This window comes from Anopheles coluzzii, chromosome 2 (assembly GCF_943734685.1).
Source record: "Anopheles coluzzii chromosome 2, AcolN3, whole genome shotgun sequence".
Taxonomy (NCBI): Eukaryota; Metazoa; Arthropoda; class Insecta; order Diptera; family Culicidae; genus Anopheles; species Anopheles coluzzii.
In genome coordinates this window covers 116,191,928-116,258,510 of record NC_064670.1, presented here as the reverse complement: position 1 = coordinate 116,258,510, position 66,583 = coordinate 116,191,928, and the positions used below count along the sequence as shown (strand labels likewise).

General features: G+C 45.8%; 1 protein-coding gene across 1 annotated transcript; it reads left to right on the top strand.

Annotated features, from left to right (window-relative positions):
- The first annotated feature begins 5,864 nt into the window (after positions 1–5,864).
- On the top strand, positions 5,865–52,246 carry LOC120947858 (LON peptidase N-terminal domain and RING finger protein 3). Its single transcript, XM_049605931.1, has 7 exons — positions 5,865–6,047; positions 9,597–11,803; positions 44,608–44,726; positions 46,805–46,939; positions 47,014–47,724; positions 47,795–48,607; positions 48,680–52,246. Exons 2-7 carry the CDS (start codon positions 10,900–10,902, stop codon positions 49,025–49,027), a joined length of 3,030 nt encoding a protein of 1,009 aa, XP_049461888.1. The 5' UTR covers positions 5,865–6,047; positions 9,597–10,899; the 3' UTR covers positions 49,028–52,246.
- The last annotated feature ends 14,337 nt before the right edge of the window (positions 52,247–66,583 follow it).

The following is a 66,583-nucleotide window of genomic DNA, read 5'->3' as shown; positions in this document are numbered from 1 at the left end:
GGTTACGCGATACAACGCGTTCACGCTCACGTTCGAATGCGGGGAGCGTGAATGCGATTGAGCGTGAGAGCGCGTGAGAGATTCGATATGCCACGCGTTCGGACGCGATAGAGAGCAGAAAGTGGGTGAAGCGTTGGGTTGGACGAACAGTTTCGGTTGATTTACTGAAGGGCACGTTGGCACCCAACCAATTAAAAGTACTGTTCCAGAATTTAACCCCAAAAACCAAAGGCTCCACCGACTTGCTTGATACTAGATTTTTAGTCTGAATAACAAAACCAGCATGCGCTCTAGTAATACAATCGGAGTCAAATAGCTGATCGCTTTATGGTTAGTTTGTTTTTTTAGTTCAATATTCGATTATTGGCTCTAACTTCTTCTTCTTTGGCACAACAACCGTTGTCGGTCAAGATCTGCCTCTGCCATTAGTGGGCTTGGCTTTCTGTTACTTATTGGTTATCCTTAGTAGGATAGTCAGTCCTGCGTTTGGGGGCTTGGTTCATTCGGTGACTGAACCTATGACGGGTATTTTATTTAGTCATACAAGTTGACGACTGTGCCATGGGACCTAACAGAATTAATGTAATTGAGGCTAACAGAATATCTAAAAATCGGTTATGAAATCGCTGTTTTTGAAAACAAAATTCGCATCTCACAATGTATTGGCTTATGAAGATCGAATTTAGTAATTAAGCTAGTTGATTCGGTGTGTATTGTTTGAACTGTGTGCATTACTTTTTCTTGTTACAGCGGATTTGTGCCTCTATATTTCTTTCGTATTAAAAAATGAAAATTTTGCTTAGAACTTTTACTTTACTGTGCCATTAATTAACCGCTTTCAAATTCTTTGATAGAAAAAGTTTCAATAACAAGTTTATGATAATCTAGTATTTTTATTATTTTTAAAAATAAATTCACATATTTCATTAATTGCTCATTCCACATACGTCAATTAAAGATAAATAAAGCAAATTACACAATCTATTAATCGGATGATTAATGAATGCACAGGTTAAATTACTAAAATTATAGGAAATTATAAAAATAGAATGGACTTCTTATTGTGCTTCTGGACTGCTTCTGGACTGCAAATTGTGCTCATCCTAATGCGGTTGTTACCGCTAGATCAAAGTATTTATTACGGCCCATCAGTATACAACTACCAATATGCGTCGTAGAGTTACTTTTCCTTCAACCCAACATGCCCTAGTATGCAATGCATTGTTTTGCTCGCTTCTGAACCAGTAAGCCTCTCACGCTTTACTGTTGCTCTCTTCTGAGCACTAAACCCTCAGTATTTGCCCTCTTGTTCGATGGCGTGAGTGTTCTCGCGTACAGAGTAATCGCTCGCCCCTTCCCGTTCATCGGAAAGGGTGGTCAAATGTGCCGAAAACACGGCTCCCCACCCCCTTTCTTAATACTTCACATCAACAACAAGCTTCACTCACAGTTGTTGATGATTACGGATGAGGAGAAAACCGATTTTTTCTGTGTGTTTGTGGTTTTGGAAAAATCGGAAAGCCCTGTGAATCAAGTTTTGTTCTCAGTTACCGTCGGGAAAGCTCATCACCGAGCGATGAATTCAATGAAAAATTAGAAGAAAAAAAACAACCCCCTGAGAGATCAAGGCTGAAGAGAGGGAGCGGTAATCATTCTCCGAAGCCGGCTTGAGACGATTCTGAATTCATCATCCCCCGTTCCAACACCCTTCCAAGATGGACACACACATACACGCACACACACACACACACACACTTAGATTTAGTGCTCCATACGAAACAGCTGTCGATGACATAATCCAAACCGTGCCCGGTACGGAATCGACCTTTGCCGGTGTTATATAATTCGGAAAAAAATTGGTTCCAATATTTGTCGCCACGTTGCGCACACACACACACACACACACACAATCACGGCTGGAATGGGTGATAATTGTTCGCTTGATAATTTGCCCCCGCTTTGTTGCGCATTGTTGGCTAACAATTTTTAATGCATTTTACTTTAATTTGGTAGTTTACGGAGAAAGAGAGGAGATTAGGGAATACCGATTAGCTGGCTGATAAGTAGAACCTTATCATCTACGCTTTATTCATTCTATGGAAGAGCCCCTAAGCGCAATTCTCACGTACCATTGCACGATGAATCATGGATGGGACCATTACCGTTCGGCTGACGTATTCCCGTGTTCCGTAACGCTCAAATTGATGCCAGTTCCGGCGTCGGTTCACTTTATTGACCACTGCTGCTGCAACCGTTCAAAATGGTGTGTGCGTGTGTATTTGTGTATATTGTTTTTTTTATTCGTTCTAGCGCATCTTGTTCTGATGCAACCGGGACCGCCGTTTACATAACTTATAGGCGCGCGCGCTCATGCCAGCCCCGGTTAGAACGGGGTCGGGTTTTTCCTGCTCGGTCATCGGCACGACGTGACAGCCAGGCCGGGCACGTACTCAGCCCCTCAAAGCGAGCTTAAAAAAGGGGTCCCATGAATGGGAGCCGACATCCTTTTTCTTCCAGCGGATGTGAATCATCTTGAGTAACGGGTTTGTTAGTACCTCTTTTTTTACTACCTTTTATCATAATAACCTACCGTTGTAAAAGTAACCAATGAAGTTCTTATAATAAGTTCTATATGGTTTTTGCTGTTGTTGTTGTTTTGTGCATACAATAAACACCACCAAGGAGTCAATGGAAGGCTTCGTCGTAAAGCTACTTTAAGCGCACCCACCGACAAAGAACGTAGCATATTTTTACACTCCATCATCATTGTGGTTCCTTTTTTGTCTTTCCTTCCTCTGCCTCATAACGTTCACTGTCCGGTTTATTTTATTTTTTCTGTGTGCGGTTACACAACAGTTGTATTTCTGCACCTTTCTCAATCTCTCTCTCTCTCTCGCACGCACACACAACAATCATTCCCCGCAACTTTGTTGCGCCCGAGAACAAGTGAGCGGGAATTGCCGGGAATTATCAAGCCGGGAGGTGTTATGCTGGCACACGCTAACACCGAAACCGATTATGCAACAGTTTTCCGCCGACTTGCGGGTGGCTCTGTAGATGGTGAGACAGGGAAAGGGAAGGGAGCCGGGGGCAGGTTTCTCTCCGGGAGATTCTAGAGGCCTACTCTCGCCCACCTTTTTCCACCCAGTGTATGGAAGGTGTTCATTGCTCGGGGTGTGTGTGTGTGTGCGTGCCTGGAAGCGGCACAGCGTTGCCATCGTTATCCCGAAAAATCGTGCAAAGCGGTTAAAACAAGCAGGGACCGGGAGAGTCCTTCGCCACAAAGAGAAAGAGAGAGCGTATGAGCGCGAAAATGCGGGAGTATTTGTGTCCAGCCATTAACGCGCGTCTTGGTTTTTCGCGCCACCAGTTTCACCGGTGTGCAGCAGAAGAGAGGAAGGGGGAGGGGGGGGGGGGGGGGGGAGAAATTGCACGCCACCCGGGTCCGTTAATTTTCCACCGGTTTCGGTTAATGGCAATGTGAACGTGGCAAGGAAACGGCGCGGCCGCACGCAGCTTAGATTTATGCGTGCGGTGATAAGAATGCTGGTAGTGCGTGTGATTAGGAAACACTGGAAGGGACCACTCTGGCAACGGTACTTTCCACGATAACAATGGTTTATGACTTTTATACCAGAGCGAGGGAAGAGGAGGGTGTGTGACGTTACGAGTAGTGTCCCCGTGTAGTCGGGAGGGATTTAATTACCCAACCATTAGCCGAACTCAAGCGCATTCGTTTGGTAAGGCTCTCGGAAGTGTGTTTATGACCCGGTGCCGATGGTAGTAAACTGTTTGCCCATTAAAATGTAACATAATTATTACATCGCGAGCCAATATCAAATTCGATCGACAAACGGCATTGACCTTCCGAAACAAAAAGATGCCACTCAAACGGTTCGATTACGTCGCCATGCATCCCTATGTTGTGCCCATGTACATTACACCCCTTTTTTGTGTGCTGTCGCCACCACCGCCAATGATGTCCTTCCGCCATTGCAGCTGCCCTAGCGTGCGCAGTGCAGTGAGGGAAGTGACCGTTGCGTAATGCAGTGGGTTTTTTTTCTTTTCTTTTCCTCTTCCTGCAGTTGATTTCTTACGAAAGTGGGAAGATGGAAGGACAACCCCGCAGCGGATGGGGCCCCATTGTGAGGTTACGTCCTATTATTGTTCCATTTTTACTTTATACATTACATGATGTCACCACGGTTCGACCAGCGGAGGAGAATGGCGGAAACATATTTTATAATAGAATTTGCATAACTGCTCGGTGGGGAGGAAACATGGGAACACATGGAAGCGCAGGACGCGGGTCAAAGGTGTGCGGATTCTGTTCCGCGAATTGTTGCCTATTTTTAGCAGACAATTACACCCGTCGCGTGCCAGTGAAGTGTGTTTTGGTGGCCTTTTTTTTTTTTTAAGTCGGCTTTGTTGTGCCAACACGTGAAACTGAAACCTCATCAAGTGGAAGTTTGCTCAGCGCTGCTCGCGCGAGGAGCTTTGTTTTTATTTTTCTATCTTGAATATGGTTATGGATTACTTCCATGGCTCAAACACGCTGTACCAACATAATTCCTGGACCGGAGGTCCTTATTGCATCATCTGCAATTGCATAATGTATTATCTCACAGTTAATGAGGAAATTTGTTTTGGAGCTTCTGTTTTCCCTGTATAATCCCCTAGCAGTGAAGTAATTTTAGACGACTAATGTCGAAGTTTTCCCGGAACAAGTCAAATATTTCGTAAGGGAATAAGTAATTGAAAACAAATTACACGAAATTTAAGAAAAGGTCTTATTATTAGTAACATACTCAAATATTTTACTTTACATTTTCATGTTTTAAGGCCGGTTTTTATGAATCAAGAATGTTTCTTCAAGCCAGAAATAGTTCTTCAAGCATTTCCAAACAATCACTCGTCACGCTAGCCCACCTAGGTGGCGAATATTGTTCCCCCTTTCCTTCGTTAATTATTGCACTCTCTTCAACCACTACTCAGCGAAACAATACTGGCATAATTATAATTAAAGGGCTCAGCTCCCTTTGCTTCACCGCCCGCTAAGAATCTTAACCAACGTCTTACCCTTACGCTACCAAACAGGAAACGCACTGGTCCCGTTACACGCAATACATATCGCACAGCGGTTCCGCCTGCTTGTTTACAGTCCCCATCCCACATCATCCCTTCCAGCTCAAACTCAGCCCTTTGGCGTATAAACATTCTAGCCCTACTAGCCGTTCTGATGCTACCAGCGCTGCACAAAAACTTACGCCAACGAAAACGACATTGCAAACCGACAAACCCACAAACCCCCGTAGTACTCCGCCTCACTGTCGTAGGGTTGCGGCTGAAAGCATGCACGGGGGGGAGTGGGCGATTGCGTGCGGTCGGAAAACTGTGTGCTGTGGCGTTACGTTTTTGCTGTCCGCGTGCGGTTTTTTGCTTTCATAACACAACCTTCAAAAATCGCATTTTATTGTTATATGGGCTGAGGCCCCATGCTGGGGGGAGACAGCACCACGCGCCACACGCCAAGCTCGTGCCTCTCTCTCTCTCGCTCGCTCGCTCTCTCTCTCTCTAAGATGGGTGGGGGAGGGGGTATGTAAGTTCGTGTGAAAATGAGAGCAAGGGAGCAGTTCGGCGAACAATAGCAAAAGTAACAAAAAGCCGTGAACACGATTACGCGATCAGCGTATGCTCTGGACTCTCCCTCGAATCGCCACGCGTGAGTGTCCGTGAGTGGTTCATTCGCGCGCTCGGATGAACCTCCACTCTCCACTCTCTCTCTCTCGCTCTCTCTGTCACTCGCTCGCTCACGCAATGGCTGGCTCGCGTGTTTATGGCGTTCTTGGCTGCACCGCACAATGCCGTGCCAGTATTTCTTCGCGGCCTCTCAACACGAACGGGGCAACAATTTTGTCGGCTGCTCGGTCTGGCCGTTTGGCGCAAAGTGTGCAAGATTTGTCGCGGCGTGCGTGCACGCTGACCCTTTTTTGGTTGGTTTTCTAGAGCCGGAGCACCCAGTTGGCACTGCTGCAGCTCGCGAACCGGTAAGGGGGTTACTGTGTGTTTCGGTAAAACAAATTGTGGAGTGAAAAAAATGCTTGTTCAATATTTTATTGAAAGTTGGTGACAGTTTGTGTCATGAAACCGGTGACCACCTTTGTGAGGGAGCGAATAAAAAGTGTTCCTTCACAGCAATAGAGTCTCCAGAGTGTGTTCCATCCATGTGCCGAAGAGCCACACCACCAACCAAACCAACATCGTCGTCGTCGTCGTCGTCGTCGCCGAAAAGCGTCGGTCTCTTGCGTTATGTAACGAAACGGTGTCGGCTGAGAACGCGAGAATGAGTCTCGAGCGACAGGAGTGTGTATGTTTGATACGCTCGTGTGTGTGTGTGTGTGTGCTTGTGTTTGTCTGTGTTGCTGGAGTGCAGTCCCTCACCAGAAAATCGGAGGAAAGATGCCCCTTGCCCAACGACCGCCTCTGGGGCATTACTTTTTCCACTCTATTTTCTTTGCCCGCTCCGTCACCCCGGGGGGAAACCTGCCAGCATAGCACTATTTTACGGTTTTTGGTGTCCCTCCGGAGCGTTTGGCTTGTGTGTGTGCGTGTGTGTGTGTGTGTGTTTTCTCAACCGCCAACCCCCCTACCAACCCCAACGCCTTGTTGCTTTTCACCGTCGTTCTATTCCCATATTCTGCTGGCCCATGTTTTGCTGCTGCTGCTGCTGCTGCTGCGTACGTGTCGCGTTACACGGTCGGAGTTGTGTGAGAACGCTGGAGAAAGAGAGTGAAACGTGTGCGCGCTGGTGAGCAGCAGAGAACATGTGCGCGCCGGGTCCCGCTTGTGCGAGATGGGTGCAAGAAGAAACAGCCAGCAAACCGACCCCAAAAGGGAAACGGGCGTGAGAGTGAGATTGCGATACAGCAACAGTTTTGCTTGCTGGCCGCCCGAAACTTTGTTAGATAACAGGCCGCCGACGGTGCTCTGTGTGTGTGTGTGTGTGTGTGTGTGTGTGTGTTTGGTTGTTTTTTCTTCTTCGGATTGCGAGGGATTAGAATGTGTGGCTGTGCAGGAACAAGGAAAAATGCTTACTGATGAAGTGTTGTGCTGCATTTTGGAGGTTGATTTTGGTGTAATTATGCGTCCACGGTGCACGGTTCTGAAGTAGGGAGAACGTAGCCTACTGCAAGACGGGTTTATGTAACGTCGATTAGCTTCACCGGACAGTCAAAAGTGATACCATATGGAGCGGGCAAAGAATGAATTAAACTGGCGGAATGAGTGTTTCGCTGAAGTTTGTCAGTGACACTCATTAAACGTAAATTATTTTTCGTAAAAGTCTTGCCTAAAAATCCAGAATAATTGTAAAATTCACATTCCCAATCAAAGCAGTTACATAAGAGGTTTGATTACAATAATCGTACGATTGTGGTACCATTTAAAATGCGATTTGTCCCTCAATTCTCGCCCCCAGAGCTCTATTTACAAGCGTTACTTGTTTACCGCCTAGAGAACAACATTTCTAACCTTCCGCTCGTCCCGCGCTCCCAGCAGCGTTTAATCGTTCTGTTTACCGACGCGGTACGCACCCAACAAAACGTGGCAACGCGCCTGTGATATTTTTAGGTCCCACTACGGGTCCACCATTTGTCCGAAGCCACCGCACCGACCGCACGTTTCTCACTGGAGCTAGCGTGCACGCGACACACAGCCAGTACAGGTTGGGGCCGCAAAAATGTCTCAACTCGAAAAATAAACAAACTGCTACCGATCCCCCAACTGGTCCGCAGCCCCCAAAAGTTTGTTGTATCCAGGTGGTTGCAGCGGGAAAAGCAGTGCGAACAAAAGGGTCCCCCCTGTTAACTGGTAACACCATCGGCACCGGGCACTAAGAACGAGGGCAGCCCGGTCCCCGCCTGTGGGCGAATTGTTCCTCCCTCGGGGCATTATGTAATCCGCGGAAAGTTTTTGGTGTTTTGATGTTTGCTGTGCTGGCTGAGGGGGGTTTTTTTGTTCGAGGATTTTCCAACCACCTGCACCACGAAAGCAAAGAAGGGGAGCTTTGCTTGGCCCAATTTCTAAGTGGTAAACTGGTTAATGGTGATGGTCGAACGACGACAGAAACAACAACAGGTCGGTTGGGTTTTGTTCCGAATTTACCTTGCCTACCGGCCGGTACAGATAACCACACACAGGGGGTGGAGGAAAAGCAGAATGAAATTAAATGTTTTATACATTGTTCGGGAGCTTGTGTCTGTGTGTTGGTGAGGGCTAATGGAACTCATTCCTTTCCAGTAAAAAAAGACACAACCAAATTAACAAACCACCTAACCGCATGGAGGTGAAATGGTGAAATGGAAGCAAAACAAACCAACCCCGTTCACCTTTCTTCCTTCTAACCCCTAATCAGTGGTGGCTAGGCCGGGAAAGCTTCAATTGGTTGCGTTTATGTACCACACCGAATCGGCCACTACCGGCGGCCATTGCCGTTCGGTTACCCGAGAATCAATTAAAAACATTAAAACATTCCTGCCCGCGCACGGTCGCTCGCCGTCGTTGTCCCCGCATTACACCCACATTTTTATAATTTATCTGCACAGAGTGGGGGTGCCTTTTCCTTGTTTAATGCTTGTTCGGGGCAAACTTCTTCATCGCGCGTTGGCGGGGCCGCAAATGAAAAAGGATCATTTTAATGCACCTTTTAACGTCACCCACCCGCAACGCACAGCGAAAAGAAAGGGCTGGGGCACGATAAGATAAACAGAGCGTGCAGCGGACCGCAATCAATAGCGGTCGCGTCTCTTCCAGAACGACATCCCCGCGAGACCGTGTGCGCGCGCTGATAAAGAAGTTTAATTATTTGCTCGTAATGTAAACAGCTCGTAATGTTGTTTTCCGATAAGCTAATTTGTGTACAGCAGAGTGGCAGGATGAGGCTTAGACGCGGGGCCTACAGCAAATGGGCGTAAATAGTCGCGTTTAACGTCGCGACGTCAGCAGCGGACAGGCCGCTGACTCATGGCGAGCAGAATCCGGACGGTTCTGAATCATAGTTTGCATTATTTAAAGATTTTTTTCTGCATTCTTAGCCAACAGCACACAAAAGCAAATGCTTCAAAACTTATTCTCTTAGCACACTTTATTGGCTTGTTGATTTTGTTTTGTAAACGATTGCTTTAAACGGCAATCATGGTGAGCTTTTGATCAGCTTTCTATGTGAGAAAACGAACTTCATTTCCCTGTTTTTCCCAGAAAATGTTCTGTCACATTCAACCCCCCCCCCCCCCGCCGTCCCAACCAGATCGTTGTCCACCATCTTGAATTTCGCAATGATACATTATTGATCGGGCTCGGCAGAGAATTGTACGCACTGACGCATTGCATTCCGAGAATTGTTTTGCCAGCAAAGTATACATTTCCCTCCGTACATCTCGCTGCCTTTGCCCCCGGGATGGGAGATGCTTTACAGCAGATTTCGGTTTACTTTCGACAAATGAATTTGCCCGAAACCATTTCCGTGCCGTACCGAGAATTAATCATAACTTTTGCTAACGTTCCTTTTCTTCTTTTTCGTTCCGCTCTGCACTCAACAGCTAACGTTCATCGCAGCATTGAAAACTCGTACATCCAAACCAACGCACTGTGCCCGCGTTCCGGGAGAGAAGTTGTACCGAACATTTTGCCACCAGTTTGCACATGCGAACAAACAAACCGAAAGCTCCCCAAAAACAATTGTACTGTGTGTGTGTGTGTGTGTGTGTGCCTGTGTGCAGAAGTGAACCGTTTATAGCCGATTTGAAAGTTGTTGTTACCGCAAAGTGACAAAACCACCACAAGCTGACATACGCTCCCGCTGGCCGGGAGAAAACGCCCCCACAGCGAGGCGGGAAAAGTTTGTCCCAACCTTGCCAAAACCGCCCAGTGTTTGGTTGCAGTTTGGGCCTGGAGCACCACCCCCAAAAAAAAAGAACAGAAGAGAGAAAAGTTCTACTGACCAACCGCACAAATGCATTCCCCAGCATTTCCCAGTGCGCTGCAACGCTCGACGATGCGTTAATGTGTGCGCTAGTGTCACGCCATGCCGGGTGGTTTCTATTAATAAAGCGATGAAGCAAACGCTCCTGCTGATGATGATCATGATGGGCGCGAATAAAATAATGCCGACCGGCGCATCCGTGTGGATCCGTTGGTAAGTTGGAACCGTGTGTCAGCGCCGCGTTTGCCGAATTTCCGCGCGCGCGAAGGTGCGTGAAGGATCGTGTGCAATCGCAGTAGGACGGACGGTGAAGTACCGCAGAAGTATCGGAAGTGTAAAAGTGTGCCCATTAGTTGATATTCTCTGCTAAGAAGTGGGGCAGTGTGTGTGTGTGTGTGTGGAGCTAATTTATTGTGGTGCATTCTTTCTCGCGGGAAAGCAAACGAAGCAAAAGTTTATAAAAACCTAGGCTCATAATAAGTGTCCGTTTTCGTACCCATTTGTGCTGGGTAAGTGTGTGAGTTTTGTGTGAGCAGTGATTACATAAGCACCAAGGAGTGTGGCAGGGTCCAAGGTGGCCAGGAGTTGCATCGCAAAATCGTGGTGCGTTTAAAATATTGTGCTCGTGTGCTGGCGCTGGCGCGCACGTAAATCTGTCCACACCTCGTTTTGGCGCTTTATCGGTGTGTGGTGCGCGAACGAAGCCGGCTTCACTTTCACGCGTTTGCAAGTGTCTTGGCTTGGTGCGAGAAGATTAAGAACACTGGGCGTAGTGTGTGTGTGTCTGTGTGCGTGTTTTTGTGCAGTGAAAAACGTCGCTCCGACCAAGGCCGTCGCTCCGTGCGTGGGTTCAGGCGTGGTGCAGTTCCGCAGTTCTCCGTCCGCGGTAAAGGTTAGCTTTTGAAGGTGTTCGGGCGTGTATGTGCCAGTGTTTAGTGTGCCACACGTTAGTGCTAGCAGCCGGGTGGGAGCCGGGTGGTGGTGGAACAAACAAGGTGCGTACAGCCATAATGCCCGCCACGTCGTACGTGCGCGTACACCGGAAGTCGCTGTACTATGCGCGCCCCGAGCGGGCCACCCTCTACGACAGCACCGAGGAGGACGTTCGCAACGTGTGGGACGGTTCGTCCCAGGAGGGTGACGAGAGCGGCGGGAAGGATGCGGCCGAGGATGAGCTGTTGCTGGCCGAGCGACCGCAGCCACTGGTAGAGCGGCCCGAGACCGGTCGGGCCGAGCTCAGCCGGCAGTTGATGGAAGATGTGGCCACCGTTAATCTTTGGGCGTCCGTGCTGGAGCTGGTGGGTCGGGTTGAGGCACGCCGTACGGAACACATCCGCCAGGGCATCGGGCTCACCGCCGACGGGCTGTGCTGTCCGATCTGCGAGGGTGTGCTGCGGTACCCGGTCACGGCGACCTGCGGCCACACGTTCTGCCGGCAGTGTTGCTTCGGGCACGGGCGCTGCACGGTCTGTGGACAGCGGTTTCCTTCCGTCGCGGGAGCGGCGGCTCCATCCAGCAGTGCGCCCGTTGCATTTACCTCCCCTCCGTCCGCCTCCGTCTCGTCCGCTTCCGGCTCTTCCTCGTCGTCCTCGGCGACGGTGACGTCCGGGTCGTTCCGTGCGCTGCCGGTCCCGGAGGAGGGAAGCGAGCTGGCACCCGCGGCGAGCGTTGGGTTCGAGCTGGACATTCTCATCCGGCGGCTGGTGGAGCGGTGGTGGGCACCGGAGCTGAAGGCGGCCGATCTGCACGAGGAAGCGCAGCGCCACCTGGAGGACAACTCGCTCGACGAGGCCCTGCGCTGCTGCAATCAAAGTCTCGAGCACGGTAAGTGGAACAAGACAAGAGCACACACACACACTTATCATGGCGTAGGCGATAAAACCGGCAAAATTGCCACCGAAAGGAATCAATTGGCAAAACTTTTTCGTCACGTTTCACCGTTTTCGAAGCGAATCCGTCCGACGAAAACTAATTCGCTCACGGACCATTTTCTACGGCTCATCCATCACGTTTGCGGAATTTTGCACGACCTGAACGGTGTTCGAAACTAAGTTGCACCTTGGTCTGATGGCACGGGAAAAGGTGACACAAAAGTTTCGCTGATCATCCCAAATAGAATCTTCCAATACCTTCCGGGGGGGGGTTTGATTAATTGAGTCTTGATAGAGTTCGCTCTTTTGCTAATGGAGCACCGTGTAATTGACTTTTCTGGGGGGACTTTTAACTGCGCATTATTCATTCTGTCTGAAGAAGTCGAGTTCAATTACTTGCTAGAGACAGCGTGACAGCGCTCTTAACAGTTTAAAAGTTGTGCATTATAATGAAGGACGAATCAATGCGAATGGAGCTCAACTTGTTTCGGAAGGTCATGTGCAACATGGGAAAGAGTTGAAGGTTTTATTAATTTTTTTTTTATGAACACGAGCAACATTCCTGGAAATGGGGAATCCATCCACTTTATTCCTTTCTTCCGAGAAGCGACATAAAACAACCTGTCAGTCGATCTGCTCGTAAAGGGTCCATTTTCTTACTCCACCATCTCCGACACCCCAGTCCCCGAACCTGGTGGATAGAGATGATTGATTTTGTAGGTAAAAAAGCTCCAAAGGTTCATCCTCGGCTACCGCATTTCCGTCATGTGGAACAGAGAGTTCGTTTCGCTACCAATAAGTAAAAGCAGCCTTCCGGTGGCTCTAGGCCTGACCATGATGGCACCTAAGGAGTAAGTTTCATAAACTTCTACATCGATGCAGCTGCGCTTCTACATCGTGTGTAGGCAGCACCAAGACAATCATAAATCGACACTTTGTTCATTTTCGTTCTGCAGTACCTTTTCCTAGCGCGGCCTAACACCATCCCTGGCATCGGGTTAAATCCTCCCGAGCATCTATGTGTGGAAGGATTTATGTGCCCGCAGTTGCACGGTTTGCTCCGTTCCGTGGGCAACACGTTGCTCACAAAGCACACACGAACAACAAAGAACCCACCACACCCGGATACGTGTGAACTGACAGCACAGGAGGCTGATAAGCGCCACCATCTCGAGGCGCATAATGTGGCGCGCGGCTATAAACACGGCAGCCTCACGGTGTGTGTGTTGAGTTGAGTGCTCTATTTTTTTTTTATTATTTCGTACGAAACTTTCTTTATTCGTTATTTGCAGCACTCTGGTGCCGACACAAAAAGGTAGGAAAATGTTATCCTCCCGAGTGAGAAATATCAATTTAACACACCACAAAACACGACGCGCTTGCATTTCCACTCTGGCCTGGATTTGCGGTCGTGGCAAGGATGAAGGTTTGTTTTTTTGTTGGCCACCCAGTTCCTTTGAGCTGCTGCTACTCGGGAAAACTAACTTTCCATTTCGGTACCAAAGAAAAACGCACCAATACATAATCCTTTCCTGCGCCTTCGGTCACACATCGGTCGTAAAATGTGGAGTGCGACTATGGGGCAGAAAGAAAAGTTGCGCTCGCTGGTGATTGGAATTTAAAAATCAATTTTTTGGTACTCTTTTTCTCCACTGCTCTCTGCTTTTATGTTGCCGGTGTACATTTCGAGAAGTACATTCTGAGGCAAGGGTGTATGTGTGTATGTGTGTGCAAAGATTGTGTGGCAGCGTGCCCCTGCCCCCCCAAAAAAAGTATTATTTTACGATCCTGTTTCTGCGATGGAATAAATTGAAAAAGGTCGTTAAAAAGTTGGTTATTGCAATGTTTGACTTGCGCTCGGTGCAAAGGATTGCTGCAAAGGATTGAATTACCGATCCTTCTGCTCGTGTAAGGCTTCGCGCGGGCACAATTTATTCCAATTAGATTAATCACCGAGGTTTGCAAGCTTTCCCTGCAATGTGCGTAAATTTAGCATCGAAAAGCATGAAACTGTGAATGTTTAAATTAAATTTAAACAATGAAATACCGCCACGAGTTTTTCGCTCACACGAGCTGGCTGTTTTCGATAATCGGATTTCTCCCCAGTTAAAGCTCCTTTTGCCTGCTGGATGCTGCCGAAATACTTAGCTCATCAGTTTTCCTACACCATTAGGCACAAAAAGGAGGGTTTTGTTCGAGCATAAGAAATCACATTACATTTCTCCCACCACTCACCATCACCTTCGGTGTGGGTATATAATCTCCTTCCTTTTCAATCAGTCCTACATCTATCACACCCTTCAAAAGGCCGCTACCGCCTCCGAAGGCTTTCGCAGGATCGAAGTATAAGCCCCCCGCCGTGTGTTCTGGCGCAAAGTACGGAAAAGGACACGGATTCTTTATGACTAACGATAAGAACGGTCCACAGATTACCGAGGCAAACTTTCTTTTTTTTTCTTGCCCGTCCCGTCCGTTCGTCCGTCTCGGGGCATTAGTTGACATAACCTGTTGGAAGAAAGTTTGAATACCATCATGAAGAAGCGCACACAATCGCTTCATTTCGCTTCCAGTCCGAAAACTTTAGAGCCATATTTCCTGCCCTGCCTTCGCACACTGCGGTTCTGCGGTTCCTGCGCTCTGCGGCAGTACGTTTACCCACTACTCGTTGCGTTTAACTTCGGAACAAAATTGTGGTAAAAATGGTAATCCCCCATCAAGCTGTGAAAGCTTTTCACGAAACAATTCCGGCCCCCCCCCCCCCCCCGCAGCTGAGCTCGTTCAGGAAGACTGCATGCTGCGAAAGGCATCGCTTTCCCTCGATACATTTATGAAGCCCTTTTTGTTCGTGATTGGGAACCACTTTCAGCATGGCTAGCTCGAGCTTCCGGACTTGAAGCAAAGTTTCTAAAGCTGCGAGTCGATTTTTGGTGAGAAAATTTCAAGTCACTGTAGTACAAAAAAAAATGTAATCGTGTTTCATGAGAGCCTTAGGGTAGTTCCACCGAAGAACCGTAAGGAGTGTTTCTCCACAAAATGCCCCCGAAAAGCAAAGCGAAGGCGAGAGCAGAGGCGAGACGGAAGAAATTGCTAAGCAAAGAAAATGAAATAATAAACTGTTTAACTTTACGAGCGATCAAGAATAAAACACACTAAAAAGAATCTTATCATAGGGCTCGCTGGTTGGGGCTTTTTTTCTTGCTTTTTTTTCGGAAGGATACGTAAGGAATTGAGCTCCACTATTCCCTTGGCAAACGCTACCAACGGTTGAAGATGTAAAAGATTTTTTATTTCACCTCCTGCTCGGGCCCCACCGAGCCAACCAAAAAGGGACCAGTAAATTGTCAAAGCGGAAGCACCAGCCCCGGGAAAGAGTGGACTGAGCAGAGCAGCAGAGAACGGACAGAATGGAGCACACAATTTAATTTTCGCTTCAATTGCTTTGCTTCTGCTTCCACAAAAAAAAAAAAACGGACGAGAAAATCGGTGCTTGTAAGCGCGATGTACGTACGTAGTGAGTCAGCGGTTCAACAGAACCCCCAAATCGCTCGCCTTTTCTCGCCCTTTTTCTCTCTCTCGAACGGCCCCTGAAGCAATTTTGATAGAAGTCATGAGCAAGGCTGATCGAAAGTGGAATCCTTTTTGTGGTGGTGAAGAAAAAAAAAACCGAACCAAGGACAGGTGCCAGGTTGCGATTGGATTCGCTTTCAATCTTTTCGTACACTCCCAGCCACCCTGCCCAAATGAGCATGTAGCAAGTATGAGAGAATCGTTCTTTCCGGGGGTTTTACCGTGAGTAATTTATTTGAACACCATTCACACCACCCCTAGTAGACCTTTTTATACGAAAGCAAAAGTTGCTGGAAGGAAGGAATGTACTTCCCTGTTGTACAAACGATTACCAGCCACAAAAGTGTCGGAACACACGTCGGTGACACGGAAGGATCGTTAAGGGAGTTACATTATGGGCGGGTTTTTTTTAAGCTGAAGCCATACTGTCGTCGTCGAGTGTGACATAACGAGCCAACTGATGGTGTGCAGTTGCACAGTTTTATTTAAACAAAAAACCTGGAGTACTGTTTTGTGGCTAACAGTGAAAAATTGTCGATAAACATGTTGAACACTTATTTACTTACAACACGTTCTTCGTACACAACATGCCCAATCATTCTGTTTGCCATTTCATCACGCTGCTCTTTTACCTTGCGCGCCGTAATTCTTTCGAGGCCCTTAATTCGAGGTTAGCTAACAACTCCCAGTCCCAACCATCGGGGCCACTGCGTTGCACAAATGCATCATGTAACACGAATTCGAATGCACCGGCACTGCCGACGTCAACCCTAATCAGAGAGCCAATCGTCCAATCACTATCGATACGATTTTTTGTTTCTCTTTTGCCTTTTCTTTGCCCCTTGCAATGCCAATCGGTTGCCCTTTTCACCGGCCAGACGCTGCGCATAGGCTCGGTTCTGGGAAATGTAGCACATTTCCTTCCCTTCGCAGTCGCGCCTTGCGCCATTGCAAAATCCCGGCAACGTGCCGCTACAACTCATGGCCGGCTCATTTCGCAAAGGTGCTCCCCGTGGAATTAGGCGAACCCCGGACCGCACCGGCGCGTCTGTCGGGCACGTGACTGGGCCGGTACCCCCGGGCCCCGAAGGTGGTTGACGCGGGCTAGAAGTTTGAAATGCAGATCAAAATCTAGCGCCACCACCCGGCTGAAGAAGTGAAAGGGGAAAAGGCGGAGGATGCGTTACAGTCACACCCGTGAGTGTTGAACGTTAGGGCACGACGCTAGGGACAGGCAAAGGGAATTAAAAACTTACCTCCCACCTTCGCTTGGCAAAACTGGAAGCTTTGGGATGAAGAAATCGAGACCAACGCCACGGCACAAGCAGCAGCAGCAGTAGCTGCAAAAAAAAAAGACTCCGAACAAACTAAAACACATCTACATAATTGGCGTAACCATTTCGATAGTGTTTGCCCTATCCTACCCGACCAGCCCGCGTCCCGTTGCGATTGTGAACGCGTTACGTTGCGCTCACGTGAACAGCCAACAATACGTAACGAACGGAACGGGCTCCCTTTCGCTCCCGAGGCCCGACCGTGGTGCGACCGTTGGGGTCCATGCCACCCACACGACACACACACACACACACACACACACAATCCGGGCTCGGCACTTGGGATTGCGAAAAGCAGACGTGGAGGGAAGAAAGCATTAAAGTTTATTTAGAAGAGTAAGAGAGTAAAAACATCGCCACGGAACGCCGCATAACGATGGTGTTTCGGAATCGGGGTCCGGTCATCCCCACATTCCCTTTGCCGATGACCGAAGGGTTTTGCGGGGGTTGGAAGAAACAACAACAAGAAGAAACAGAAATGGGAAGTCGCTCAACGCTCGACTTTTACACTGAATTTGCGTGTGCTTTTATGGCGTTTTTTTTTTGTTTTACTCGCACGTGGAACGCGCGGGAGTGTCGTTTGGCGCCACAGGACAGTTGACGGGTTTAAAACATACTGACATAATTTGTGGCACTCTTTCGAAGAGCTGTTCCGGTAATGAGGTGTTGAAGTAGTGAATGGGGAGTGAGTTTTTCTTAATTACATTTTATAATTTCTTTCACCTCTTTTAAGAGCAAGAGTAACGTTCAGCAAAGTGATTGGCTGGTCAGCTAATGAGGAAAAAGTAGCAGATTGATTATCTATTGTTAGTAAAGAACATTTTGGCTTATAAACAGTAGTAGCTGTAAACAGTTTCTGTTGGTTTGATTTTTAAATGTTTTTGTTATACACTTTTGTAGTGTTTTTCTTTCCGAATTACTCTACTAATGGCTATCTAGAATACAGTCACCTTTCTCAAAAAAATACCTTTTTGTATGATGAGAAAATATTTTATTATAAAAAGATTGTAACATTTTCATTTGTAAAAACACGTAATAATAATGCACTTATTTATATAATTGCATATTTAATTTAAAAAAAACTTTAACAACATCTTCACTAGATGAAAACTTCTCCAGCAGCAATCAATTAACCGATTTATTTTCTGTAAAATATATTCCACCACCAGTCACACGTGTTTGTGCACGAGAACCAAGCATGACAGTAAGCATGATTCATCGCCCGGGTTTCAGCCTTTGTGTAACTCATAGCACAGCTCGCTCGATCCCGCGTTACATTACAAATCGCGCGCGCGCGCTCTCCCACCCGTGCGGGCCGGCGCAACGGCAACAATCGAGCCGTAAAGCACGATAAAGAAGTTTTGCATACGCAACCATTTGCATAGCTCGCGTCGGCAAAACTGCAGCATGGCCCGGGCCCGGCTTATCATGCTGCTTCGCTTGTGCTGAGGCAAAAAACAACCCCTCTAGGCGCTTGCCTCTTCCCCAAACGGGATGGAGCGAAAAAAAAGGTTAGAAACCGAGGGTCCGATGGTAGATAACTCTCGTTACGGCAGCGGGTTTGGTACATTGTTGGTGCGTTACTCGTTGCCGTGTGCTAACATGCAAAATGTTGGTTCGGTTACGTCGTGGGTGGGCTAAAAAGAGCGTTGGTGGTGGTGATGGTTGTTTCTCTACAAACATCTATTTTCCCCCCGAAAACAGATACAATGTGCGTGTCTGTGTTTGTGCATGCTGTTGCCGGGCTAGCGACGGTATGTTGGAAATTTGACGATGGGCGCTGAAAATCAAGTTCAGCGATGCTGGAGCAAGTTTTGAGAAGCAACACCCCTGCTTACACCGCTTCCCTTTTTGTGTTGTGCGCTGAGTTACGGGCAAAGTGCTGTCAGCGAGTTTCGGAGCGAGTTTTTTGGCCCCTCGACCCAGGAGGAAGAGGAGAGTAAGTTGAACGTTTGCAGATGTGTTTTTTTGGTGGTTTTGTCAGCAAATGTTACATGCACAAGAGTTTGCGCATCGGACAGGTGCAAGGAAATTTCATGTTAACAGCATAAGTTTTGTGCAGCAAGTCTTTGAGCAGAAGAGACCGTTCGCCTTTGACTACGGCACCCACTCACTGTGAAGCGTTCTGTGCAGTAATGGTCCCACCGATCCCTTCCGCAATGTCGTTACTTCTAGCTGACGCAAATACCAAAGCCAGCAAGCTTACACTGGGGCGCTTCAGTTGAGTTGCCATCGGGGTTAACCTTAATTTCAGCAACGTTCCGTTCCTGGAGCTGCCCGGCCACGTCGAAAGGTAACGAGATGACGTAAGGGCGGCGTGCAATCGATGCGATTATAAAATTGGCTCCCAATAAAACTGCAGGCTGCCCGCGCTGGGCAGCCGATCCGGAGGCAGGGCAGATTTATCTAGAACTGAACCACACGGTCACCAAACACGATCGCTCACGTACGCATTGCAACAGCAGTCGTCCCCTCGGTCCCCCGGATCCAGTTGCCTGCCTTGCAGCTCTGGCGGGCTTGACGCAACATAATTTGACGCAATGGCACCTGAACTGCGAACTGCAGTGGACTGCCGGACAAGACAAACAGAGAGAGATAGAGACACAGAGAGAAACGGCGAAGGTGAGAGATGTAATCCGCAACAAAAGTTATGTGCGTTATGTTATGTTTCGGTTGCGGTTTTTTTTTGTGTGCGTTATCCACTGCACCGAAGACAGACATAATTTTCATCGAGTCCCATGTTTTCCCGAAGCATGTGCAAAGTGGGAGAGAGATAGTCCAGGCGTATTTGTTGGTAGCGCCAAACGATTGAACCAAACCCTGTGCTGTGTGTGGCACGTCGTGTGATGGTGTTACGGATTAATGTTTATGCTTCTTTCGCGGCCACGATTGCACCGCCACGAAACAATAGGTCGAAGGTGAAGCGTGCGCCTCGTGTGTTTCAGTGAGAGGGGAGCTGTGAGTGATTTAAACCGCAACACTCGAAAGAAGTACCGCCGAATGTCTCGCAACAAAACGAGACTGACTTCGTAACGCCGATTGCAATCGCGTGAGCCTCCGGGGATTGCTGGCTCTGTGTGTGATCTACATAATAACGCGTGATCGGCCGTGGTCACCTTCTCATCCCCTGCGCTTGCCGTGTCTGATGCTGAGACCGGCGCGGGCGCGCAATCTCTTGGGTGAACCGCAGCCGAACTGCATCCTGCACGCACGCGTTGTGTTTTGCGCACTCTCTCTCTCTCTCGCTTGCTCTCAGTTTGGCCATTCTCTTGCAGCTCTTGCAGCGGCTCTCGTAAGCGGCCCTCCGAAATGAGCTCAAGGTTAGCAGACGTTACCCAACCCTTGGTCTGCGGTCGAGCGAACCCGAGCGAGCCGCCGAACCGAGCGAGCCTGAGCCGAGTCGCAACTCCTCTGGGCGCGCGCGTTTGGCTCGTCACGATCGTATTACCTCACCGCGTGTGCTGATCGAATGTGTGTGAGCCGGGTACCATTATACAACCAGCGGCAAGTGAGAGCAATATCAGAGAGAGAGAAAGAGCGAAAGAGTGATAGGAGAGAGGGATGGTGTCCATTAAACAAATCGTACAACAAAATGCGAACCCGAATGCGAACGGTCGGAGCGATCGGAGGAGGTCACTACACCGTCCACCTTTGGCAAGCCTTCTCCACACTTATCCACACTTTTTGGGTAACAATACGCACCGGCAACGTCAAAGCTCTGACAACGCGCGCGCTGTCATTACGCGAAGTCACTCGTTATGACGCCAAACGGGAGCAGCGCGTAACACACGATTCACGCAATGTTTCTGGTTGCATAGGGGATGGTTAGACAGTGGACTGAAATCATTTGTATTGTACATGCATATGTTTCAAGTTTGAGCACTGCTTTGACTTGTTGTGGCCACAACTTCCACCAACACTACCAACAGAGAGCAATGAGAAGACAAATTTGAAGACTTGTAAATTCGCCTTTTTAAGAAGGAATTAGTTGCAATCATTTTGCAGCCATTTTGTCACTCGGCGTTACTGCACGCTCCGATCACATGTCACCATGTGTGTCAATGCACTTGCTTAACAGTAACAGTGCACAAAGCAAATCATTAAATTAAAAAGTCCTCACCGCACAACCCACATGCACGTAGCCGCAGCACTTGACGTAATTTCGTGAGCCACCCGGGCGATGCTGCGCGTCCCCAATATCCCAATGCATCGCGGGTGCCTGTCGCGTATCTGCGGTTGCGTACACACGTAATGGTGCGAAACCGAAATCACGCAGCTTAGCTTGGCAGAGGTGATGGGATGAGGTGAGCAGAAATAAGTTATATTGCCCCCAAAACACCGACGGACGACTTTCGAGGGTCCGTTGGCTCGAAAAGGGGAGGGAGAGACCCCAAAACGGGCAAACCCGAAATAGGGTCATTCGCCGCGGCAATGTAGCAGCAGTAGCAGGCGACATAACGACCACGCGCACACACTTTGTGCGCCCTCTGCCTCTTTCTGCTGGATCGTCGATGCACTGTGCAGGGGGGGGGGGGGGGGGGGGGGAGTGTTGCAAAAGCCCGTGCTCCCAATCTTGTGCCGTTCGTTCTTTCGAAACAGATTGGTCGAACCGTGTTGTTGGTGGCGTTGCATAAGCAGTATCCTTCACTGTTTGGACGTCCAGTGATTGAAGGTTGTGGCAAACAACTAGAAGAAACTAAAACCTGTCGAAAAGCTTTCATTAAAAATCTCAATAACTAAAAAAAAAAACCGTATAATGAATTGTGCAGTTTCAAAGAATGCAAAGCATATTCTCACCTCCAGGAAAAACGCCAATTCAACATTCACAACCAATTCATTCCGTCCAACGCCCAGCAACGCGTTAAAAAGAAAAAGTTACTGAATTCGGTTTGATTGGTGCAATTGATAGAGTTGTGTCTGGCTCGAACCGGTTGGCGCATACTGCAAACCTTTGCCCATGCATACATACACACACAGAGACCCTACCAGCCTGGCCCAGATCCCGGACCGATCGGTGTTTTGTAAGCGCACGGTGTTCTGTGCAACTATTGCGACATTACCTTCGCAGCCCTTCGAAAATGCTACTCCTACTCTCGCGACGGGGAGTGTTCTCGCTGCTGTGGCAGATGGCGAGCCCAGTTCTCCTCGTCCCCGGTGGCCAACCCTCTCGGGCCCAAACTCTCCCCCCTATAAACTCGAAACCTGCTGGAGTGCCATAAAAAGTGCCGCCAATGTAAGCCAAACGGCAGCATGGCGCCGAAAAGTAGGTGAGCTCAAACAGGTTCGTTTGGCAATCGGTATACCACAGGGAGGTCTAACCAGCACTACACTGATCGATGCAATTATTATTGTTTGTTTATTGTAGATTATTTTAAATATAAAATAAAATCGAATTGTAAATACTAGAACAGTAAAAATCTTCTCTACTTAAGTGATGATCGCATGATTTATCCCAACAATTGGATCGTTCGCTCACTCACCTCGTTGCGAAACGACGCCTCCCATGCAAATGTCAAACTGCATGTCGTAAGAGAAGCAAACAACCTGCAACACGGCACGATCTCGGCTAGGGTCATCGGTACGATAAAATTACCTTACTAAGATCGCTCACCCCGCGCTCTACACAGATCGATCAATACCGATCCCCAAGCCGGCATAGAAGGTTACAATGGGCCCACCGCCTTCCCCCTTTCCAGCTCGATGTCACAACGACGCTCTTACTGCTGGCGCTTTCCATTCGAACCCACACCACCTGGTTAAGCAATGCTGGCCCCCGCGTGCAGTCTGACTTTCCGTACAGCCTGTGTGTCGCTGTATTTGTGCCCGGCCGGCTGGTGATGAGCTCATCTCATCCCTCAACATAATTGCATGTACCGCAACAGCACTCTGCGCACTCGGCGGTCTTCCCCCCCAACTCCACTCAATTATCGTGTCTCATGCCGCTCGTTCAGCCGGTGGCGGAATTGTCCTTCAACGCCTCCCGATCGCCTTCAGCTGGAAGGGGAATGGGAATTTATTGCTCCGGTGCACCACACACACACACACACACACCGCTATACCGACCGGCTCAGGCTGGTGATTATTTAATTCAATAAATTTCTGCACCACCGCTGCTTGCGTTGTGCATCTGCCAGGGAGCGAGTTTGGTCGTTTGTTGGTAATGGAGGGGCATAAATGGGGGGGGAGCTTTTTTCTTCTTCTTATTAAATCGACATTAAACTCCAGCATGGGGCTAGGCGAAGTAGCGGAGGGAGACACAAATTGGAGTTTGAATGTGGGTCGAGTGTGAAGAGTGTGAACGGAGAATCGGTCTGACAACATCATTTCGTAAGGTCAGGCTGAAGACACTCTCCAAACGAAGCTGTGTGCGTGTGTGTGCATGGCAGATGGCGTCTGGTTGGAGCTGAACAGAAGAGGCAGAAAAAGAGCTTAAGTAATTGCAACAGTGCAGAGCTAGCGTAACGCACACACACACACAAACATACACGGGCATTGGTAAGAGTCGGTCACATTCACCTTGCCATTACTTAACCCTCGGCGTTTCAATGCGCTGTGCGTGAAGCAAGCGTGAAGCGGTGGAGGGGGAGCTTTTTTTTCGCACTAATTGATAGTCATTGGTGTTAGCTAGATGGAGTCGCAGGCCGTAACGCGTGCAATTTAGAACGTAACGGTTACAGGGAGTTACCATAATACTAGTTGCATAATAAAGCATCTCAATTTAAATATGAAAATATTAAATATATTATGGGTATGATAGGAATTGTAAAAAAAATGACTTTAAAACTAGCATAAAACTGAACAAAACTGCTCTTTGAACAAACAAGAAACATTCACACTTTGCTTTCCATTCAAACTCTGCCTCACATTTGCGCTCTCCGTCTAGCAGCTCCCAACCGGTGCTCGAAATGTTGCTGTCAAAACCATCCCCACGCTCGTTTAGCTTGATCGGCTATCCCGGAGGAGTAGTTGGCAGTTGAAAAGTCCACTCCTTGTCATCGCTCGCAAAAGAACTGGGTGGAAAAATTAACATGCCAGGGATAGGTAGCTCCCTGCGGTCCCTGTCAAACTCCTCCGGCACCAGTTCTCTGTTGACAGATTTGCGCAGCAGCTCGGTTGGTAAAAGGGGGGGAAATTTTATTTTCTGTTTTCGAAACTATGCTAGAGAGCATTCTGCACTTCACACACTCCCGGCGAGCTAATCGAATGTCAAACTGCAGCAGGAGTGTTGTGCTTGGTGCAATCATACGATCGTACGCTGCTGTGCTGTTCTGCACTCTGTTCGATTTGTCAGCTGGTGCATCCTTTTTAATCCCACCCGCCTCCGGAGCTGTACGTGTGCATCTCGTGGCCAGGATGTTGTCACGCTCTGTTCAATATCTCATTTCTTTCGACGGGTTTAGCAAAAACAAAAAAACAAAAAAAAAAACAAAATCTTCTGCAACACAGTTTTGATTGCATTCTCATCTAGCGCGCGCACACACACACACTGAGTGCAGGAAAATGAATTTTTGATGAAGCTCGCCTCACCTGCGCACTGTGCCCGGGCTTTGCTTCTAGTTTTTGGAGCGTCAAAACCGAACGCAGTAAAAAAAAACAACTTCTCTGACAAATGTGCTAAAGCTTGTCCCCAACACCAGGGGAATGGTGACTTTGACATCGCGTTTCAGTTCTTTGTGAACTCGGCATGGCTGTGCAATGAGAAGGTGTGGAAAGTATAAAGTAGAAAATCCAATTGCTAGAGCAAAATCCAACAGGAAAAAAGGCCACCCATCCGAACACTGAGAAAAATGTCCAAATACAAAATCAATCCAATCAAGCATTTCGTTCTGACATGCTGACTGGTAGTATTGGGAGAGCGCAATGCGAAGGAAACAAATTTCCATCCAGTGACAACAACAAAAACTCCCTTTTGGCTACGAAAACGGATTGAATCGAGATTCAATGGCGATCGTGGAAGGGAAAAAAACTTTATTAGTGTCATTGACAGAAAGGACAGTCGACTAATGGAATGTCTCGTGCCCGTATCCAGCAGCAGCAAGCTAAGCGGATTAGCACGTGCAAATGTTTATTTCGTGAAATGAAATATTGACTGCTGGCGGAAAGGAGTTCAATTTTATAAAAAAGTGAAAATTGAATTCCTAGAAACGATGATGATTTTTTGATATTGCTTCATTCTTGATAAAGGTTTATTGGTAGATTATTATTTTATCTATCATAAACCTACTCTCACACATACAATGGCAGCAAAAGCCCTTTGCTGATAGTTGATATTCCTCCAACATCACCACCATCATGACCTGTCCTAACCCACCCCAACGACAACAAATGAAGACTCTGTTTTGCTATCCGTACAGCAAAATTACATTACCCCTCCTGTCCGCTTGTAAGACGCGCCTTACAACGAGCTGCCTCTGCTAAGATCTCTATTTATGTGCATTTTTTACGACGTTGACTGCATCCTCCAAGCGGCATCGAAGCAACGAAACACAGCCATGTTTTTTTTTGTATCATTCCCGCCTGCAACGAAATGCAATTCGAATGATGATGGTTTTCGCTCGGTTTTACTTCTCCTGCGCTTCTCCATGGCATCTCCATTGCTCAATGTGTTTTTTTTTTTTTGCTTTGTTCCTTTACCATTCGTCAGCTGGTAAACATTGGTAACAACATTATCAAAGCCCCTGGTTGGTGGTTTTGCAGCCGCTCGGGGGTGCGTTCGCGTGTGGGTGTGTGCGGAGTGGTAGCCATTTGTGTGTGCTTGTGTAAAACATGGGCTGTAATCATGATGCCCCGGTTCACTTACATCGTCGATCGCCCAGACCCTGGTCAGCTGGACAGCAAAACAATTTATCCTGCAGCCAATAACTGGGACTGCCTCGGGATGCACTCCGCAGTGGATGCGGGTGGATGTTGTAAACAGTTTATTTGTTTTTAACACTTCTGTTCGAATGCTGAGCGCAGGCTACAAATAGCCGTGATATCCTCGTGGCATCTGCACTTAAATGCAGTTTACGGCCCTGGGCGGGTGGGAGTTACTCGATAAGTTTAACAACCTCATAAACCGTGCTGTTGGCTGTGTTTTTCTGCTGATGTGGGAGATAAATGGAACTGTAGGTTAGATCGATTTTGTTTCTTGCTAGTTTGGTCTTTGCTTTAATTTCATTAAAACTCGCTTTTTTTACAAACATGCTGAACGTCTGTTTTTGTATTATAACGTATTTAAACGATTTGCAACAAAACAACCACCTTGATGGACAAGTGAATGTGAAATGCATGAATGCACTGTGATGAATAATTAAACTGCTTTCCATGCTGTAACACTTCCCCAGCAGCAACACATGCTGGCTTTGTGCTCAGGATATGTCTTTTCATTATTTGTTTGACATTTTTTTCCGAGTAATACCGGTGAGAATTGTAACAGACATTGTGGCAGCGCAACAGGCAGTCGTAATGTCGTTAGGGTTTAATAATTTGTTACTATCAATTAGCATTTATTATGCATGTCTGGGAAGAGAATCTCCACCCCTCGCATTGAGACCACATCATTTAACAAGGAGAGATATTTAAAAAGCGTGTTTTGCTTTAGCTTCTGGATATCAAGTTGTTTAGTTCTTAAAATGTTTTAGGTTTTAATGTATCCAATATTAATGTTACATAATACCAGCAACACTCTATTACAATGTGGTTGAATAGAAGTTTTGTGCAAGTAAAATAATTCTAGAATAATCGTTTATTATTTAAAAAAAAAAACAGAACAACAAAACAATGTCTTTGGTTTGTAACATTATTTGTTACATACTTCCCGAACGGAGGCGACAAATTATTTGTGCTTGCTGTGTCATTTTCCGCTTTGCCATTTCGGAATCAGCAAACGCTCCCGTCCAACCATGAAGATGAAACGCAAACCCTGACCCAGCACGCGTGAGGAGAATAAAATCATTTAATGTGAACATCTACACACACACAGAAACACACAGCCGCACACACACACACACACACACACACACACACACACACACACACACACACACACACACAATGTCGTATCGGTGCGGAGGGGTGCGATCGGACGTGATAAAAGTTAACTTTCAAGGTCGCGGCACCCGGCCCGACGAAACGCATGGTTGCGCGATTCCGGCCATTTCAGCGCGACGACCTCCCTGCCTCCGGCATCGCCACGAGCCAAGCTGTACTGTTGCAGGGCAGGAGAGCAAACCCGCCTCTTGCTGGTGGGTTCGTTTTCTGCTGTGTTCGTTGTTCGATTCGGGTCAGACCTTGCCGTTCGCACCAAACCGACCAAAAGATGTGTTACATAATCACAGAAAAACTCCCCGCGGCAGCGTTTTCTAGCGCACACCCGAGCACAACTGGCCGAAGTCGCACTGAGACCGCAACTGTCCGACCAAGGTGGTCGTGTGCCGTGTCCCAAGAGTGGTAACCGTGTGTCTCACAGTTTATTTCGGGGTGCCAGAAGTATGTTCCGGGTTGGTGCATGAATCAGCAAGAACGATGATCACGAAGCGGGAATCATACCCTTCACGCGGAACATGATTCATCTGCAATAATAAATGCTTGCTGCAAGAAATGCTTAAACATTACACCAGCCGAGAACAAGTGTGCCAGTGTACATTTCCATCCTTACTTTCGGACGGCGGAAGCACGTTTTCTCACATTCGTCATCACTTAGCACACTAACGCGGGGCGGGATGGGACGCGACTGTCACGAAGCGTCGACACACGATGACAGCTGTCAGTCAGTGATGAAGAGGGCGCAGATGGATCGTGCAAACCGATCCCAGCCGGCTCCGTCTTCACGCTTGACATCGATCTGTGTGCCGGTTTTCTTCTTGCCAGGCGCAACCAGGCGCGTGTCCCCCTTTGCACGGTGGAAAACGCTCGCCAAAGACACACCTGTCTCGGTTCTATGTTGCGCTAAACTGTAGGCTGGCCTTGATGTCAAGACTGTACGTGAAAAGCGAAACCTCAAATGCGTGTTGCTGCGACACAATGTCAAACCTCGGTATGGGCGTTGTGGTTAAAGCAACCGCCAAAGCAAAGCGTCTAAAACGCGTTTTCAAATCACACCAGTTAATAATACCTTTATGAGGTTGGACTTTTCCGCACCGGCAGTCACAGTCACACACACCGGCACCAGGCACAACGTCTGGCAGGCGGCGCTGGTTCTCCCGAGCGGAAGTGACTTCACGCGTCAGGCATTCGAAATAACTGCGGGAGCAATGAACCACGCTTGCTACGATCCGCGCCAATTCCCTTGCCGGCGTGCGAGGGCGGCAGGGCGGCGTGTTCGGGTCGAGTGCTTGTATATTTATTCCCGGTCTACTGCTGCTCCTTTGCACCACCGCACCTCCAAGAAAAGAGAATAAGAAGAAAAAACGCCACTCACAGACATTGCAACGGCGTGCGGTGTGTGAGGTTTGCTCGTGTGTCGTATGGTTAGATTATTGTTACTTGCTTGTGTTATGTTTATTCTTTTTCATGTTGTTTATTTCACGGTTTCAAACATGTTCAAATGTGTCGCCACTCACGCCATACGGACAGGAGACCTTTCGCTCTCTGCTCTTTCAGTTCGCTCAACAGCATCCCCTAAATAGAAAATGAACTCACCGTAATGAATGTGTTCATGCTCGTGAGGCGAGTCTCGTGAGCGGTCTAGCGATGAGAAATGCTAGTGAGAGGAATTTTGGGGGTGCATTTTCAAGCAAGATGCTGTCAGTGAGCTGTCAGTTCAGAAGCAGCTAAGGTTGAGTCTGCATTGCGTAAACACCTACAGCATGAGTTGAAAAGTATATCTTTACGCCATTTCAAAATGCATTTCAAACACCCTGATCGACCATTAAAAGCCATAAAGCAGGTAGTAAGATTTCCTTGAACCATCGTTGTATATAAACGCCACCCTAGTGACATTGCTGGTTTGCAGGCAAATTCAATTATTTGCTCGAGGAAAAGGTACACCTAGTACATGTAAACAGTGCTACCAGCAAACGTAAATACAATTAGTACACCCCAATCGCTTGAAACGGAAGCTCTTGATTGATCGAAACGCTTGACCTGTCGTATGGCGGTGCGCAGATTCGTTTGCATTTAATTGATTTGTATTAAAACTTTCAATGTAAACACATCATGTGCCGTTGAATTAATTGATCATTGAAACAGTTGATGGGTCAGATTTGCTGATTGTACAGCTTTTGAAGGATGAAATGGAATTTTATACATTATTTCAAGCGTTGCTGAAAACGTACTTTTTTTGCCCTTCCACAATCCCAAAACTGACTCCTCAAGCGCTGCAATCTGGGCTTTATAAGCTGATGACCCGGCACTTCGATTAGCGCTTTATGGTTGGGATGCGGTCCATCGTAAACAGCACATTCTTACAAGGCGTGACAACGCTGAGCGACTCATAAACGAAAATAGCAAAATGAACATATTCGTCCGGTCAAGTATTCGCAGATTCGCAGCCACCACCCTTAAGGGTAAAATAAAAATCTAAACGATAGTCGCCCAATCGAAAATATGATACCGTGGCGTAGTGTTCTTCATGTTTATAGCATCGCCCAGATCCAATGCATGGTTCACACATTTTACGTACCATTAAGCGATAAAAATGCTCAATCGCTCCTTATCCTACCCACCGTCCTATCGTTTGCCAATAAAGTTGGATGACATTAAGGGGGAAAACGGAAAATGTAAATTTTCCCACACAACCACCAGCACCGGGCACCGTTTCAGCTTGAGCATGGTGCTACAAATGGAAGGAATTCACCATTACGGATGTGGGTTTTGCGACGGTTTTTGGTGAAGGTGGATGCCACTTCTTACGGATGCTGTCTGACTATCGTCCCTCCGACACAGACTCAGACTGGCGAAATGGGCGATACCGTTGATTGCTAGTGGTTCCCCAAATGCCAACAAACTTGACTTCTTCTTTTCGATGGGTAAGTTTTCTCAGCTTTACGAGCTTCGGTACTGTCAATGATCGACCCCTGCCGGCTGGTAGCCGTTTTCGCCGAGACGAAAGCGCTGTACGAAACAGCGTGTTCAATTTACGAAATTCTACGCTACTGCTGCTGCTCAGTTTATGTCTTATTTCATTCCACAATTCTTCATGACTACCTCCCCGACCAGGCCACAGCAAACGGTCCATGCTGTAAGTGACGGCAGCAGGATGAGGGCGGCGACCGTGTTTAGATCGGTACGCCTTGCATGATGCCCAGTGCTCCATTTAATCAAGTACGGCCACTACCCCCCCCCAAAACACAACTGCAGAGCCAAGATCAAAATGGCAAATTGCTTGTTAGTGGAGGCTCTCTCAAGAACCCCGGTTGAGAGTGATACGAAATGCTTTTAAGCTGCTGGTCCACTTTGGCCGGCTCGGTGTTCAGTGGCCCTCGTGAGGTGAAAATAAAAAGCCACTAACATTTCGTCCTGCTTCAACCTGACCAGGGGTACGTGTTCCCACTTGTTATTCGTGCTTTAAGTCCAAATTTCGAAAAAGGAAAAACAAAAATGAACGCTTTGCAAAATTAATGTTGATTTGTTTTGGAATTTTCTCGGAGTTCCAGTCGAATGCTAACGATGGTGTACACCTTTTTTTGTGGTGTTTTTCTTTCTTTTCCCCGCCGCTTTTTCGCCCTCCCCCGTTACAGGTGAGTTGTTAAGCGCGTCGACTGCAAGGGACGACGGAACCGAACGACGGTTTGAAAAGTTGTTCAATTTTGTGGTCCAGCGCGGTTCGGCTTGAGCGACAGAAAATTGACACTCGAGGCAAAACGACGTTTCGGGTATAGAAAGTGATGTTGGTCGGTCGCGGGAAAGGAAGCCGGTCTTTATCGCGTCCGGCTATGGCAGGATGCTGTATATCTCTTCCACCGTCGGCAATCTTTTGTATAATTAAGCAATTTTCCAAGTCCACTGAGAGCGCAATGGTTGCTCGTTGTGGTTTCGTTGAGGGGCTGTTTTCTTAGACACAGTCACAGGAAATGGTTCGGTGTTAGGTTTCGGGAAGGAAATGGCTTTCTAGGAACAGGTTTCACAGTGATTCATCTTATTAGCTGCTGGAATGCGGCAGGTTAGATTACACGAGGCACGTTTTCGTGCCATTTTACTTTGAGGTTTCGGATGAGTAAGCTGGATTATTACTAGTGTGTAGAAACTATCTTTTGCCATTCATCTTAGGTTCTTCGCTCAACGTGAGGTTAAACTTAATTTCATTACTGCATAATCCATGAATCCACAAGCACAAAAATTGGCAGTTCAAATCGATACAGCCATTTGCATGTGATGTTTATAAGCTTACCGGCGAAGACGGAGACTCAAATTCAATTAGGCATTTAAATGTTTTGTCTACGCATTATAGCTTAGCTTCCCACACACACACACACACTCTTAAGCACATATTGCCCTTATCGATAGCTTTTAACGACTCCCTTCTAATTGCCTTACGTACGTGCAGCCAACGGCAGAATTGGTTGCCCGGGAAGGGAAGGCCGTTTGTTATAAATAGAGCAACGCTCTTTATTTATCGCGCAATGCAGATAACCTCACGCAGCGTTTCTCCCCGTGGTCGATAGAGGTCTTCTCGACCTGGTTGCTGGAGCATCCTGTTGCTGCTGCGGTGCAGTATTGTATTCCCTGGCAATGGGTGGTAATGCAGTAGACGCAAAATAAGAGGACAGGAACAGGATAAGAGAGGAAAAGGGAATCTAACATGACCCACTATCATCGGATGATAAATGGACACTCGTGTCGGCCGGTAGTCGATGGGGTGACCTTTTCCTTTGCCAATGATCGACCTACCGACCGACCTGGCATGGTCAATCCTGCAACGGTACCACAATGGCAAACATCTATTGTTGAGTGGAGGCAGTCAGTTTAGCCATCTCGTGCCGATGGATAGGCAATCTATTTTCTTCTCTAGCAATAATAGGTTCATGGTAATAGGTGCTTACAGTAATGAATTTGTGAAATTATATCATAAATTTATCTGTTTTCTACTATAGAAATATGTGCATTAGACTCTATCCTATAACAAATTTAATACCAAATACTCTTTTACACCCATTTTCTGTAACGATGGGTCAGCCAAAAGGCCTCACGGACGGTCCCATAATCGATATGGTAATGGGAACGGTTGCAACAGCCATTCATTTGCATAGGCATGGACACTGCGGACAGATACCATCTACGGGCTTGGGTAAATAACTTCCAGCGTTCGCTCTTGGCCGAACGATAACGCAGCTGCTGCCAGGCATAACGCTCGACCGCGCCGAAGGACTGAAAAGCGTAACGTAACGGAAGTCCAGCTCGTCCGTGAAAATGTAATGTCCCTTGCTGTGCTCCCTGTGCGCAACGTTGCTCGCTGTTGCTCGCATCAGGTGATGCGCCGCCTACAGGCATAGGGCAATATTATTTCAACCCTTCATCGTTCATCTCGAAACCTTAGGGCAACTTAGGCAAGCCTCCCGGTCTGCAGACTGCAAATCGATTTTTATGGAGCGTAATTAAAACATCACTCCGTTGGTCCGGAAATTGTTTTAGCTGCATCCTTCATGCGAGCTGGAATGGTATGGACACGCATTCACCAGTCCAAAGTACACCCAAGTACCGGTCCAGCAGTGTACGGAAGCGAGCGTTGGAACTTTGTGCCCGTGGTCCACTTCTCAGCGCAACGAGAAAGTCACGCCCAGTGGACATCACACGCGATGAAAACGTGTGAGCCATAAATATAAGAAAGCTGCACGTAGTTTTTCTTCCCCTTCCAGCTGCTCGGGAAAAATGCTGCAGTGGTGAAGAACGCCACTCCTCATCTGGGCAAAGCCAGCAAAACCGTGCCGAAACCGTGCCGAGCCGTGCAAGACGCAACAAAGAGAAAACAACCGGAAACGTCATGTTGAATGAATTATTGCCTCGCATAGAGTGCTCTTCCGCGTATGTGTGTATGTGGACGAGTCCAAGGTTTTCTACCGAAAATCGTTACAATTGTGCTTACTTTTTACTCTTCTTTTGTCCATTAAATGCAGTTTTTGTACGTCCCAGTTCACGCACTCCCGGGCTGAGGGCTTTTGTTTCTTTCCGGAAGGACACGACACGGTGGAAAGATTTATGCCCGATGAGAAGTAATTGAACTTTTACAGAGCAGCAAGAAATCAAGCTGGAATGTGAAAATCCCGCTCCAAGTGGCAATGCATCTTGGTGCAGAATGCAGTAAGAATGCTCAGTATCTTTGGCTTTTATTTTAAAGCCATAAATGCAAGCGTTGAAAAGCACTCGTTCGGGACAAGCCACACGAGATAAAACTATCGGATACGCCGTAAATTAAATACGGATAATTTAATTACATATCAAACAACGATCTTTCGTCCCACCTGATCCTCCCACGTTGGACGTACCAGTTTGCAACGAAACAATGGTCATTTTGGTATGCCTCATTTGAAATTCAATCCTGTAAAGGAAAGCGTTCGGCTTCGCTCAGGGGGTTAAACAAGGACAATCGTGCAATGGTTGTGTGCATTTAAATAACCGCACCGGTCATAAATCATCACCACAATAACGATGTAAAGCCGTGTAAATAAATACCTTTGAATTTATAGTCCCTCGGTGTGGATGCGGGTTAATGCAAACATTGGTTTTGCCCGGCTGTCCTGAACAATGCTGTTACTCCCGTTTGAAAACCCGGCAGAATGATTAGTGCAAGAGGAAATATAAACCGACCGTACACACATACACACAACTGCTTATACACACATGTCATTTCAGAAATTGATTTTTATTTTCCATCTGGATTGAGCAGATGAATAATTATTTGCTTTTCCGAGCGAACGCTGCCAGATGGATCGGATGGCAGGTGTGATTGGAAATTTAATTGCCGCGAGCGAGTTAACGCAATAATGGTTAACCGGAGTCGATGGCGATGTTATTACTGCAGGTGGTGCACCTCCTCAGGTGCCTGCGGTGCACCCGCGCGAAGGCTCGGTAATTAATTGTATGCCATTATAAAGGATTTGTGATGGGAATGGCGGGCCGATCAAAAGCGCAATATGCGGAGAGCTCAATTCGTCAACATTAATAAAGAGCGCACCACGGCGTTGTACATGAGGCGTTGACGGTTCAAAGAGAATGCGAAAATTATGAAAATTTATTTCTTTTTTGCTCCTTTTTCCTTGCACTCCCTTGCATGAACCGTTCCGTATCGTGCAATTTTGGTTTCAACAGTATAAATAAATCTCTCGCGGCTACCTTTTTTTTATTGCGCCAAAGCTTTTGTTTCCCAAACTATGAGTCTGGCTCGGATATTAAGCCCCGTGTCTCAGCGGAGCACTAAATAATATCGCTAACATGGCTGCTGCTGCTACTGCTACTGCTACCACGTTGCAGAATCATCCGCATTCGCATCTGTTTGCAGTTTTACTGCCCAGCTTGTCCTGTTGTACAGAGGTGACGTACATTTTTTGCACTCGCTGCGTTGCACCATGCAATACGCATCAATTTCCTGCAGGGGTAAAAGTTTCGAGTAAAAGCGTGGAAAGCAAAACTCGCACACCCGGAACCCACGGGATCGTACAGCATGGCAAAATGCAATTTAGGCTTGAGCGGTATTGCGGCGATGCGCTTCAACAGTCACCGCACGCGCAGGAACGAGAATAGGCAAGGGAAATCAGTCGCCAGTGGTGGGCTTTGTGAGCGTAAAATGAATTCAATTTCACGGGCCGCACAGAATCAGAAGCACTCATAATAACAGAGCACCGTCAGCTAGTTTTGGGATTGCGTTGTGGTTGTGTAGTTTAGCGCGATCGATGGTGCGTTTGCAGTTAAATATTTTAAAAAAAAATTCTACCAGTTTTTACCAGTCTCACCAGAGGTTGTTCCAATTTATGAATATTTAATGACAACATCGGGCCATTAAATGCATTCTCCTGTGCGAGCAGAAGCCCTAGCAGAACGGTTATATATTGGATTTTTCCTTATTTCTAGCTTGGAGAAGCGTGGAATATAAAATTTGAGTATAGAAAGGTTTTTAGGATAAGAGGATATCTGAATGTATGAAGCAAATACATGAACAAACATAAAAACGGAAAATCGATACCAAATTATATAAACTTTGCTGGGAACAATTTATCTGTATTTACTTATAAGCAAAAACTAAAAAACACTTGAATCAATCTGAATAACAGTTCTACAACAACAAACATTTTCCAGAACAAAACACAAATTCGATTATTCCCTACAGAACACCGTAACAAGCAGACGATATTTTTTGACGCCTAGCAGCAAGCGAAAGCTAACATAAAAATTAGAAACGCCAAAACCCGCTGCAAACACGACGACATGCTGGAAAACAAACCGGTAATAAAAACCAAACAACAGAGCCGGTGCCTAATTGTGAATGCAAAATGTGATGACACAAAATGGTACAGCGAGAATAAAAAACAGAAACATTCCGGTGCCACACAAGAGGCAAGCAAAAAATAGCATCTAGGATAAGCGCACTGGATTTGCTGCCTTGCCTGTGCCTTTGGCTGGATTATGATGAGCACAGCCCGACCCGGAGAAGGGGTGGAAAACGGAGTGAGGCCGTAATTGTATGCAAATTAAAGTAGGCATCCTAGTCAGTCGATCGCAATTAAGCCAGCCTCGGATGGTTGTGTGTGCGATCTGAGCGTGAATGTGTATGCCGTTTTTTTTTGTCTTTCGTTTGAAAAGCCAGCGTTGTTTAGCCGTTTTGCTAACGAATTTATGTACCCTTCAGCGGGCAAGGCTTCATTAAATTGGCGCGTGCTGATGGAGGCGCACGGTACTTTTAGCGTGTGCGGTGCGGCACTAGGCGCCTCCATGAAAAGCGCACCGCACACAGTGGGTTGGTGAAGCGATTTCACACGCCGGAATGGAATGATATTTTGCAATTTCATTGAATGCATAATCCAGTTCTTCAACCGTATATTAAATGATTTGGAGTTTATTCGAAAGCAGCATTACAGTTGAATTGTTAAGCATTCAACTCAAGTACGTTAATGCCTAGCAATCGCTGCTCGCGTGTTTTATTCGCTTTCTGTATACCTTGTATCAAAATTTAAATGCATTATTAAAGTCATAGCAATGCCAGACATGAATTAAATTTATACAATTTCCCTGAAACAAATCATTTCCATTTTCCATTTCATGTCCGTTGCATATCTGAATATGGCATTTTCATCACGCTCTGCCTGGGCACTCTCTCGGATCAATTTAATATTTATCAACATTATTCGTAGCTTAACTCAACGTCCAGCCGTGCAATTGCCAACCCTTTCGGTGGAACGAATATTATGCAGGGCATGTAATTTAATCTCAGGCATGAAATGAATATTCTGAACGGAAGGAGAGTTACTCCACTCATCCCAAAGGGCGCCAGACGACAAACAGAACACAAACACGGTGCAACGGTTCGTTCCAAGTCCATTTTGATGTCAATTACTCACTAAACTAATCTTCATCTGCTGTGTCCATCCATTCCATCATAATCATCATTATCTTTTGAATGGCTTTGGACGTGTTGTGTACGTCGGTACGGGTGCGGTGAGGCAGTGATGATTTTTTTCCTTTCAGCAACCCACATCCGCAGCCCGAGGACACTCATTGTGGTCGTTCCGGTGCACTCAAGACGTCGTAATTTGCAATAAATTTTCATTAACCCACTCCCAACCCCAGCCAGTGCGCCTGTGGAGGGTTTTTCGGGGAGATGATACAGATTCTCGGACATCCAGTAGCTGTGTGGGATTCGAAACGGACGCGTCGGGCAGAAAGTCATTCCCGAAAACTCGGTCACCCAACCCGTAGAGACAAGCTCAGCAACGAGCACACACACACACACATCGATGCACAATGCCGGTTAAAGTGGCTGGGAAATATATGGCACACGCTGGCAGGCTGCTCGGGTGAAGATGAGCTTTGTGGCAGGATGAACGATGAGCGCTGCCGCTGATGACATTATGATGGAAGGTCCGGCAGCACGTTCGCATGTGTCACGGGTGCCCTGCTGCTGCTGCTGCCGGACGGGGTGCTGCTAATGAATAATTATGCTAATGCGAAATTTAACGCAAAAGCCTCATCAGCGCAGATGAAGTTTTAGAGCGAGTTCGGAATGAAGCCATTCCGGGACTTAATCAGTGCCCGGATGATGTGCACGGTCGAGATTGAGCATGACGGAGCGAACACAGTCACCGACACATTAGTCGGTTAAAATCAGGACAAAGAGTGTCTATGGAGTGAGCAATTACAGAGCTATGCGAGAAAGAATGAGCGTGTGTGTGCAAGTTGCTATGTAGTGGAAAATTAGGTTTGAATTAATTAGTGTACAACGTAATTTGGGGTTTGTGCAGCTTTGCTTTGAAGATGAATAAACGCGTGGAAAATGTGGAAATGTTTAATTCTTTTACATGAATTGGACATTTCCTTGCCTCATGAACACAAGCAATTCATTTCACATTTTGGTCTACCCAACAACGTCTGTACCAGTTGGATATTGATGTGAATTTTGCTTACACCCTTCCGGTCCGAAACCACCGAATCTAGCTCACTTTCAGCGCCATTAAGCGTGTCACTCGCGACTTCAAAGAAAATACAACACCCTAAAATAGACGCTGCCATCGGTCACACGCGCCACTGCAGCAACAGTGCGCACTGTCAAGACGACCGGGCAAACCAACGGCAAGTATATTGCAACTCAGCTGGCAAAGAAACGAAACGGGAAGGAAGGAACGTATATAGCAGCAACAAATAACACTCAAAATTGGGGAATGTCTGGTTCCATGGCTACTGCCCACAACCCTCCCGCCGCAGCAGCTCTGTTTAATATCAGCCCTCCAATGTCACGTACACCATTGCTCCCTGTGTGTGTGTGTTTTTTTTTTGCAGTTTCGTTCGAAACCGTCGTTCTTTGTGTGTTTTCGAGCTCCAAGTGGACAGCCCGGACGCGGGCCTGACTGACAGATGGACTCGTTTTTTGAGGTCAGTCGCTGGCGTTTACCAAAACGAAGAAAGAACGCAGTTACAGCGAACCACACCGGATAGACGGAAGGGAGTGAAAGAAGAATTTTGAGGAGACGTGATCGAGGTTGGTTGGTGTTTCCTACGATTTGCAAAAGAAAGCAATGGCGAAACAGTGCTTTTATTCCACTTGTCATGAAATCGTTTTGTTTACAGACCTGCCGGTTCAAACACCTACTTTGCTGCACTACTTGGCTGTGTGAACCTGACAGCACGAAATGTACACCAAGTGGGGTGGGAGAGCCCAAATGAAGGTTATCAGAGTAAAATAGAGTGAAAAAAATAAGGCAACTTGACGAATCGTTCAGTTGACGAATACAGAGGCAGAGGTTTCGCACTGTCATCCGGCGAAACCCACCCCATAGCAAGTGTTGTGGTTGCATGTGTAAGTGCTGATTCGTTTATAATACTGATTATCAAGTGCATTGTGAGCACGAGCTGGAGGGGAGGGGCCGGGCTCAATGCCCGAGACAACAAAGAAATGGCGATTGCCCGTCCGGTTCCAGGCCAAGCAAGGTCGGTAGGGGGACGTTTATTTTCGTTTATCAAAACAAAAATTTCTCACCCCAACGAGTTGAATGACTTGTTTACGTGTATCTGTGTGTGTGTGTGTTTTTGACCGGGTGTGACCCCATTCGCGGTGTGTGATTTGCTCACGCTGCTCACGAAATTGCAGTGTACGGCTCGCTGCTATCTGACACACCAATTTGCTGTCCCGACCAGACAAAGAACAGTCCCTGCTCACGAAAACGGGGAGATTTTGTTTTTCTGCCTGTATTTTTGTTATTAACAACCACCATGTCCTTTCCGTTCTGAGCGCAAGGGGTCGCTTATTTATGCTGCCGCTGGTACACTGAAAAGGTACGCGTCTAGTCGAAGGAATGTGTAGAGGGGCTGGTTGTCTCCATTTTCATTCTTTCAATGGTTACATCGCACAAACTGGATTTAAGAATCCAGCGGATCGTAATTCGTTCCTCAACGCGAGCGAGCGAGATAGAGAGAGAGAGAGAGAGCGTGTTGAGTGAGCGTTGGGTGACATTTTGCTGAAGGACAGCACTTCTAATGGCACTCATTATTCAGCAAGTGGGATGGATTATGCAAATTGAAGTAACATGCATACGCCGCTTGTGTGGGGAGCGTATTTTTCATACGAAAGATTTTACAGCAACTTTGTTGCAATGGTGTGCTGTGCCGGTAAATGAATGAGTTTATTTATATTTATTCCACCCAGTGCTACATGGAGCGTTAATTCAGACCATTAATTGTGTGGCTTGCAGGACAGCGCTCAACAGCTTCTTTACAGTTTGTTTCGCAAGAACCATTGCAATCATGAGAATGTTTGTTTTGTTTTGCACCATTTTTGTAAAAGTCTGAAACATCTTTTTATTTTCAGACACTAAGATATTTGATCACTCTTAAAAGGCAATAAGAACGCTAACTTGCTTGTATTTTTAGAACGTCGATCGTATTTCCAGAGTAATTTCTGCAAACAAATAAAGGAAATTTAACTTCATTCAGATACATCAAAATAGCAGTCAAACAATCCTCTACTGTAAAATATATTGCCCTTGCCAGCTAATACAATCATAGCTCCTTCCAGCTCCAGTTCAACAGACACCGCTCTCGTTACACAGAAAAGAAGGTTAATATCTGTTTACTTCCCCATAGTCGCCTTCTACCCATCCCAGCTCAGCTTGATTGAGTGATTTATTTCCGTGTGCTTTTGCAGGATTCACTTCCAAGGATTAACACATCCGGATTCATTTTGTCTCGTGTTCTTATTTCACTCCAGCCTTTTGGGGTGGGATTTTTCTTCAGCACCATACTTTACCACCGAGAGAGGGATCCTTTCTAGCTATAAATTAATTCCCTTGCGCACCTTAGCTACCGAGCTACCGTCGTCGTGGCGGGGATTCTTGTAGTCAAGGCCGCAAGCACACCACAAACCGATGTACCGAAGGATACCGAAAATAATCATCTTGCACCGACACAAACCGAAAGACAAAGGAAACCCCACATGTACCAACATGGGACAGGGCAATCAGGTTTCTTTCCGTCTCGTTTTTGGAAGGAAATTGAATTTCCGCTCATCGACAGCGCGCACCCAAAGGAGCGGAAACATGTGCGGGGCGTGCGGGACAGCGAAAGTAACGTACCGTACATGAACTAGCTTTTTATTTATCTGCCAGCATCAATTTGTGACCCCGTGCAGGGCTTCTCCAGTGCGGTGCGTCTCCAAGGAAGCATAAGATACGTTCTCGCTCGTTGCCTTCCGGGCGGGCAGCACCGTGAAGGCGCACAAAACAAAAAGAATATGCCGAAAGACTCATTTGCCGTTCTTACCAAACGCTCGGACAGGTTTTCCCGGAAAGCCCGCCCTAGGGTGGAATGGGAGGTAAACGACTGTACCAGTATCCGGATGAGCCGGAAATGGGCAAAGGAATGCTTTGTGCTGACAGCTTCCTTCACCTTGAAGCCACGAGCTACGCTCCGTGACGATTGCTGCCCACCTTCCCCGGCTCCCGGGATGGAAACGATGGACATACCCACGTACCCGGGGCACGGGCAAGGAATTTTGAGTGATTCACTTCTTCACTTCCTTCCGCCTGCCACCCGGGGGAAGCGTTGTGGGCGGTGTTACCGTGGGTTGCATATTACCACGAGCGTCTTTTCTGTTCGTGTTTGGGAATGGCACGTCGCTGCACCGAAACACACGGGACCATGGGCGACGATAAATTATCTCACTTCCTGGATGGAGCTTAGAGCGGAAATTCCATTTCGTATTCACCACACACACACACACTCACACGGCCGGCCGCTTGTCACGGTCTTCTGGGGCATCCGTAAAACAGGCCGAAAAGGTTGTTGCTCGCGCAAAGGTTGATTTATTAAGCAGCAAGCAGGCCGTGTGGGTTGGGATTGATCTTACGCTGGAAAATGGGGCATAAACTATGAGGACTTCGTTCCGTGTTCCGGAACTTCAAAGAAACGACGCGTTACTGTGAAGGTTTCCGTCCGTCATGCGAGGAAAAGTGTTTAATAAGAGATAGATCGTTCACACTTATGTTGTTAACATATCACACAAGAATGTAAACAACGGCTACAGATGAAAGCAGTTATAGTTGTCACTCAAAAAAAGACATCAAGCACGAGGAATATTGTTGAGTGAAATCAATGCGTTAAACACCACCGAGGAAGGGTCTTTGTTTTACTCAAAACCTAAACAACCATTCAAGCATAAATCAGGTTTCTCGAAGAGCTCAAAATGGCCCAGGCAACATTCGATACGCTTAACCGCCTAATGTGAGATGACCCCTAATCCGCTTCGCTCAGCTTTAAACTCAAAACAAAAGCCCTAGCCGTTTCGTTTGCTGTTCATGTTTCGTTCAGTGTAATCGGTTTAAAACGTGCAACGATAGAACAAAACACAAACCGATGTTACGGATGCTCAGCACAGACCTCGACATGACACTGGTATCCGGAGCGGCTGTTCAACGAGAGGCCATACACCGGCGTAACGTCGGACGGTCGGCGCGTAATACTTGCGCGTTATCAGCTTACAAGGCAGAAAGTTAAACAGCGTCCCAAGCAAGTACGCCACCAGCTATAATAAACACCGTTCGTCGGTTTGCCGATAGCGTTACATGTTTGTTTTTGTTCGCTCCGGTAGCCCTTACACAACCATTTCTCCCTAACCCAAGACGTCAGAGCGTACGGTGGTGGTGAAGGTTGAGACCCAAAGGCGCATTTGACAACCATTGTTAGGTATTTTTACTATGAAAAAAAAAAAGGAAAATCGTATTCCAAAGATCGACTCACATTCAAAGTCAATTTCGACATTGATAGCTAATTAATTACCTCAGCTTGTCATAGTACTGCACATTACTCCTAGAAGCATGATACCTCAGAAACTCAATATTACTCCAATATTACAGAACAGGACATCCCAAACGTCTTACCGAACCCAAGGTCTTACTAAACCCACTCCTAAACACAAACCGCTTGGCTCTTTGAGACCCCGTCTGCTTCGGCGGTTGTTCCTAACCTACGACAACAAAACCGGCAGCTCCATCAACCCGCAACCGCTGATAGTTATCGTGGACGCTCCTGATATGTAACGCTCTCTCAACCCATGCAGCAGCTCAAACCCCCCGGCTAAGACAACAACTGAGAGCAGGAAAGTTAGAAATCAGAAAACCTTACACCCCGTTGACGTGGATCCACCAGAATGAAAACAAATCGCCTTCGCCCATTATCAGCCCGACGGTGCGATGGGGCGTGCTCCGTTGCACGTCGCAAACCTCTATCGCGGTGATTTATGGTTGGCTAGCTGATGGTAGTGGTGACGGTACGTTGGTGGCAAAGTGGGTGGGTGATTCATTGATGCAAGGCGATAGCAGGTTCCTAAGGGGCAAAGAGGGAAGAGAAAAGGGTAGTCCGAGTGGTTTTGAGAAAGTCCGGTCCATCGAACTCGAGCGTGAAGCGTCTTATCAGCCCGCATTGTGCTGAGGCGAGAAGAGCCCGCTGTAGTAAAGGTGTCAGAAATCGCAACTCTTGATCAAGATCCGACACGTTGAGACGCTGAGTGGTGAGATCGGTCACAGTCCCGGGGTCGATGCACGCTAATCAACAATGGCGAAATAAAGTCAACGGTTTTGGGAGACGTTTTTTTTGTGTTATCGAGTTTTGTTTGAAACTCTTTTCTTGTGAGCTGTGGTAGAGTTTATTGAAGATATTTGTTTCATCCCTTAGTTGCAAATCAATAAATTAATCATTTTAACCTAGATTATATAGATTCAATTCTTCATGAGTAGTTAAAGATAATCAAACGTCACAAAACATTATCGAAATCTAGCGACAATGATCCAATCACGCCCGTCAACCTTGAGCTCCATCCAATAATGATATACCAAGAATGACTATTTAGACCTTCGACAGCTCATTCAACCATCGCAAAGCAAACCCAGGGCCAACGCAAACTTGTTGCTTATCCCGACAAAAGGCGCCTCATCCATCGCGCTCATCGCGGTGACTAATCGGGTTTTTCTGTGGACGAAGCTTCCTAACCATGGCAGGCTTGCTCATCATCACCACCACCACAACAACAGCGACAACCTGTAGCAGCTTATCGATAGATTACCACTGTCACTGTGTGTATCATCTTCGCGTGGCCTCTCTTTTACTGCCCCGTAAAGTGGTGAAGAGGATTTAGCTTTTCCACCGACACACACACCAACATGCAAACCCATTTTGTCCCGTCATTCTGGGTTGATTATTTACGTTAGTCATCGAACGAAAGAGAGGCGGGGAGAAGATTGTCTCTTTGTCCGTGATCCGTTGCCATAGAGCGCATTTTCCATATTAAAGGAGCAGACACCGATGCCGAACCTGCACGGCCACAGCCACAGAAAGCGAAACGAGCGCCTCGCCGCGACGGTAACCTTCTGCCAATGTCATGGTTATCGGTGCACGCGTGTCACTTGTTTCTTTTTTTTTATTTTATTTGCCTACCTCCCACTGCCCGATTGAGTCTTCCCGGCGTGTCGTTTCGCTTGTCTGGAAGTTTTCCATTTGCTTTGCGCATCGCACCCACTACTTTCCCATCGCTTATTTTTTCTCTTATCTTCATTTTTAACTTTTGCTCTCGAGAGTTTTTTCCAGCACTTGCCCCGAGCGAGTGTAACTTTGGGGTGAAGCAAGATTTGTTGTTGTTTGTGATTGCTTTGTATAAGGGACCGTAACTTTTGACGAGATTTTCTTTGAAGCGACTAAAGTTAATGGTTGTTTGTGGTGATTTGTCGCAACATAAGGTTACAGTTTAAATCCTTCATTTTCATGATTTCACATGCAATCGTTATGATTTCAAATATGACAGTTTTAAATGTGTTTTTAAGCTTCAGAAACATGCTATGGTAACAAAGGGAAACATTCAGATTTACTGACCATTTAGCCTCAACACACAAACTCAGTGGCCTCACCTACCAGAGTGCCTATGGCCCGGGCTCCATTACAAACCCGCAGACATGTAAAGCGGGGCACTACACTAAGTCCAATTAAAACTCCATCAATATTGATGGCCATCGGATAAGTTTCGCCGCTGCCGTCACCGTCGTTCTCGGTGTAAGCGAAGCAACAGGTGGCAAACCCTACACACACACCTACAGTGGCCTCGCTGCCCGGCGAGTGCGGCGTTCAGCCAATCGATACCGTACCGATGTGAAAGGGACCGTGTGGACCGTGTGTGAGGAGTGTGAAATAGGATCTTGTGAGGAGTGTTGACGGGCGCCATGGCCTTCCGGCGGAGGACGGAGAGAATGGGATTGATGAGGTTACGAATAAGTATCAGCTAATGGTTTCGCTAGCTAGTGGGATAATGTAGCACACACAACTGTACGTCTACTGTGTTGGTAAGCTGTTCGTGGTAGTCACAAGGGGGTTGGCAGAGGGAAAAAATATGACCCCGTGTGTATAACATTTCGCAAGGAACCAGTTCAAAGGGTATTCCAAGGAGGGGAAAGCAAGACATTAGCAAGGATGGGTTAATAGAAGTGTGCAATTTGCCATCAATCATTTAATCGGGCGGGATTGATCGGTAAAAAGTTTTATAACTATGTTATTATAAAGGGGACGTGCGACCAAACGGGTGGAGTAAATAAATAAATAAATAAATTTTCTACAAAATAATACTTTTATACCATGACTCGAAAAATAAACTTAATTAATAGCTATGTTAAATAAAAATTACCTACAACTGACAGTTCTGATGCGTATGTTTGTCATCCCACACTCATTCACGATGGTTTTTCTTTCTCTTCCACAGTGCCCAACAGTGCCAAAGGACTGCAGCTACGGTCGGAGGTGCTGCACCGGTTGCACCACTACCAAAGCGCACTGGCCGATGCGGACAGTGCGCTCAAGTGTCTACCCACGTCCCACAAGGTAAGAAAGCTTCCTCCCCTCCCCTGAATCAGCAACTCATACAAACACACACACACACACACACACACACACACATCTGCCTGGCACGATAACACTGCACCCTCAAAGGCCTACTCCCACGTTCCACCGGTGTTCCGCTAAGCAACACTCAGAACGTGACCATGGTATCGCGTTTTCCGAGATGGAAAAACGCGCCCTCGCTTCCCACTTCACTTCCAAGCGCTCGTAATGGCTGTGATGTAATGAAAATCGAAACCAAATTTTACCAACACTTGCACACCCACCCACACTGCATTATTTCGCTCGTTCAACTCATCTCAGCCGTGTGGTAGCGTTTGCTGGAGCGCTCGGCCAAAAAAAAAACAAGCGTTACAACCCAACCTCAATGCACGTTTTTATGAAGCCGTCTCTGGCCAGATCGGACGAGTAACGGCAGCATGGGGATGGTTTTTGTATGGGTGTGTGTGTGTGTGTGTGTGTGTATATGTCATTTACTAAATCTTTCGCAGCATGTGCCAACCCCGGCACATGGCGTACGATTGGATGCGCTCGGTGCGCTATACTATGGATTCTTACTGGGCGACTCATGGCCAGACTGGTCAGCTTTCAGTGACCGGCGGTGGTTTGGAAGAGAGTGTGACATAATCTTAAAAATCGTAGGCAACGGTAATTTAATATTGATGTTGCGTAGCCATCCCGTCAGCGTTTAAGACGATGAGCTGCATGTTGTTTTCTCATTTCAATTTTTTTGTTGCCGAAACTCTGAAACTCTTTCAAATCGCTGCCACGAGTTTAAACTATTCTATACTAAATAGTAAAACTCACACTATACTTTCCATACCGGCAAAGCGCACGTTTTTATTGACATTTTGACGATGCACAAAACCCCGTACAAACACAAACACACTGGCATCACTTTGTAGCGCTTAGTGTGTGTTACGTGTCAGTCAGTCAGTTATCCCAGCAAACATACGGCGAATTAGCCACGGGGAGGTGAAAATTTCGTTTGAACAAAATACAACCTCAACACCCTCCCGATACCCCTAAGAACATGGCTTCCACAGGAAAACGTGAGCTCTTACGCTCGCCTGTCGCTAGGCTAGGGGCGGCAAATAAAAACGTGCAGCTAAAAAGTGTGCCGCTGGGTGCTGAAACTGAACCCCCACTGGCCTGGTGTTGGGCGATGCAAACGAAAAAGTGCAAATGAATCTTGGCTGCGGAGAATGCGGAGGTGAAGATGGAATAGACATTTGGTATTCTTTTTTTTTCTTTTGTCTTGGCTCTGCTGTATTTTTTTGTTTTTCGTCCTACATGTGAGTTCAATAGCATGCGTTGCACTAGACATGTGTAGACGGAGCGGTTGAAATTGCTCGAATCACCTCCGGGGCGAAGTCCTTGGTGTGTGCGATGGTTGGTAAACGTTGAAACACGTTTGCCGGAAACTCATTGATCATTCATGAGATTTACTCGGTGGTTGGGGAGTGTGAAGAGAAGAAACAAAGCACCGTTGAATACAAATTTAACCTTAAAGAAACGTGATCTTGTTGGGAGCAATACATTCAACCTCAATAGCGTATGACTATTATAGCTTCATGACTAATTCAAATTAAAGAAAATACTAAAAAAAAAACTCAACAATGTCAAAAGGTTCCAAACTTTATCGTATTTGTGAATGAAGAAATTGCTCAAATATATATTTTAATATGATTTAAATAATAATTTAAAGTGTATCAAAAGTAATGAAGTTCATTGCAAAAAGATAATTAGAAAATTATTTTCTCCAATATGAATGATATCCAATATGATCCAATATGAAAAAACGCAATTGTCAATTGCATATGCAAAATACAAGTCGGTTGATTCAGTATTTCCACTTAGCCAGGCTGTCTTCTAGCTTAAACCATAAAAGGGATCACTATCAGAGCATAATTTGATATTGGACTAACAAATTTGTATGTAGATTGTTGTTCTAGGCCTCCAATACCTTCATTCCATAACATCTAAATAAAAATATCCTTAACTATATTAAAGCAGCAGAGCAGTACACTAATTGTATTTCTTTTCCATTCCACTTGCAGGCTCACTATTGCCGAGCCAAATCGCTATCAGCACTGGGCAAGTACGAGGAAGCCATCATAGCCCGGTGCCTATCCATCTTCCTAGACCGGCAGTCACAGGCCGTACCAAGCGGTATCAAATCAGAACTGATGCAGGTACGTTCAAACGCTTCCCTCAAAATTGGTAGCGTTCTTCCTTACTAAACTACCCTTCTTGTGCACCATTAAAGGATCTGCAGCAACTACTTTTCGAGCCCGCATCGGTCGCAGGCTCCCGTGGCGCTCTCACCGATTATCATCCTCCCAGCGAGCCTGACGACCCGCTCGGGCTGATGTTGGACCATTCTTATGATCTGATCGCGGGTTGCCGCAAACGGCGGCACCGGTGCGACCCGCTCGCCACCCAGCGGCGCAAGTCGAAGAAGCAGTTCCTCACCCTCCGCCAGGGCGACTTTGACGAAGACCATTCCGACTACGGTGGCGACGACTACCTGAGCAGCGAGCTGCTGTTCGACTACATGGACGACCCGTTCAGCGAGGAGTCGCTGCTGGGACCGGTGCCGACGCGAAACCAGCGCCAACACCGCAGCCATCACCGGAGGCGCCGAAAGTCGGGCAGCGCACTGCTGCTACAATCCGATCTCAGGCTGGAGCAACACCTGCGGGACCACCAGTACCATCAGGCCCAGTATCAGGCGCCGCACCTGGTCGAGCCGAAACAGGAGCAGTGCGACTCAATCATTCCGCAGGCCAGTGCCCGACTGAAGTCGCTTCTCGAGCGGCTGGATGGTGAGCTGCAGTCAGCCCGTTGGTTGGACACGACGCCGGTTCGGTTAGCGGTAAACCCATCCCTCATTGAACCGTCCGACTTTGACTGTGTACTGTGCTGCCGGACGCTGTGGCGTCCGGTTGTGACCCCGTGCGGTCACACCTACTGCTGGGTATGTAGACACCATCTTGATGCCTTGAAGACTTAGTCGCTCTAATAATGTCTCCTCCCGAATTTTGTAGGTCTGTCTCGATCGGTGCATGGACTACTCATCCTCCTGTCCGCTCTGTATGGCGCCGCTGGTCGAGCAGTTTCGCAACCATCTGCCCGGCAGTGCTGCGACTCCACCGGAAGCAGCCGCAGCGGGCCCTGCCAGCCCGTCCACCAACCTGATCTCACTGGCGAAGCGGAAGATGACGCGCTTCGTCGATCTCGCCATGCAACGCTTCATCCCGGAGGCGTACGAGCGGCGCCAGCAGCAGGAGCAGGACCGCGAACCGACCGTACCGGTGTTCATCTGCACCACCGCATTCCCCTCCGTGCCGTGCCCGTTGTTCGTGTACGAGCAGCGCTACCGGTTGATGGTGCGCCGGGCGATCGAAAGCGGCGAGCGGCGGTTCGGCATCGCCCTGCCGGCCCAGAACGGACGCCAGCGGTACGTCGAGTACGGCACGATGCTGGACATCCGGGACTGCGTGCAGCTGGGCGACGGGTGCTCCATCCTTTCGACGGTCGGGGGCCGCCGGTTCCGTGTGCTGACGCGCCACGAGCGGGACGGGTACGATACGGCGCACGTCGAGTTTTTCGAGGACGAAAAAATACACGGCGGCAGCACGGAGGCGGACGAGCGGCTGCAGCTGGTGCGCGATCTGCACGAGAAGGTGCTGCTGAAGGCGATCGAGTGGCACCAGAGCCTGCCGGAGAGCATACGGTGCGAGATTTTCAAAAGCTTCGGCAAGATGCCGGACCTGGAGGAGAACTGGGAAGATGTGACGGACGGGCCGGCGTGGGCCTGGTGGATCATTGCGATCTTGCCACTGAACGATAAGCTCAAGGTAGGTTTAACACCGGTAGAAGATAGCCATATCGACAGAACTTTAATATTGTGTACTTTTATAATGCCCCAGGTCGACATCCTTTCGACGACGAGTCTGAAGAAGCGGCTGCGTGCCATCGACAAAACGCTCAACCTCGAGTCGGCACAGCAGAAGCGCCAGCGCTCCGTGTGCGTCATGGCTGGCGCGTCGTCCGCGTGCTGCGAAGGACTATCATCGACGCAACAGTGCCAAGCGATCGACTGTTGCCTGCGAGAAAGAACTACCTCAAGCGTTCATAATCACCACCATCACCCTCATCACGATAGCGACCGGCAGAGCGACTCCACGCAGCACCAGCATCTTCACCACCACCATCATCACCATCACCATCATCATCATCACCATTTGAGCACGTCGACGGACGAGTATCTGCTGTAAGGGCCGGGCAGGAGAGCCGAAGTCGAGCAGAAGCATACTTCCACTGCAAACACGCCAAAAGTGTAGTGCGTCTCCGTATCGCACAAGGACCGAGCTGAACTGTACAGCCGGCAGAAGCTCACGGAGAGTCCAGTTTTGTATCTCGTACTAGCTAAACAACAGAAACAACTCTTTCCTAATCAATCGATAAACACTGAAACCGATGGATCAATAGTAAAAAAAACACATTAGCGCAGTAATGACGGGGTCGAGGGCGCAGAAGAATCGAGGGCGAACAATTTGAATCGTGATCAATGATGCATTTGATGTAACTAGAAGAAAGGAGGGGAATAGCGAACAACCGTGCAAGGGCGCACAGTGTGCGTATGCCCTTCGAAATCCATATCGTCGCGGTAAGGTAAAAACATAATTGCAAGCTTTAATGAGAGTGTTAATTCCAACGCCAAATCCAGTTTTTTTCAAACATAGAAGTGAATATTCCTCTTCCCAACTTTTAAAAACAAACACCATATAACCTTTAACTACCAGCAGCTACGCATATTTCTCCAAACAATTACCACACTTTACAACCTTCCCTTGTACACGGCTATTCGAGCTATACTAATCGCGTTATTAGAAGTTGACACAGAAACCTTTGCCTTGAGCAATGTAATCGCATTCAATCTTACCACACACGGTGAATATATCCTTCCTCCACGGTGTTTGTGCCACTAACTATATAGGAACGTTTTTGCCATTTTCTGATCGCATCTTATTATCCCTCTTGCTCGTTCGATAGCTTCAACGTTTTGGCTTTGACTGCACTTACACCTGTCACAGGTGGGATCCGCCTCCAATGTACAGCAAAGCTTTATCTCTCGAGCGTTTCCACTGCAACAAGTTTTTTGCTACCATTATTATTCCCTGTTCTCTCTTTATGGAAAACGTGTTTTCCCACTTTTTACATTCTTTCCTTCTCTTCTATCGAAAATACCAAACACGTTAAATTTGTCCCAAACTCTACTATGGTTAGTCATAGCAAAATACATGTTTAGCAAAAGAAAAACAAGAAACCAATATTGTGCATTTTTGTAAAAGGGAAATGAAACGTTAGAAACAAAAGGTGTACTTGTGAGGGACAATGAAAGATGAGATGAGTTGTGTGTGTAAAGCAACACAACAGATCAACCAACAGAAAGGCATGCAAAAAAAGCAAACTTAGCTGGTGCTGTGAGACAATGTGAGGACAATCTTTTCTGCAGGTGACCAAAAACCAAACGAACAAACAAAACAAACAAAAAACCCTCAACAAACAGTGCAACGGAATCGGTTTTCTAAGAGGGCGGTGCCGGGCGAAGATCAACCTGAACTGACCCGGCACAACCTCGACCCCGAAGGGAACATTTCCTCAATCAAATCAGATAGCAGATGGTAAATGGTAGTAAATGTCACAACGATCACACAAACACGCAGTATTCAGTGCACGTATAACAAACATGGAAATCAATTTTGCTAATTAAAGTAAATGCAAAAGGATGGAAGAATGTTGCCGCAGGGACACTATTACAAATACACAACACACACACACAAGATAAAACACAAGGCAATAGTAGGCAATGGAACAATCTGGCAACAATCAGTCAAGCAATTCTCATATTTAACTTCCTGCTCTACTGTACCCGTAGAGAGCAGAGGCCGACATCTATCGGTCACAAAAAACCACGCACTAAATAATCAAAACACTGCGAATGGAAGAGACTCCAGTAGAAAAGGGAGAGATAAGATTACGTTCTTAGCTATCAGCACCTACTTTTTTTGTTTTTCAAACTCTATGTACATGTTATCGTACTTTATCCATAAGATCGTTTGCTGATCATTAATTGTGATACTGTGAAATTTAGTTTAGTTGCTATGTTTAAGCGTCTTCTGCTTTCCTTGTTTCCTGCTTTCCACGTCTCACACTTTGTCTACAAGAGTTTAGTTTTCTTATATTTTAATGTATATTTTGCTACATTTCCTTTTTGTGTTACCTTTTTACCCCCGAAACAACTTTAATCCATTCTTTGTTCATGCTCCTGTGCTCTCCAGGAGTAGCCCTGGTCTCTGGTTTTGAAAAGCCCTGGCTCCAATGTAAACACAGGATGGTTAAAAAACACGTATGCATTTCGATCAGAACAACACAGAAAGGGATAAATGTTTGTGTAAGCAGCTAGGCCATAGGTTAGCGCACGATGTAAAATGAACACTTAGATAAGGAAAGGTAACTAGTACACTAAATTCAATGTTTGGGACGTAAGTAGAATGATAGGATTTTTTAAATGTAAACTGAATTACCAATTACACTCACACTCTCACAATAAGCAAACAAGATCAGTTCTGGCTGCTTGGGCTTACTGGTGACAAGCAGTAAACGTACAACAGGTGCAAGCGTGTGCTGGAAACAACACACAAGCAAAACACAGCGTCTCGGTCACTTCTGACCTTCGCATGCACGACCACACACACACACACATAAACAGACAACACAAAGCACACTATTACACAGTAGATAAGGAGAAAAAATTGTACTAGCTGTAAGCTAAATTATGTCAACTACTAGGCACCGAATGTATCTCAATCATTCCCAAATTTCCCTTCTCGTCGTTCTCCCGTTTTTTTTTCTTAACCAACTGCGTACGCGCAAACACCGCCATAAAGCGTTAGGGTTAGAAGCGATGCGCGTGGGAGACGCCGAAGGAGACGACATGACAGCCAAAGTGTGCCAGCAGCAGGAGCAGAAGCAAGAAATCATTATGATCCAACCTGGGAATGGGATTAGTTGTTCGAAGCGAAGCAAGGAAAGGAACGGCACTCGCTAGACGCAGGGCGGTATAAAGTGTCACAGGAGTCTTATTCGTAAGAGGTACAAAACTACTACTATTATTACTACTACTACTACTCCTACTACTACAACAACTACTACTACTACTGTTAGAACTGGTGTGATGTTCTCAGTCGCATAAGTAGGGAAAGCGCCAGCGCGAGTCGTTAAAAGCCTACGAAAATGATGCACAGTAGTGTGTTGGGGACAATGAAATCGATTACAGAGCTGAGGACAATGATCGACGTAGAGTTGTGTGCAAGCTGCGGCAGGAGGAAAATTATTTTTATTTTCTGTTCTGTCTTGAGGCACGTAAGTTGCTAGGAAGCAATTGATAGATCTTCAACTAAATAAAAGAATGAATCCATTTTTCAATGTAATTTAAATGTGTTATTCCTTTTTTCAAGGATTCTCTTATGCGGATGGATGATTGAAAAATCCGAAATTCTAATAATCAAGCCAGCAATTTCAGCCTGTTACTGGGGCAATATTCATCATCCAGATTATATCTATCTGAAGTACTTTGTGTCACAAAAAGGCATTATTAAAATACTGCATAAAAATCTAACAGTATGTGAGCGTATTAAAAGCGTTTTATGTGTATTAACATCTAACATCAAATCTTACATAAATGATGAAGGATATTAAAAATGATATTCTCTATATCGTAATGCATCACACGATTTTCACTTGCTATCAATAATATCATATTGATATATATGTCATGCAGATTCACACTTCAAACTCCACACCATTCAGACTAACATTCAGTTGCCTCAATTCCTTCGATACTTCAGCATGTTCCACACACTCTTCATTTTATTTGTGTACCTTATTACTATTATAATGTGCAATATCCTCAACCCTATTTCAAAACATTGTAACCTTTCACCGTCAATTCACACAGTCATCCAACTACAACATCAGCGTTTCGTACACAACAACCATGCTGATGTCTGCATCATATCCACCAACAACTCCACACTGGACCAAACCCATCCAATTGTCAAACCTCTTTTCATTTCCAACTATCCTACTAAGCTTGTAGCTGAAAAACTTGTTGCACCAGACAGTACAATTAAGCCCAAGCTCGCTAGTATCGTGCTGCTCGATGCTACTGGCTGGGAACAGGTGATCTTAAACGATCGGGTATAATGCGATTCAATGTGTAATGATAAATGCTCGTTTCTCAGTTTCCAGTTCAACAGTTTACGCACCAGTTCAGTGTCAATCCAAGTCATTTCATCGATGCTCGCTTTATCGTCCTTGTGACGCGATCGTGTTTCTCCGACGATCGTCGCAACGTCATACAGTTCCTCAACGATCAAGGCATACTGAACTACGCAATCATCCCAATGCCTATCAGTGCCTCAGTGCCAGTGCATAACATCAGGGTGTACACAGAAAACCGATTCTCAAACGAGACGATCTTTGTGCAGTTAGATGATCTCGATAATTTACATCGTGTGTATCCAAACAAACTAACTAACTTCCATGGATACACCGTCTTCATGGAAACAAGCCTAGACAACTTCCCATACGTTATATCTTACACAAAAGGGTATTATTTCGGTGTGATACCGGTAATGTTTCGCAATTTTGGCATGCAGTTTTTAAACATATCATTCTTTTACATTGATCCAAACTACAAGTCTAATCAACCCGAGGTACAATTTGGCCTCATCACCCAGCAGGACGATTTCCAACAACAGATCGTGTTTCGTGAGATGACCGGTATGTGTTTGCTGTGTCCAGAAAATACCCATAGATATTTCTCTCCTCATCTAATGATGCCGTTCTCTGTGGAGTTTTCTATACTCCTTGGAACAGTGATCATCTGTTGTACTTTGCTGCGACTTCTCTTTCCAGCCTTGTTCCGATTCGATCCGCTCTGTTTCATCTTGTTTGGAGCTTATAGGACTGCTTGCAACCATAATCTCTATACTCAATTACTGCTTTTTCTATTCGCTATGCTTTCATTTTTTCTTACCAAAGCCTACAACAGTCAAATTTTAAGTCTGATCTCCTTTAGAAACTTTCACACACGTTCAAACACTATCGACGAGTTTATGCAGTCCGATTATATGGTTTTGGCTCACCAAAACCAACGCAGTCAGTTCATTGAGGATATCTTAGGCTCAAAGTTGTTGAGCCCAGAAGATGAGCAGCGTTTAAGTGCACATTTTGGAGTAAATATACACTATCACTACTGCTCACTGCAAAGTTGTTGCGATGCTAACGAGCTAAGCTCTGTCTTTCAAGACGAAGCACATCCAATATACACAGTGAAAGAGAAACTAGTTTCAGATATCTTTCGGTTTCAGTTTGCCGCTAACTCACCGTTCGCTACGGTGTGGAAGCGTTACTTTGGATGGATCAACGATGCAGGGTTTTGGAATCATCGATTGCAATACTACCTTAATTTAATGCGCGTAAGCCTGAAGGCACCAACCCCACCGCTATCGGAGGTCCTGTTCACTTTTGAGTATCTAATGACTGTGTGGCAATTGCTAGCGGTAGGTTGGATGATTAGCTTTACCGTTTTCATTGTAGAGTATTTTTCAGTATGGAAAATATTTACCAACAGCCGGGTCAAGTGAATCACTTAATCATAGTGTATAGCGTGTGGCCCAACCAGCATTAGGCTTTCTCTCTCTCTCTCTCTCTCTCTCTCTCTCTCTCTCTCTCTGTCTCTCTTTCTATTACATTTGTTATAAGTAATATGTTTTAGTTAAGCTTTACTTGGGCGTTTTGTCATTAGTAATAATAAAAATGCTAACAATACATATTTTATTGGAGCTAAGAGGCCTCATCTTGGAAAAAGACACTTATAACTCTTGAATTGAGAAACCATACGACTTTGTTTAATGTCTTTACTAATCGGTCTTTATTTCACAAAACTTGCTTATTTATCCGGCGCTACAACCGGTTTGCGGTCTTTACCTTCCTTAGGAATGTCCTAAACCGCACAAGGTCTCGCGCATTCGTCTGACAGTCCGTTATCCCTGATATAATGGCGGACGCCTCCTACGCCTTGGTCCTACCAAAAAGTCCCAACAGATAGTTTCCAGATGGTTGTATGATGATATAATTTTCTATAGCAGACATTCTACAGTATAATAAAATCATCCAAACCATTACCAAAATCCTAATGCTTCCCACATTTTGGTTTCTTTATTTCTTTATCTAAGCAGACGACATTAAAAAGATGTGATAATTCTACTTATTATAGAATCTTTACATAAGATTAGATTAAGAATGCTGCGAAAAGCTGTGAAACAAGAGAAACCAACTATTCAATGCATGATTCCGACATTCCAATCATCACAACACCGTTATACATACATCTACAGCAGTGCCAATAGCGCAAATAAAAATTTATAACTAATGTAAGTTCAACCGACAATAACGTCTTTTACACCTACATACAGTATTGTTGTAACAATTTAGCATTTGCTGAGATTTATTTTAATTCTTATCTATATTGAATTTTTTCTACTGAGCTGTGCAACATGAAAAGGCTATCAGTCAATCCGCTGCTCAAATTGAGCATTATTCAAACAAAATGAAAAACACTCATCTAATTGCATATCATATTCATGTTTCTTATTGCATTGTTCATTACACTGAAATGATATTTGCCAAGGTCACCAAAATGTATACTTCGCTAGACTATTGGTGTATAACTTCATTAGATTTACTTCTAGCAGGCGTTCCTATCACTACACAATGCTCACAGCCAGATTCAATTGTATTTTTTGTTGGTTTTGTGCCTCTGTCATAGGACTTAGAGCTGAGCTGGGTACCATTTCGGACAGTTGTAGCCTTTCGCCAGCTGTCGAAACTATCATCCAACTACAACATCAGCGATTCGTACACAACAACCATGCTGATGTCTGCATCATATCCACCAACAACTCCACACTGGACCAAACCCACCCAACTGTCAAACCTCTTTTCATTTCCAACTATCCTACTAAGTTTGTAACGGAAAAACCTATTGTATCAGACATCAGAATTAAACCCAAGCTTGCTAGTATCGTGCTGCTCGATGCTACTGGCTGGGAACAGGTGATCTTAAACGATCGGGTATAATGCGATTCAATGTGTAATGATAAATACTCGTTTCTCAGTTTCCAGTGCCACAGTTTACGCATCAGTTCAGTGTCAATCCATGTCATTTCATCGATGCTCGCTTTATCGTCCTTGTGACGCGATCGTGTTTCTCCGACGATCGTCGCAACGTCATACAGTTCCTCAACGATCAAGGCATACTGAACTATGCAATCATCCCAATGCCCAGCAGTGCCTCAGTGCCAGTGCATAACATCAGCGTGTACACAGAAAACCGATTCTCAAACGAGACGATCTTTGTACAGCTGGGTGACCTGCATAATCTACATCGAATATATCCCAACAAACTAACTAACTTCCATGGATACACCGTCTTCATGGAAATAATTCGAGACGATTTCCCATACGTTGTATCGTACACAAAAGGATATTACTCCGGAGTTATACCATTAGTATTAAGCTCTTTCGGAATGCAGTTTTTAAACCTATCATTCTATTACATTGATCCAAACTTCAAGTCTAATCAACCCGAGGTACAATTTGGCCTCATCACCCAGCAGGACGATTTCCAACAACAGATCGTGTTTCGCGAGATGACCGGTATGTGTTTGCTGTGTCCAGAAAATACCCATAGATATTTCTCTGCTCATCTAATGATACCGTTCTCTGTGGAGTTTTCTATACTCCTTGGAACAGTGATCATCTGTTGTACTTTGCTGCGACTTCTCTTTCCAGCCTTGTTCCGATTCGATCCGCTCTGTTTCATCTTGTTTGGAGCTTATAGGACTGCTTGCAACCATAATCTCTATACTCAATTACTGCTTTTTCTATTCGCTATGCTTTCATTTTTTCTTACCAAAGCCTACAACAGTCAAATTTTAAGTCTGATCTCCTTTAGAAACTTTCACACACGTTCAAACACTATCGACGAGTTTATGCAGTCCGATTATATGGTTTTGGCTCACCAAAACCAACGCAGTCAGTTCATTGAGGATATCTTAGGCTCAAAGTTACTGAGCTCAGAAGATGAGCAGCGTTTAAGTGCAAAATTTGGAGTGGATATGCACTTTTTTCACTGCTCACTGCAAAGCTGTTGCGATGCTTTCGAACTGTCTTCTGTCTACTTTCAGGACGAATCACATCCAATATACACCGTGAAAGAGAAATTGTTTTCGGATATCTTTCGGTTTCAGTTTGCCGCTAACTCACCGTTCGCTACGGTGTGGAAGCGTTACTTTGGATGGATCAACGATGCAGGGTTGTGGAATTACGTAATACAATACACCCTTAATTTAATGCGCGTAAGGCTGAAGGCACCGACCCCACCGCTATCGGAGGTCCTGTTCACTTTTGAGTATCTAATGACTGTGTGGCAATTGCTAGCGGTAGGTTGGATGATTAGCTTTGTCGTTTTCATTATAGAGTATTTTTCAGCATGGAAAATATTCACCAACAGCCGGTTCAAGTGAATCACTTAATCATAGTGTATCATAACTGCAAACGAACGAATAGAACATCGCAGGCTATTATAATAAAATAAGGAGTGGCCCCATTACCATTAGGCTTTCTCTTTTGATGGTTCTACAAAATTTGTCAAAAGTAATATGTTTCAGTTAAACTGATATGTTACTCGCACTTTGTTGATAGCAATAAGAAAAACGAATATGATGACAACTACACACAATAACTCTCTCAAAACGCATCATAAATTCATCCAAACCATTACCAAAATCCTACTGTTCCACACATTTAGGTTTCTTTATTTCTTTATCAAAGCAGACGACATTAAAAAGATGTGAAAATTCTACTTATGGGGCCCTTTCCGTTTGAAGTTCGTAGGCTGAAATTTCAGCCTGTCAGCTGTTTGCATTGTATAGCAGTTTTCGAGCAGCTATCTAATTGAGTATAATATACAGGTGGGCTTATCTCAAGGTATGTGAATTTAGAAGGCTGATTTTTATCGCTTCTGCTTCTGAATGAAGATTTTAAGAGTGTTTTGAGTATTCGTCAAGCCTCCAGAAAGCTCGTTGGAGCAAAAGTTTTCACTCGTTCTTTCAAAAAGTGATGTTCAAAATTGGTTATGAAAAAATGCTATGAGACCACCTGGACTACATACACTTTGATTCTAGATTCCACCACCTGATCTCTTTAATGCACCTTGGGATAAATATAAACAACAACGTGTTTTCGAGCAGGTACTCGAATCTAATTCTAGCTTTTAGGCTAAAATTTTCTAGACTGAAAATCGCAGGCTAGTATTTTCTGTGGTTTTGTATGGATTGTTTACATGATTTCAGCCTCCAACTGTCAAACTCCATACAAAAAACTAGCTAGCATCGTGAAGGCCCCCTTATTATAGAATCTTTACATACGAATAGATTAAGAATGCTGCGAAAAGCTATGAAAAAAGAGAAACCAACTATTCAACGCATGATTCCGAAATTCCAATTATAACAACACTGTTGTACATACATCTACAGCAGTGCCAATAGCGCAAATGAAAATTTATAACTAATGTAAGTTCAACCGACAATAATGTCCATTTCACCTACATACAGTATTGTTGTAACAATTTAGCAGTTGCTGAGATTTCTTTTAACTCTTATATAAATTGATTTTTTTCTACTGAACTGTGCAACATGAAAAGGCTATCAGTCAATCCACTGCTCAAATTGAGCATTATTCAAACAAAATGAAAAACACTCATCAAAGATTCAGTTTCGTATTGCATTATTCATTACACTGAAATGATATTTACCAAGGTCACCAAAATGCATACTTCTCCAGACTATTGGTGTATAACTTCATTAGATTTACTTCTAACAGGCGTTCCTATCACTACACAATGCTCACAGCCAGATTCAATTGTATTTTTTGTTGGTTTTGCGCCTTCGTCATAGGACTTAGAGCTGAGCTGGGTACCATTTCGGACAGTTGTAGCCTTTCGCCAGCTGTCGAAACTATCATCCAACTACAACATCAGCGATTCGTACACAACAACCATGCTGATGTCTGCATCATATCCACCAACAACTCCACACTGGACCAAACCCACCCAACTGTCAAACCTCTTTTCATTTCCAACTATCCTACTAAGTTTGTAACGGAAAAACCTATTGTATCAGACATCAGAATTAAACCCAAGCTCGCTAGTATCGTGCTGCTCGATGCTACTGGCTGGGAACAGGTGATCTTAAACGATCGGGTATAATGCGATTCAATGTGTAATGATAAATACTCGTTTCTCAGTTTCCAGTGCCACAGTTTACGCATCAGTTCAGTGTCAATCCATGTCATTTCATCGATGCTCGCTTTATCGTCCTTGTGACGCGATCGTGTTTCTCCGACGATCGTCGCAACATCATACAGTTCCTCAACGATCAAGGCATACTGAACTACGCAATCATCCCAATGCCCAGCAGTGCCTCAGAGCCAGTGCATAACATCAGGGTGTACACACAAAACCGATTCTCAAACGAGACGATCTTTGTGCAGTTTGATGATCTCAATAATTTGCATCGTGTTTATCCAAACAAACTCATTAATTTATATGATCTGCACCTAGGCGTTGGAATATTTCGTAGAGATTTTCCTTATGTTATATCTTATGTGAAAGGCATGTACGCAGGAGTTTTACCAGTGACGTTTACTTATTCAGGCACCAAGTCTTTGAATGTGAGATTTTATTACATCGATGCAAACATCAAGTCTAATCATGTTGACATCTACTTTGGCCCAATCTCCCTGGAAGATGATTTTCATCAACAGATCGTGCTTCGTGAGATGACTGGCACGTGTCTGCTGTGTCCAGAACGGACCTTCAAATATTTCTTTCTTCATTTGTTGAAACCTTTCTCTGCTCAAGTTGCAATTCTACTTGGAGCTATGATCACCGTTACTTTTCTTCTGCAACTTCTCTTTCCAGCCCTGTTTCGATTCGATCTGATGGGGTTCGTCTTCTTTGGAGCAAATAGAACTGCCTGCAATCACAATTTCCCCACTCAAATATTGCTTTTTCTATTCGCTTTGCTCTCGTTCTTCCTGGCCAAAGCTTACAACTGTAGACTATTAGGCCTTATGTCGTTAAGAAATTTCCATACACGGCCAGACACTATCGACGAGTTTATGCAGTCCGACTACATGGTTTTGTTGCACGAACAGCAACGCAGCAAGCTGTATGAAGACATATTAGGTCCAAAGATACTGAGTCCAGAAGAAGCAGAGCAAATGTCTGCTGAACATGGAGTTCTATACAATCGTCATGTTTGCTCAGTCCAAAATTGTGGTGATGCTTTAGAGCTTACTTCAAAATATTTCTACGACCCACAGTGTCCCAAATTTGTGCTAAAAGAAAAGTTGATCCCACATATCCACAGGTTTCAGCTTCCTGGCAACTCTCCGTTTGTGGAAGTATTCAAGCGTTATTTTGCGGAATTCAACGATGCAGGATTATGGGAACGCGGTAGGCAAAGGGCGTATGTCATCATGGGATCAAACATAAAGGCATCGACTCCTTCACTATCGGAGGTTCTGTTCACCTTTGAGTATCTGATACCTGTGTGGCAGTTGCTAGCGGTTGGTTGGATGACTAGCTTTACTGTTTTGATTGTTGAGTATTATTATTATTAGTATGGTTTAGAGAGGCTTTGGCTCCTGCGGAGTTCTTTCGCCTCTTGATTGTTGAGTATGTCTCAATACAGATAATATCAACTAAAAGCCAGGTCAAACCGCGCAACAATTAAATCACATTATGATTTGTAGTTTATGTCGCTTACTATCACTTATGGCAGTATAATATACAACCGTTTTTTAACATTATTGGTGGATAAATCTGAAATAAATATGAAACATTCGCTGAGGACGAAAAAAATTAAATTTGAAACACATTTGCTTTGTCTTATTGAAATCGACCAGTTCATTGGTCATTCGAGCAGCTTTAATGCAAAAGCTTGCTTGCAGCTGCTCACGGCCTGTGTACAACTTCTAGCCACTGCTTGCATACAACATACAGGCTTGTTTTTCGTTTAGGTGTTTACGTAAGTTCAGTTTTATTTTCTGTAAAATCACCATCTCTGTGTTTCTAAAGGTTTTTATAATAATTTTGCTTTATGTAGCAGTACATTAGGTTTGATTATTATAATGTTTGAACGTTGATGCTCTTATTCATACCAACAGGAAATACAGTCTGTTCCCCAGATACGCGGATATTTTGTTAAGTACTTTTATACACTTGATCACTTATTTGATATGGCTGGCTTTTATTAATTTTTAATTTAATTTTTAATTTGTTTGTTTGTAACAAAAATGCAATTTATACAGCATTAGACAATTATTTAAGCAAATTGTACTGATTTGACATTAGATCTGTCAAATTTAGAAAACCGCGTATCGCCGAATCCGCGTAAGTCAAGAACCGCGTATCTCGGGAACAGAATTTAAGGTTTATGTGAAGTGCAAGCAGTAAGTAGTAAGTAATTGAATAAATTAAATAATGAATTATTATTTTAACATATAAGAATATTGATGTTAAACCAAATGTCAAATTCAACTGCAAAATACAAACTATGCACAAAACAGTTCATCAGTTCAGTTATTTTATGACCTGTTCGCTATGAAAAAATAAACAAAATTAATTTTTGTGCCCCGAAGCTCATTTGTCTTTTTACTTGCACGCCAAATCAATGCCACTTGTTCCAACACATGCTCCCGCTTGCCAACCGCAAGTGCGGTGACATAATCAGCCACTAGCTAACCGGTGCACTACTACTGCACGGTGTCCCGAAACCGTGCCGCACTACTAACCTTTCACATGGTTGTACCGGTCCCCCGGTCAATAGGCTCCGATCGGACACCCATCATGCATCGAACAGGTTCTGCTGGCACAATCGCGGCCAGTTGCGAACCGAAAACCGTCTCGATTAAAAGTGTGCCAATAAACTCGCGCAACCTTACCGGCCGAGCGCACTAACCACTGTCCATTCTCTCCCCCCCCCCGGAACGTTGCAGCTTTCCGTGGAGCCACCGAAGCTTTATAAGAAAAACAAAACACAACACAACAACAACAAAAACATACAAACGAGTGGCTGATAAAAGCGAAACAGTTAAGTGGGAGGCGGTAGGGCAACAAAAAACTAGAACATCTCGGCAGGACCAGCCGCAATAACGGGGAAAGTCTCAAGGACAACCATCGTAGGACAACGGTATGAAGGCTCACACACACACACACACATGCGCAAACACACTCATACAGGTGAGCTAAATATCACATCATTGGAATGGAGCGATCCGACAGCCTGTGCATGTAATTTGAGGCACACACAAAAAGCCACCACAAAGTGCAGTATAACGAAATGTCCAGTCCGGGTGATCCTGAACGAACGAGCAGAGACTGGAATGGCTGCTCGAGTAACATGGTTTCATTTTTCTGGAGTTTTTTTTCCAGTATGATTACTCAATCCGTGCCGCCGAGATTGTGGCTCGTTAGCCCGAAATGGCACACGTTGTAGAAAACGACAAAGAAACAGTTGTTGATTAGCTACAAGTCTAAAATTACCAACCAAAGGCAACTCTTTGCAACGAATTTTCAAGATCGAACGTTTGTGTAACGTTCCATTTAACCTTCCTCATTAGCGCGATTTTCACAAAAATAAACAAAAATAAACTAATGCTAAAATTATTCCTCATTCATTACGACCCACTCACACGTTTGCTTGATTTATTTCAAACAAATTATTCCAAATCTCTACTCGAAACCTCCGGACGGTGACATAAACTCCGGAAGACGCGAAACCACAGGCTCTCCCTCTGTGACGACGCATTCGCAAACCCGTGGCACATTGTTTGATTTTCCTCCTTGCGCTCGTGTACACAAACCACCGTCCCGCGTGCTACTAACCGCTGCCCCGCCATAACGCCCAATGCCTTTCTTTTAAGGCTGGGCTCGACTTTCCATTTGCAAATAGTATAATTACTCTCTCGCCGGACTCACACACCCGCTGGCGAAGGTTTCGTTTCGGCTGCCTGACGGTGATGGGTGTTTGTTACGGTGTAACCCTCCTCCTTGTGCGGTCGTCGTTGTCGTCGTCGTGTGGGCAGCTGCAAGCCCACTGCCGTCAACTACGGTCTGGCTACGGTTGGCTTGCTGGCAGCATCACCGCCATCTCCCTCGTAATGGTGCATTTTGCGCAGGTGGAGGAAAAGTCAAATAAAACACTAATCATAGCATTAGTATACGGTACCTCCCGCGCGCAAAGTGACATTGGTGTTGGCTTAGCTTTCCGAAGCGGTTTCGGACGCGCCTGCACAACAATGATACGCAGCCACAATGCCATAACCGAAAGGGAAACATTTTGTGCAAAATTTGGTAATGTTTCTGTTGCCACAAGCTGCGTTGCAAATGTCACTTTTTTTTGGGAGAGTCGTGGCTATCTTGGATGATTTTTGACAGTAAAGACAAATTGTATGTGAATGATGAATATTATTTTGTCATGGATATTTTGTGAATATTTGAATAAAATTAATAAAATTTCCCATAACATTTACCATAACAAGAGCTAAACCTAATAATCTAATATAAGTTTACTTACTACAAAATCCACACAGCGTATTCTACCTTGCAAGGAAGCACTGTACCTTGTTGTATCCGTGCCTTTGTCTGCATCCTGGGACATTCCTTTACCTCAGACGTTAATCCGACTCCTTTCGAAACATCTGTTCCTCAAAATGCCCATCGATGCTTCACTCTTGGCTCTGTTTCAGCCTTATTTCCAATCTCAAACTACAATCCATTCGGGGCTTAGTACGATGAAGGGCATGTTAACCCGCCTGCACTATACTTGCATTTATTAAAGCTTTGATCAAGCATATACAATCACCACAAAAGCATTTTAATACACATTAAATTATCACTCAAAAATAAATGAATAAGTGTCGAAACAGTTTGATAATTATTACTATCGCACACACAATTGTTAACTATTTTCGTTTTAAAGAAAATATGCAGTTGGAAATCTTCCAGAGCCTACGTGGATAAATCGCAGTTTCATGACTAGGTGTGCAAAAAAGCCAAAAACAATATCCAAGTGATCCATACCTACCATACCCGAACGAACGAACGAAATAACGAACAACCAAAAACCGGGTGGATTTCTTTGATAAGCATTTATTAATGGAAACGTGCCGAAAAAACCGTCGGTTTTCTCGCTATTTGGTTTCTTCTTCTTCTTCCTAACGCGGACATGCCGGCGCCTATACAGGCTTTCATACAGGAGACTTAATTCATTACCACGCAGCCGGATAGTCAATCCTTGTTTTTGAAATTAATGAAAGGGCTTTCTTTAGCTTCTGTCGCATTCAAAATAAAACTCTTCCATTACGTACCGAAACGGGTGCAGAACACATCTGCATCGCATGACTCATACATAGAGCCAACCAATACGATGGAAGAAGAAAACCGTATACTGCAGTACAAAGTATCGATCCGCTCAACACACATCCTGGTGGGGCAATTGATTATGAATTAAGTGTTGAAGTGCTTTAGTTCCCCAAGTAGTTCTAAATCAACGCGATACATTGCTGTGTAAGTGTGTGAGTCTGTCTGTTGTATAACTCGCCCAAACCTTCCCCCATTCAAACCCGCCGGCCACTGTTCGCCAGTTCGGTTTCACGGTATACACCGGGTGATTAATCTCCCGACTACCACTCCCTGCCATACTTGCCCTGTATGAAAACCACCTAACCCACTGCCAGCTGCCGAAAGAGAAGGGATCCGGTGTGTTTCGTCGCAAATCGGACCGTTCGGTTGAACGGGGTGGCCACGTTCTTTTCGCTACTAACCGCGTCCGTCATGCAATTATTCGGCTCTTTCGGCTCGACTCGACTAGTTTGTCCAGCACTGTAACGCACCTTAGTCGGTGGAATACTTAAAGTCTCAACCGTTCGCTCGCTCACAAGCACCATAATTGCGCCCCACAACCGAAGGGATAAAAAAGTGGTTCGATTTTGGTGCGTTTCAGTTCGGGGCACGACTGGGCTTAAGTGTTTTACTGCTTTAGATTCAAGTTTTTTTCTTCCTCTTTTTGTTGCACTTTCGATTCTCGTCACAGCTCGCTGGACGTTGGATCGTGTCAAGCCCGTTTCCTCATTTGGTTACCATGCGGCCGGCAAGAACCGTGCCGGCACGGGCAGGGCACAAGCTCGGCGTGCGAGTCGCGATTGTACAAAAATTGACAATTGATCGGGTGTCTGTTCGACGTTCGATGATCGCGAGACCTTGAATCGCGTGTTGAGATGCAGAAATCTACTCTTACGGTGTTGTGAGTCAAGATGCCGTCCTGTTGAACCTTAAGCAAACAATTACTGCAAGCTAGTTAACCATCATTACAGAAAACCGTTTAGCACCAATTATCCAATGATCCACTCTCGTGCATGAAATGTGTCGAACGATGATTTAATCACACACTTCGCATCCTTCGCAAGCTCTCTGTTTGCTCGAAATAAATCAACAAACACCTCTCGCACACATACACTCCGGGACAAACAATTTTCCCTCTCCCCCCATTCTGTCCCTCAATATATTAACCGGAAACCAGACCAGACCACCGGCCAGGTCTGTAAGAAACGTACTCCAAACGTACCACTTTAACCCGCTAATGATTGGTATTACCTTCTTGCAGGGCTCCGCCTTGCCCCGTTTGGCTAAGTGCGCGTCCAAATTAGTGTCCCTGTCTTTCGGGCCGAGTTATGCAATCCTGCCGTACGGTCAAACAACGGCGTCCAGAGCCATTCCGAGTGTTTGTGCCAACGTCAGGGACGTTGTACAGAACAGAGGAACTGTTAGATTGACCAGTTTATGGGATACCGGTGGCAATTAAGCACCGTTTGCTCGTCGTTTGCTTGCCACCGGTTGCAGATGCGCTTTGATGGATGATCCAGTTACTCGTTCCTATTATGTCACGGCACTGACGACGCATCGCCACAGTTGAGTGGACGGTGATGATGATGATGCTGTCACAACGATGCAATCCCGATGGGTGGAGTTATTATGTGGAATACACGCTCGCGCTCGACTGTCCAGTAATGTAAGTCACAGCAAATAAACTAGCACCTCGCTCCGTCACCCAATTATCGGCAGGATTCCACTCATGGAGTCCATAGTTCGATGCTGACCTGAATTCTTCTTGGTGGTCAGGGAACGGGTTGCACCGAGTACAGTGGCGTGAGTCCAGTGGAACTGGAATTGAAGGTTTCAAGATAACAGAAAACCATACACCATGCAGAAAGATGCAAGAGAAAGGTGGAGATGGAGCTTTGGGGATTGAAATGTAGTGCAATCGTAACCCGTGACATGGCGACTTCGATTCGGTCTCGATTAATGCAATGGTGACTTGCAATGTAACAGGTTGATCCCCAAATATATTGTATTGGCACCACAACGATCGTGTTTCGAAGGACCACAAGCCTAAATCAATACCCTTTCTCCAAATTCAATTAAAAATAAAACCTAAAACGAATGCAAACCTTTATCATCTGCCACTTTCCCCACACTCGATCGCTATCGATCGGGCCTTTTCCCATGGCTCGGTTAGTACCACTTACATCAAAATCGTAACGTCGCACAATTCAATCTTGCAACCGTTCGCAAG

Coding starts and splice junctions, on each gene's coding strand:
- LOC120947858 (XM_049605931.1), top strand. CDS start 10,900: ATGTGCCAGTGTTTAGTGTGCCACACGTTAGTGCTAGCAGCCGGGTGG. Junction 11,804..44,607: donor CAATCAAAGTCTCGAGCACG/GTAAGTGGAACA, acceptor TCTCTTCCACAG/TGCCCAACAGTGCCAAAGGA. Junction 48,608..48,679: donor CACTGAACGATAAGCTCAAG/GTAGGTTTAACA, acceptor ATAATGCCCCAG/GTCGACATCCTTTCGACGAC.